Below are 71,724 nucleotides of genomic sequence, written 5' to 3'. Positions count from 1 at the left end.
ATTCACTGTAGCAACTTTCTTATAAATTGATAATTCTTTTTTATTTTCGTAAATTCCCTTTTTTATATAACAGGAAGTTGCTCCCGTATCTATCAAAACTTTTAATTCTCTGTTTATTTTTTTATTTACTCTTTTTAAGTAGGGCAGACCTACTTCGGGGGCTGATCTAAAAAATTGTCCTCCTCAATGTTATTTATCCGCATTGCTTTATAAGCCGGTTGTTCCGACATTTCGTTTGGCTTTCGTTTTTGCGCCTGATTTTCGTTAGACTGATTATTCGGTACTACGTTTGCCCTAAAATGCTGAGCTTGGTTATAATTGTTATTATTTCTCCTATAATAACCGTTAGTATTCTCCCGATAATTTCTATTATTATTATTTCCCCTGAATTGATTGCTGTTCTGTCGGTTCTTGATTTGTATTAATTCGTCTACATCCATTGGTTCTGGGGCCTGATTTTGTTGTCTATTACCCAAGAAATAGGGTTGTCCCCATGACATGTTATTCCTCTGAAGATCCCTTTTTTGGTCGAATGGTGAACTATTAGTCCTTGGTTGTCGTTGGTTGAATCTTAATGTATTGTAGTTATTATTCCCTGAATTTCTGGGCCACTGAATTGGTAGGCAAATTGGGCCCGAATGTTATTTGATTGCAATTCCTGTACCTTTGCCGAGGCATTCGGTAAATCTGGGGGATGCAATGAAAATAGGATTTCTGCAATGCCGCCGTTTAGACCAGTGACAAAAATGCGTAAGGCATTGTCTCTAATTTTCTTATTTGATTCTTTCGTGATTTCACTGTCCTTTCCGTGAGTCATTATTGTCTTATTTATTAACAAGGTCATTTTCTTGTTAACCTCGTTATAGAAATCTATTATTGAAAGGTTTCCTTGTCGGAGAACGCTTAACTCCTGTTCTATTATGTAAATTGGTCTCTTGTCACTGTAAACAAAGTCAAGTCGTGAAAGTATGGCATCAAAATTTAAAACTGTCCCGTGGTTGGTCAGTGCGTCATGTGCTGGTCCTGTTATTTTGTTTCTCAAAATTGTTAAGGCAATATAATATTGCTTACTTCCTTTCTTATATAACTTCACTGCAGTTTCTGCAGCTTCCCTCCATCCTACGTATTGGTTTAATCCACCATTGAAAATTGGTAGGGATTCTATTACCTTTAATGTGGTGTCATCTTTTATTGTCTCGTCTATTGCTTCTGCCTGATAATCTGATACCTGATCGGATTTAGTTTCTATTTGTTGTTTTAAATTTACAATTTGCTCCTGTACTTGTGAAATTTGAAGTGCTATCAATTGTTTGACCAGATCTGCAGTGAGATCGGTCCTTGTTTGTGAGTTAATCATTTTTAGTTTTTCAAAATCTAAAGTTAGTTGATCCACCTTAAATTTTTCTTATATGTTTGTTTTTATAATCTAATATAACCTAATTGAACTTATATATTTATTAATACAACTTTTGCTCACGGACTATCCGGTAGGGGTCGTCATTCTTAGTTTGGCTGACAGATCTTCGAACGGGTCTTCCTTCTTGATTTGGCTGACAGGTCTTCGAACGGGTCTTCCTTTTTAAATTTCTTTGTTTAACTGGGTCTTCTGGGGTCTTCCTTCTTTGGTTTAGCTGATAGTTTCACTTTCTTTGTGTTTTGGTTTGGTTGGTTTTGCTTAAAAACTTTGGTTTTTTTGGTTTTTTTGTATTTTTGAATTGTCTTGATTAGCTTTTGTATTTATTTGTATTTTGTATTGTATATTGTATTTATTTTTGCACACCCTAAGCTCCGGTTTGTTTCCTTTTTATCGCACTTTTTTTATCTTATATCTCACAGTCACTCCGCGTTTTTATATCTGAAGGATTTATTCCATTAATTAATTGTCCTTCGGGTTTCGGCACGACGCAACACTTTTATTATTCGGGGCTTTTTATACAACGTCGCCCCACGTTGGGCGCCAATTAAATAACTGCGGTAGCGGATTGTGTTTTTAAAAAGTTTTTATTTTACTTCTAACTTCACTGATATAGATTTAAGTAGAGGGTCACAAAGGATTCCGGGCAAAGGGTTTGCGCGATCTTAATTTTTAGCTCGACTTTGCGGTGTCGCTTCTGGATCAAGACTGACTTGAACTTTCTGATCTTTGCATCGTTGATCCCTTTCGGGAATAGTTTTTCTATAAACATTTCAATTGATTTCGCCATCCCGAGTATTGGATTTCGTCATCCAAAGAGAGAACTGTAAAATGCCTAAAGTGCAGGATCTGCAGAAAGCCGGGAGTGAGATTGTTTATGAGAAGCCGGGTGTGGGCAAACATTGGTTTTCCATTTAGGCGAGTGTCAAAGATTGGGATTGCGGCGGGAGCCCTTGAGATTGTACATCTTAGAAATCAATTAGGCGGAGGCCCAAGATTGAAATTGTTTTCGTTTTGGAAAGCCAAAGATTGTTTACAACTCGTATAAGAGCTCAATTGAATTGGGTACGTTAACTTGCATGTTTGGCGGCAAACGTTCTAGGGCTTGCAGAGACGCGCTTTCGTTTTGTTTTTGCGCCGAGGGTTCAGATGCTGAGAGAGCGCAAGCGTCGCTCTCTATGATGCTTGAGTGAGTTGTTTCGATTGTTTGGCGCGAAAACATATGGGCGTAGTTCTTGTTTTTATTGTGTGCATTTAAATGCTCTTTGGTGAGAGCGAAAGCGCCGCTATCTTTGGCAGCCGTTGCGCTTTCGCTTCTGGGAGCAATTTTTGTCGGCGTCTTTGTCGGTGTCTTTGATGATTGTTCATGTATGCAAGCGTCAGTTTTTGTTTTTTTTGGGATTGGCGGCATTTTTTTTACATATAGACTCCTGTCCAAGAAGCGACGCTCAAACTCCAGAACCGTCGCTCCCAAGGAACTCTGGGAACTCTCTGGCGAGTCCATCTCCAACTCACCCGCTTCGGCTGATGTTTTTCTTGCCGAGTTGTCCAATAAATCCATATTGTAGGTCGTCAATCTTGGAGCAAGTGCGTCAGTATGGTGGCCTGGTCCAGTTGCGCCAGTAGCCTTGCTTTTCTTTCCTCTTTTATTGCAGCTAGATTTTAGCTGCGTGGTCCAGAGTTTATTGAGTTTATTGGCTTCACTGTATTACGGCGCTGATTACAGATGATTAGATTGCATTAATTGCAATTATTTGGCACATATAGTTCATTTCCCGGTTTTTACATTGTAGCATATCACATACAACGATTGTTGTTCAAAACTTCGCCCCGCCCTATTCCGCCCCCACAAAGGACGAAAATCTGTGGCATCCACATTTTTAAAGATACGATAAAACCAAAAACGCAGAATCGTAGAGGATGACTATATGTTCTAGAGTGTAAAATCTCAACCAGATCGTATAATTATTATAGCCAGAATCAAGAAAACAATTTCATTCTTTCTCGCTCTGTCTCTCTCTAACACACAGGTTTCATGGTCGGCTTTACCAATTGCAAAATATGAGTTCAAGGATCTCAGAACCTATAAGATCCAGAGCAACCAAATTTGGTATCCACACTCCTGTGATATCGGACCTTGACCGTTTCGTGTCCAAATTTCGCCACACCCCCTTCCGCCCCCGCAAAGGACGAAAATCTGTTGCATCCACAATATTGCACATTCGAGAAAACTAAAAACGCAGAATCATAGATAACGACCATATCTATCAGATTGCTGAATCTGGATCAGATCAGATAATTTTTATAGCCAAAAGGAACAAATCAATTTGCACTGGCTACGCAGCGCCCGACGTCACGCTCAGACTGATTTTCTGTCTCTCTCGCACGCACTCTTTGTCGTGTCGTTTAATATTAGCAGCGTCTGCCGGAGGAAAGCCATACTGAATTAGTATCGGGTATAACTGTAGAGTTGCGGTGTCCGCAGCAACTCACAACGTTCCCCCTCGTTATACCCGATACTCAAAATGAATATTGGGGTATATTAGATTTGTGGTAAAAGTGGATGTGTGCAACGTCCAGAAGGAATCGTTTCCGACCCCATAAAGTATATATATTCTTGATCAGCATCAATAGCCGAGTCGATTGAGCCCTGTCTGTCTGTCCGTCTGTCCGTCCGTCCGTCCGTCCGTCCGTCCGTCCGTCCCCTTCAGCGCCTAGTGCTCAAAGACTATAAAAGCTAGAGCAACGATGTTTTGGATCCAGACATCTGTGATATGTCACTGCTACAAAAATATTTCAAAACTTTGCCCCGCCCACTTCCGCCCCCACAAAGGACGAAAATCTGTGGCATCCACATTTTTAAAGATACGATAAAACCAAAAACGCAGAATAGTAGAGGATGACTATATGTTCTAGAGTGTAAAGTCTCAACCAGATCGTATAATTATTATAGCCAGAATCAAGAAAACAATTTCATTCTTTCTCGCTCTGTCTCTCTCTAACACACAGGTTTCATGGTCGGCTTTGCCAATTGTAAAATATGAGTTCAAGGATCTCAGAACCTATAAGATCCAGAGCAACCAAATTTGGTATCCACACTCCTGTGATATCGGACCTTGACCGTTTCGTGTCCAAATTTCGCCACACCCCCTTCCGCCCCCGCAAAGGACGAAAATCTGGGGCATCCACAAATCTCAGAGACTATTAAGGCTAGAGTAACCAAATTTGGTATATCTCAGAATTTCGCCCCACCCCTTTCCGCCCCCACAAAGAACGAAAATCTGTTGCATCCACAATATTGCACATTCGAGAAAACTAAAAACGCAGAATCATAGATAATGACTATATCTATCAGATTGCTGAATCTGGATCAGATCGGATCATTTTTGTAGCCAAAAGCAAGAAATCAATTTGCAGTGGCCACGCAGCGCCCGACGTCACGCTCAGACTGATTTTCTGTCTCTCTCGCACGCCCTCTTTGTCGTGTGGTTCAATATTAGCGGCGTCTGCCGCAGGAGAGCCATACTGACTTAGTATCGGGTATAACTGTAGAGTTGCGGTGTACGCAGCAACTCACAACGTTCCCCCTCGTTTTTTTTATACCCGATACTCAAAATGAGTATTGGGGTATATTAGATTTGTGGTAAAAGTGGATGTGTGTAACGTCCAGAAGGAATCGTTTCCGACCCCATAAAGTATATATATTCTTGATCAGCATCAATAGCCGAGTCGATTGAGCCCTGTCTGTCTGTCCGTCTGTCCGTCCGTCCGTCCGTCCGTCCGTCCGTCCGTCCGTCCGTCCCCTTCAGCGCCTAGTGCTCAAAGACTATTAAAGCTAGAGCAACGATGTTTTGGATCCAGACATCTGTGATATGTCACTGCTACAAAAATATTTCAAAGCTTTGCCCCGCCCACTTCCGCCCCCACAAAGGATGAAAATCTGTGGCATCCACATTTTTAAAGATACGACAAAACCAAAAATGCAGAATCGCAGAAGATGACTATATGTTCTAGAGTGTAAAATCTCAACCAGATCGTATAATTATTATAGCCAGAATCAAGAAAACAATTTCATTCTTTCTCGCTCTGTCTCTCTCTAACACACAGGTTTCATGGTCGGCTTTGCCAATTGCAAAATATGAGTTCAAGGATCTCAGAACCTATAAGAGCCAGAGCAACCAAATTTGGTATCCACACTCCTGTGATATCGGACCTTGACCGTTTCGTGTCCAAATTTCGCCACACCCCCTCCTGCCCCCGCAAAGGACGAAAATCTGGGGCATCCACAAATCTCAGAGACTATTAAGGCTAGAGTAACCAAATTTGGTATCCGCACTTCTGTTAGATCTCACTATAAAACGTATATCTCAGAATTTCGCGCCACCCCTTTCCGCCCCCACAAAGAACGAAAATCTGTTGCATCCACAATATTGCACGTTCGAGAAAACTAAATAATGACTATATCTATCAGATTGCTGAATCTGGATCAGATCGGATCATTTTTGTAGCCAAAAGCAAGAAATCAATTTGCAGTGGCCACGCAGCGCCCGACGTCACGCTCAGACTGATTTTCTGTCTCTCACGCACGCACTCTTTGTCGTGTGGTTCAATATTAGCGGCGTCTGCCGTAGGAGAGCCATACTGACTTAGTATCGGGTATAACTGTAGAGTTGCGGTGTACGCAGCAACTCACAACGTTCCCCTCGTTTTTTTTATACCCGATACTCAAAATGAATATTGGGGTATATTAGATTTGTGGTAATAGTGGATGTGTGTAACGTCCAGAAGGAATCGTTTCCGACCCCATAAAGTATATATATTCTTGATCAGCATCAATAGCCGAGTCGATTGAGCCCTGTCTGTCTGTCCGTCTGTCCGTCCGTCCGTCCGTCCGTCCGTCCGTCCGTCCGTCCGTCCCCTTCAGCGCCTAGTGCTCAAAGACTATAAAAGCTAGAGCAACGATGTTTTGGATCCAGACATCTGTGATATGTCACTGCTACAAAAATATTTCAAAACTTTACCCCGCCCACTTCCGCCCCCACAAAGGATGAAAATCTGTGGCATCCACATTTTTAAAGATACGATAAAACCAAAAATGCAGAATCGTAGAAGATGACTATATGTTCTAGAGTGTAAAATCTCAACCAGATCGTATAATTATTATAGCCAGAATCAAGAAAACAATTTCATTCTTTCTCGCTCTGTCTCTCTCTAACACACAGGTTTCATGGTCGGCTTTGCCAATTGCAAAATATGAGTTCAAGGATCTCAGAACCTATAAGAGCCAGAGCAACCAAATTTGGTATCCACACTCCTGTGATATCGGACCTTGACCGTTTCGTGTCCAAATTTCGCCACACCCCCTTCCGCCCTCGCAAAGGACGAAAATCTGGGGCATCCACAAATCTCAGAGACTATTAAGGCTAGAGTAACCAAATTTGGTATATCTCAGAATTTCGACCCACCCCTTTCCGCCCCCACAAAGAACGAAAATCTGCTGCATCCACAATATTGCACATTCGAGAAAACTAAAAACGCAGAATCATAGATAATGACTATATCTATCAGATTGCTGAATCTGGATCAGATCGGATCATTTTTGTAGCCAAAAGCAAGAAATCAATTTGCAGTGGCCACGCAGCGCCCGACGTCACGCTCAGACTGATTTTCTGTCTCTCTCGCACGCACTCTTTGTCGTGTGGTTCAATATTAGCGGCGTCTGCCGCAGGAGAGCCATACTGACTTAGTATCGGGTATAACTGTAGAGTTGCGGTGTACGCAGCAACTCACAACGTTCCCCCTCGTTTTTTTTATACCCGATACTCAAAATGAGTATTGGGGTATATTAGATTTGTGGTAAAAGTGGATGTGTGTAACGTCCAGAAGGAATCGTTTCCGACCCCATAAAGTATATATATTCTTGATCAGCATCAATAGCCGAGTCGATTGAGCCCTGTCTGTCTGTCCGTCTGTCCGTCCGTCCGTCCGTCCGTCCGTCCGTCCGTCCGTCCCCTTCAGCGCCTAGTGCTCAAAGACTATAAGAGCTAGAGCAACGATGTTTTGGATCCAGACATCTGTGATATGTCACTGCTACAAAAATATTTCAAAACTTTGCCCCGCCCACTTCCGCCCCCACAAAGGACGAAAATCTGTGGCATCCACATTTTTAAAGATACGATAAAACCAAAAACGCAGAATAGTAGAGGATGACTATATGTTCTAGAGTGTAAAGTCTCAACCAGATCGTATAATTATTATAGCCAGAATCAAGAAAACAATTTCATTCTTTCTCGCTCTGTCTCTCTCTAACACACAGGTTTCATGGTCGGCTTGGCCAATTGCAAAATATGAGTTCAAGGATCTCAGAACCTATAAGATCCAGAGCAACCAAATTTGGTATCCACACTCCTGTGATATCGGACCTTGACCGTTTCGTGTCCAAATTTCGCCACACCCCCTTCCGCCCCGCAAAGGACGAAAATCTGGGGCATCCACAAATCTCAGAGACTATTAAGGCTAGAGTAACCAAATTTGGTATCCGCACTTCTGTTAGATCTCACTATAAAACGTATATCTCAGAATTTCGCTCCACCCCCTTCCGTCCCACAAAGGACGAAAATCTGTTGCATCCACAATATTGCACATTCGAGAAAACTAAAAACCCCTCGTTTTGTGCTGGATAAGTACGTCCGTACTGTTCGGATACCACGAGGAGAGAGAGAGCTGCTTCTCCCGGAAATCAAGGCCTCATCCCCTCGTTCTTCCCTTTTTCTTTTCGATTTGTCGAAATGACAGTGGGAGGAAGAGGCCGATTAAAACGTCAGCCAAACAAAATAATATGGGCAGCCCACGGTGACGAAGCGCACCCAGTAGATGGCGTGTGAAAAGCTTAGCTTTCTTGGACCCAACAGAAGACTTAGCCTATTCGCGTAGCATAATTTTAGGGAAAACGAGGGGGAACGTTGTGAGTTGCTGCGGACACCGCAACTCTACAGTTATACCCGATACTAAGTCAGTATGGCTCTCCTCCGGCAGACGCCGCTAATATTAAACGACACGACAAGGAGTGCGTGCGAGAGAGACAGAAAATCAGTCTGAGCGTGACGTCGGGTGCTGCGTAGCCACTGCAAATTGATTTGTTCCTATTGGCTATAAAAATGATCTGATGTGATCCAGATTCAGCAATCTGATATATATGATCATTATCTATGATTCTGCGTTTTTAGTTTTCCGTATCCTTAATATTGTGGATGCAACAGATTTTCGTCCTTTGTGGGGGCGGAAGGGGGTGGGGCGAAATTCTGAGATATACGTTTTATAGTGAGATCTAACAGAAGTGCGGATACCAAATTTGGTTACTCTAGCCTTAATAGTCTCTGAGATTTGTGGATGCCCCAGATTTTCGTCCTTTGCGGGGGCGGAAGGGGGTGTGGCGAAATTTGGACACGAAACGGTCAAGGTCCGATATCACAGGAGTGTGGATACCAAATTTGGTTGCTCTGGATCTTATAGGTTCTGAGATCCTTGAACTCATATTTTGCAATTGGCAAAGCCGACCATGAAACCTGTGTGTTAGAGAGAGACAGAGCGAGAAAGAATGAAATTGTTTTCTTGATTCTGGCTATAATAATTATACGATCTGGTTGAGATTTTACCCTCTAGAACATATAGTCATCCTCTACGATTCTGCGTTTTTGGTTTTATCGTATCTTTAAAAATGTGGATGCCACAGATTTTCGTCCTTTGTGGGGGCGGAAGTGGGCAGGGCAAAGTTTTGAAATATTTTTGTAGCAGTGACATATCACAGATGTCTGGATCCAAAACATCGTTGCTCTAGCTCTTATAGTCTTTGAGCACTAGGCGCTGAAGGGGACGGACAGACGGACGGACAGACGGACAGACGGACAGACAGACAGACAGACAGGGCTCAATCGACTCGGCTATTGATGCTGATCAAGAATATATATACTTTATGGGGTCGGAAACGATTCCTTCTGGACGTTACACACATCCACTTTTACCACAAATCTAATATACCCCAATACTCATTTTGAGTATCGGGTATAATAAACAGTATATTTATATAGGAGGTAGCCGCTAAACTGGCATACAAATTTAAAAGAGCATTTATGCCAACAACAAAAAACCCACGGTTACTGTTCTTGCTATCTCTTCCGGCATGTGGATCTGCCCAACTGTTTTACCTCTCCCCTTCCTTCTTTCCTATACCTCTCCTTCTCTCACGCTCATGTATGCATTTTATTTAGATTAAAGCAATATTCTTTCACTTACGTGCCATTCATCTCCAAAAGCGCTTTTGTCGAAGACGATCCGCTTGCTGTAATTGCTGTAAATGTAATTTTATTAGGAGAGCACAACAACAAAAAGAGACGAGGGGGAACGTTGTGAGTTGCTGCGGACACCGCAACTCTACAGTTATACCCGATACTAAGTCAGTATGGCTCTCCTCCGGCAGACGCCGCTAATATTAAACGACACGACAAGGAGTGCGTGCGAGAGAGACAGAAAATCAGTCTGAGCGTGACGTCGGGTGCTGCGTAGCCACTGCAAATTGATTTGTTCCTATTGGCTATAAAAATGATCTGATGTGATCCAGATTCAGCAATCTGATATATATGATCATTATCTATGATTCTGCGTTTTTAGTTTTCCGTATCCTTAATATTGTGGATGCAACAGATTTTCGTCCTTTGTGGGGGCGGAAGGGGGTGGGGCGAAATTTTGAGATATACGTTTTATAGTGAGATCCAACAGGAGTGCGGATACCAAATCTGGTTACTCTAGCTTTAATAGTCTCTGAGATTTTTGAATATCCCCAGATTTTCGTCCTTTGCGGGGGCGGAAGGGGGTGTGGCGAAATTTTGAAACAAACTCGTCTCGGTCCGATATATTAGGAGTGTGGATACCAAATTTGGTTGCTCTAGCTTTTGTAGTCTCTGAGATCTAGACGCTAATGTTTTACTCTAAGCAAAGCCGCCTATGCTACGTGTGTGTTAGAGAGAGACAGGGCGAGAAAAAATGAAATTGTTTTCTTGATGCTGGCTATAATAATAATACGATCCAATTCAGATTCCGCAGTCTTAAAGATATGGTCATTCTCTACAACTCTACGTTTTTGGTTTTCTCATATCTTTAAAATTGTGGATGCCACAGTGTTCGGAGCAGAACCCAGCCGATTAGCTGCTTGCCAAATAGCACCTAATTCTTGGCCCTCAGCCGCTTATTTTGTTTGTTACTTATGTCTATGTCACTCATTTGTTTGTTAAAGCTCTGCGCTTGCTTGCCCTGCTAAACGCTCTCTGCCAGCTCGCTCTTCGCTATCTCCGCTTTGCGTCTGCCTACCGACGTCGGCCGAGCGAAGCTGCGCTTAGCGATCGGAGCGGCAATGTAAAGGGCAGGCAAGCCACACTTGCAATTTGGATGTCACGCATTAAAGAACATATCGTAATTTTATTTCTGCGCCGAGTTTTATTTAATTCGAAATAATTAGTCGGCCGATTGGGGATAAAAAACATTATCTCCACATACAATTTGGTGACCCCGACGTGATCTCTGAGTTGCAGTGTCAATTAATAATCATTCGCGATCGACATTCGTTAGCCCTAGCAAATTTTCGGCGGTTAAGCACAATTCGGTGCTAAAACACACTTACATACACCTACATACACGCATTGCTGGCTATTAATTTCTCTGTCGCGACAATTCGGTCAGTGCAGTGCGGTAGGCAGTGCAGCGAACTCACTAATACACACAAGCGGAGTACAAAGCGGAATCGGACAGCTCGCACAGCCGCACAGCTAAAGGCATTAGCTGTAATCCCTTTGCTTTCGGTTCCCACGTTTATACGTATACAGGGTGTCTTTTTCGGTCGTGCTGAGTGACTCTTTTAAAACCTCAACATGGCAGCACCTGAGCCTACCAATGTCGCGAACGCAGCAATGCCGAGTGATGTAGATTTCTACAAGCACAAGGCCGAGTCCATCGCGCGCCAACTAAAGGCCATGGATCGCTTTCTCACCAAGGAAGAGCTTGCCGAGTTAGATGAGGCAGAACTTCAAGCTCGCTTAGAGCAGATCGAGCGAATGAATGCGGATTTCGATGCCGCTCAAACGAGCCTTGAAAGGCTGGATTTCCTGCAGTTAGCCCATGATGCCCGGCTGGACTTTTCGAATGTTTATGTCAAGGTTAGGTCCAGGCTGTCGCGGGAGTTGATGGCTGCTCGCACGGTAAATGTTGCCAATTCAACGGCTCGGCGTACTCTCGAGGGGAATTCGTCGTTGTTCGCCTATAATAGTATAGGCCGTTCTCGAATGCCCGAGTTGCAGCTTCCGCGATTCAGTGGGAGCTACATGGATTGGCCAGAATTCCACGCGATGTTTTCGACAATGGTGCACAAAGACCATCGTATACCAATCATCGAAAAATTCCAATATCTTCGTGGATGTCTAAATGGTGCTGCGCTGGATACGATTCGTTCCTTGGAACTTTCTGAGGAGAATTACGACAAGGCGTTGAATTTACTAATGTTGCGATTCGATAATAAACTGTTACATTTTCAGGCACACGTCAAGGCTATTTTCGGGCTGCAAGGGGTGGAGAAGGGCTCGGCTATCGGCTTGCGCGCGCTCAGCGATAAAATCAATTCGCACTTGCGTGCACTTCAGACCTTGGCGACCCCGCAGGAGATTTCCGATGGGTTGCTGATCTTCATCATAGGCACGAAATTGGACCACAAGACCAAGGAGAAATGGGAAGAGAACTTGCCGACGTCAGGATTGCCTCGGTGGTCAAGCATGGCCTCATTCTTGGAAGCAAGATGTCGGATGCTGGAAAATTTGGGATCGGCTATGGTAACAATTCCTAGCCAGCAGGTGGAAGAAAGTAAACCTAGCACCCTAATCACCTCCATTAACGATCATAATAGCTCAACATGCAAGTATTGCAAATCCTCCGATCACTACATATCCCGATGCCAGGCATTTATAGATCTCCCTGTTTTTTCTCGATACAAGGAGGTGAAGAAGCGCCATTTATGTCTAAACTGCCTCAACAAAGGCCATTCATTGCAACGCTGCAAGTCAGGGGCATGTAGAAATTGCCAAGCCAAGCATCACACACTGCTCCACATGCAGTCGGGCGCTGACGCTGAGTTGCCGTCGCCGAGCACGGAATCGACCCAGCATGATCCTGCAAGTGCCCTAGTAGCAAGCAAATATATTAGCCCTCCCCCCTCGAGTCAAAAATCTCTGCCTAGCCAAAACGTGCTGCTAGCTACTGCAATCGTATATGTCAGGGGCCGTTTTGGATCGCTTATTCCATGTCGTGCCATTTTAGATTCCGCTTCTCAGGTTAACTTTATAACATCGAGACTCGCCAATCAGCTGCAGTTAGATCCTCACCCGTCTCACGTTAAAATCGCCGGTATTGGAGAGTCAATTCTACCATCCAGCAAGGCTGTGGACATCGTCCTGCAATCTCAAGACGAAAGCTATCGCGGTTTCCTCTCTGCAATTATCACTGCCTCAATCACAGGAATGCAGCCTAACTTCGGCCTAGACGCAAAGGATTGGCCAATGCCAAATAATCTAAAACTGGCTGATCCTAATTTCGCCAAGCCCCAGCGTGTCGATCTGTTGATAGGTGCTGGTTTGTTTTTCGAATTAATGTGCGTTGTACAGATTCGACTGTCAGACCAATTGCCAACATTGCAGAAGACGAAACTTGGCTGGATAGTGTCAGGAAGTATTAAAAACTCTGAGAAAGCCCGTGCGGCGCTAGCAGCCGTTGAAGATCCCCCTGTCATCTCCGCTTGCGAGACTAATTTGTGCGATATTGTAAGGCGGTTTTGGGAAGTCGATGGAGATTATTCGCCCTCATCAATTTCGGAGGAAGATGTTCATTGAGAACAGCATTTCGTCACAAACTGCATTCGCCTAGAGTCCGGAGCTTACTCCGTGCGTTTGCCAACCAAATTCAGTCTAGAGGAATTAGGAGAATCGTATCAGCAGGCGCTACGTAGATTTCTCAATTTGGAGAGGAAGCTAGCAAAAAATGCAAAGCTTAAGGCAAAATATATGGAGTTTCTTCAGGAGTATCGTGATTTAGGACACATGTCGCCAGCTTCGCGGCAGTCAGACCTCCCGCAGTACTTCTTGCATCACCATTGCGTCCACAAGCAGGATAGTACAACCACCAAATTACGCGTAGTGTTCGATGGATCTGCCAAGACAGCGTCTGGAGTATCACTGAATGATGCGCTTATGGCTGGACCCACCATCCAACCTAAAATTCTGATAACTCTGCTTCGTTTCCGCTTTTTTAAAGTCGCCTTGTGTGGCGATATCGACATCCCGATACGCACGTGCAGTGCATCCTATGGCGCAATGACCCGAAGGAGGAGATTCAGGTGTTCAAGTTGGAGACTGTTACTTACGGAACCAAACCTGCCGCTTTCTTAGCAATTCGTGCTATTCATCAATTGGCAAATGATGAAGAGTTGCGTTTTCCGCTTGGCGCTGATGTTGTTCGAAGAGATTTCTATGTCGATGATCTCATATCTGGAGGGTACAGCATTGATTCTGTCATCAAGATTCGTCAGCAGGTAAAGGAGCTACTTTCGAAAGGATGTTTTCCCATACGTAAATGGTGTTCCAATGAACCCGCTGCTTTGGAAGGCGTATCGGAGGCGGATCGCGAAAAGTTCCTTACCTTTCATGACGGGACTGAAGTAACCAAGGCGCTTGGTCTAGTTTGGGATCCCACCACGGACAATCTTCTGTTTAGCTTCGCTCACGTCGGAACCGCTGCAGGCCCAATATCGATGCGTTCGGTCCTGTCTACACTAGCTAGGTTCTACGATCCTCTAGGGCTCATCTCTCCCATCATCACAAAAGCTAAAATATTTATGCAGTCGCTATGGAACGAAAGCCTAAAGTTGAATTGGGACGAAAGCCTGCCCCAGGATCTACATACGACTTGGATTGAGCCGACTTCGCAGTTGTCGATGGTTAAAAACTTTAAGTTTCCACGTTACGTGCTTCGGCAGCAAGCCAGATTAGAAATGCACGCGTTTTGTGATGCGAGCCAAGCAGCATATGGCGCCTGTGTATACATGCGTTCGGAAGCTCTTGGCATTGTGCAAAGTCATCTCTTATGCTCTAAATCCAGAGTCGCGCCCTTGAAAAGTATGACTATCACCAAGCTTGAGCTGTCCGCTGCCCTCGTATTAGCCGAACTAGTGTCCACCATAGTTAAGGGATTATCAGCTCCATGCCAAATACATTGCAGGTCGGATTCGTCCATAGCCGTTGCCTGGATCGAGAATCACCATTGAATTTTAATATATTTGTTTCTAATCGAGTTCAGCGGATTCAGGAGCTCACCGCTGGAATGAATTGGCATCACGTGCCCACAAAGTTGAATCCTCCCGACATCATATCACGTGGCTCCACGCCCGCTGAACTAATGGATAGCCGCCTTTGGATCTCTGGACCACCATTCTTGCGTCTTGAGAGCTCAGAGTGGCCTGCAGGCTTGCAATTGCCGACCGATGTACCAGAACGTCGTCATGCAGCATTGGTTGTTTCAAACGAAAGGGATGTATCGTACGATTGCAAATTTCAAAACTCATTCGGATCCATGCAGCACGTCTTTGCTTACATATATCGATTCTACATTCTCCAGGACAAAGGCATAGCGCGGTCGAAGGGTCAACTTACCGTAATCGACATCAAAAATGGTACGCATTTGCTCATAAGGGCAATACAGCAGCAACAATTTTCGGAAGAGATAAGGGCCCTCGCCAGCAAACAGGCCCTGCCCCCAAAAAGCACGATGGCCTCACTGAATCCCTTTCTGGATAGCTTTGGATTGCTGCGTGTTGGAGGCCACCTCCAAAATGCCGAATTGGACTACGACGCGAAGCACCCGATCCTGCTTCCTAAGGGACATCCTGTCACTGTCTCTATTATTATCTTCTTTCACGAAAGGTTTCTCCACGCAGGAGCTCAAGGATTGCTCGGACTGCTTCGGCAAAAATTCTGGCCTATTGGTGGACGCAAATATGTTGCGGGAATCATTCGCAAATGTGTTAGATGCTTTCGTTTGAAGCCAGTGCTGAGGGAACATATCATGGGAAACTTGCCTGCGGATCGCGTAAGGACTAATCCAGCATTCCACACAACGGGCGTTGATTTTTGCGGACCCTTTTATCACAAGTCGGAAGTCAGAAGCAGGCCTCCTATCAAATGTTACATCGCTGTCTTCGTATGCTTTAGCACCAAAGCAACTCATTTGGAAGTCGTTCGGGATCTATCTACAGAATCCTTTCTGGCAGCATTAAGGCGTTTTATAAGTCTACGTCCCAAACCTCGAATCATCTGGTCAGACAACGCTACAAATTTTGTAGGAGCAAAAAATGAGCTTTTGGAGCTTCGGCAAATGTTCCTCAGCGATCCTCATACGTCGGCTGTGTCACATCTCTGCGTTTCTAGTGGAATCGACTGGAAATTCATCCCCCCTCGCTCACCTCATTTTGGGGGTTTGTGGGAGGCGGCTGTTAAAGCAGCTAAATATCATTTTCATCGCATCGTCGGGACCTACATTTTTACTCTTGATGAAATTCAGACCTTGGCTTGTGAAATCTCTGCTTTGTTAAATTCCCGTCCGCTTTATGCAATTACAGAAAGTCCCGATGATCTAGATGTGCTCACGCCAAACCACTTTCTCAATGGAGCCCCGAAAGCTGCATTCGACGAGCCAGATGTGGCGCATCTCCGGGTCAACCTACTTAGTCGATGGCAGCGGCTGTGTCAAATGAAGCAGGCGTTTTGGAGAAAATGGAGCACGGCGTATCTTTCGATTCTTCAGGAGCGGACCGCAAGTGGCGGTCATCGTCTCCAAACATCAAGCTAGGAGCGCTCGTCATGATCAAGGAGGAAACGCTGCCACCATTAAGGTGGCCGCTTGGCCGCATTGAGAGCGTCATCCCAGGAAAAGATGGAACCATCAGAGTAGCCGTCATCCGCACTCAAAAAGGCCTTTTCAAGAGGGCCGTTGGAAAAATAGCGGTTCTGCCCCTTCAGGATGGATCTGTTGAAAGCCTTTGCCTTCCAGCGGGGGGGGAAGGTTCGGGGCAGAACCCAGCGGATTAGCTGCTTGCCAAAGAGCACCTAATTCTTGGCCCTCAGCCGCTTATTTTGTTTGTTACTTATGTCTATGTCACTCATTTGTTTGTTAAAGCTCTGCGCTTGCTTGCCCTGCTAAACGCTCTCTGCCAGCTCGCTCTTCGCTATCTCCGCTTTGCGTCTGCCTACCGACGTCGGCCGAGCGAAGCTGCGCTTAGCGATCGGAGCGGCAATGTAAAGGGCAGGCAAGCCACACTTGCAATTTGGATGTCACGCATTAAAGAACATATCGTAATTTTATTTCTGCGCCGAGTTTTATTTAATTCGAAATAATTAGTCGGCCGATTGGGGATAAAAAACATTATCTCCACACACAGATTTTCGTCCTTTGTGGGGGCGGAAGTGGGCGGGGCAAAGTTTTGAAATATTCTTGTAGCAGTGACATATCACAGAAGTCTGGATCCAAAACATCGTTGCTCTAGCTCTTATAGTCTTTGAGCACTAGGCGCTGAAGGGGACGGACAGACGGACAGACGGACGGACGGACGGACGGACAGACAGACAGGGCTCAATCGACTCGGCTATTGATGCTGATCAAGAATATATATACTTTATAGGGTCGGAAACGATTCCTTCTGGACGTTACACACATCCACTTTTACCACAAATCTAATATACCCCAAAACTCATTTTGAGTATCGGGTATAATTAAGACGTCGATGCAAACAATTTTTATACCCGATACTCAAAATGAATATTGGGGTATATTAGATTTGTGGTAAAAGTGGATGTGTGTAACGTCCAGAAGGAAACCTTTCCGACCCCATAAAGTATATATATTCTTGATCAGCATCAATAGCCGAGTCGATTGAGCCCTGTCTGTCTGTCCGTCTGTCCGTCCGTCCGTCCGTCCGTCCCCTTCAGCGCCTAGTGCTCAAAGACTATAAGATCTAGAGCAACGATGTTTTGGATCCAGACTTCTGTGATATGTCACTGCTACAAAAATATTTCAAAACTTCGCCCCGCCCACTTCCGCCCCCACAAAGGACGAAAATCTGTGGCATCCACATTTTTAAAGATACGATAAAACCAAAAACGCAGAATCGTAGAGGATGACCATATGTTCTAGAGTGTAAAATCTCAACCAGATCGTATAATTATTATAGCCAGAATCAAGAAAACAATTTCATTCTTTCTCGCTCTGTCTCTCTCTAACACACAGGTTTCATGGTCGGCTTTGCCAATTGCAAAATATGAGTTCAAGGATCTCAAAACCTATAAGAGCCAGAGCAACCAAATTTGGTATCCACACTCCTGTGATATCGGACCTTGACCGTTTTGTGTCCAAATTTCGCCACACCCCCTTCCGCCCCCGCAAAGGACGAAAATCTGGGGCATCCACAAATCTCAGAGACTATTAAGGCTAGAGTAACCAAATTTGGTATCCGCACTTCTGTTAGATCTTACTATAAAACGTATATCTCAGAATTTCGCCCCACCCCCTTCCGCCCCCACAAAGGACGAAAATCTGTTGCATCCACAATATTGCACATTCGAGAAAACTAAAAACGCAGAATCATAGATAACGACCATATCTATCAGATTGCTGAATCTGGACCAGATCAGATAATTTTTATAGCCAAAAGGAACAAATCAATTTGCACTGGCTACGCAGCGCCCGACGTCACGCTCAGACTGATTTTCTGTCTCTCTCGCACGCACTCTTTGTCGTGTCGTTTAATATTAGCAGCGTCTGCCGGAGGAAAGCCATACTGAATTAGTATCGGGTATAACTGTAGAGTTGCGGTGTCCGCAGCAACTCACAACGTTCCCCCTCGTTTTTGTTCTTACAACAAGCGCAGTACATAATCCCCCCCACTTAAATCACGCTTGGGGTGGGACACCCAAAGTGGGATCCGCGCTTGTAACAATTCATGTCAAGGTTTTATATCCTTGGTATGAAATTTGCCTACAAGGCGGCCTTGAAGATCTTCAAGTTCGTAATAGCAGTTTCCTAGCTTCCTGCGCACTCGGGACTTTATAAAGGTTGGTGCTAACTTTGCGCTAAAGCCCTTAGCGAAATTGCTTTGCTGAAAGTTACGTCTATATACTTCCTGTCCATCCCTATAGGAAATTTGTCTCGTTCGTAAGTTATAGGATCTGGCATTTCGGAAGTGCTGGGCCTGTATAGAGCCTTTTGCTTTGCTGCGAATTATGTCGAAGGAATCTTCTCGCGAAAATTGGACACCGCGATCTTCTAACATGTCTATGTTACGCATCAGTTTATAGCTACTGGCATCGGTTACCATACGCTGTCCAAAAGCAAGCCGATACGGGGTAGTGCTTATGGCTAAATGATAACTAGACCGAAGTGCACAGCAAATGCTGCTTAATTTCTCATCCCAATTACGTTGATCCGGGTCAACATAACTTTTGATGGCCGCCAGAACGGATCTATTTACTCTCTCCGAAGCATTGGCTTGAGGAGAATAAAAGGCAGTATAGACATGAGAGATATTATATTTGTCAAGCAGGGAGTTAAAAGTGTGAGATTTAAATTGGACCCCATTATCGCTTACGATGGTTTCGGGGACCCCGAAACAGTGAAAGAGGTCTTCTTCCAGGAAGCGTTTTATGGAATCTGCTGTAAATTTTCGTACGGGCTTCAAAAATGGAAATTTTGACAGATGGTCTAACACGACAAAGATGCCAATATTTCCTGACTTGTTTTTCGGATAAGGTCCTAAAAAGTCTACAAATAATTTTTGAAAGAATCGAGAAGGTAATCCCGTATTTCCCATTGGTGGCTTTAAGGGTTGATTTGGATGCTTCGTGGTTTTACAGATATGGCAATTATTTATGAGTTCTTTGACATCCACCGCTAAGTTTGGCCAATAATAAGATCGCCTGAGTCTTTCAAGGGTTTTATTTATCCCACTGTGGGCACACAAGGGATGGGGGTATCCAAAGTTTCCAGCAGGAATCGTCTGTGATCTTGGTTCCATCGGCATGTTCCGCACGCCGAAAGATGCGTTCATCTTTGATTTTCAGATCAGGCAATCGAGAACTGTTCAACCTAATCTTCTCTTTAATTGACTGATATTCTGGTGATTTGAACTCAGGAGAATCAGGGTCGACCAACATGCTATCAATTGCCAAGAAGGACAAGTCTTCTGAGTGCGTACGGGACAAGGCATCGGGGACTATGTTATCACTCCCTTTTCGGTGTAAGATTTTAAATTCAAATCCCTGCAACTTTAAGGACCAGCGAGCCAATCGGGAGCTAAGATCAGCCTGCGACATTAGCCACTTTAAGGAGGCATGATCTGTAATGATTGTGAATTCTTGGCCCTCAATGTATGCCCTGAACTTTTTTACGGCTAAAACAGCAGCGTAACACTCTTTTTCAGTTACAGTGTACTGCCTCTGGCATTTGTTAAGCTTTTTCGACATAAAAGCAATTGGTACGTCTGCGCCCTCGTTGTTTTCTTGCATTAGAACTACCCCTACGCCGGTATGACTGGCGTCACAGTGTATTGAGAATGGTATGGAGAAATTTGGGCTATGTAGAACTGGCGCGGAACACATTTGGGACTTTAATGACTCGAAAGCAAGCTGAGCCTCGTCAGTCCAAATAAACATGCGCTTAGATTTCAGAGTATCTGATATGGGTGAACTAATAGCTGCATAATTGTGGATGAACTTGTGGTACCAGCCTGTCATTCCAAGAAATCCACGAACTTGTTTGATCGACTGGGGAGCTGGAAAGTCCTTAACGGCGGCTATTTTGTCAGGATCAGTGCGAATATTCCCACCACCAATCACGTGGCCTAAATATTTAACTTCTTTCCGGCAAAATTTGCTTTTCTCCACATTTATAGTAAGATTGGCCTTGGAAAGTTGGGATGCGACCAGGGACAACACCTCCAGATGGTGCTCAAAATTATCGGATATAACTAAGAGGTCGTCAAGATATATGAATATTTCATTCCGTAGATGGGCTGGTATGACTTTATCAATAAGTCGCGACAAGGTACAGGGTGCGTTGGTTATGCCGAATGGCATGACGACAAACTCGTATAAGGGACGGCCAGGCACGGTAAACGCTGTCTTATCACGAGATTTTTGATCGAGAGGAATTTGCCAAAACGCGTCCTTTAGATCGATGCTTGTGATGAACTCTGCTTTCGGTAGTCTACTCAGGATTCCGTCTATAAGGGGCATGGGATATGCATCCTCTACCGTGACCGAAATTACTTTCCTACAATCGATACACAATCTAACCTTGCCAGGCTTTTTAACCAGCACTACGGGCGAAGACCACGAACTAACCGATTCTTGTATAACCCCAAGCTTCAGCATTCGGTCTAATTCCTCGTACATTAGCTTCTCCGTTGCCGGTGACACCGCATAGTGGCGTTGTTTAATAAGCTTTGCGTCGGCTACCTCTATCGTGTGAGTGATTACAGAGGTCTTTCCTAGACCTTGCTTTGAGTAAGATGGGAAGAGAGTTATTACCTCCTGTAGTAATACTTGCTGTGAAGGCAGAAGCGCCCTCATTGTGGGGTCTTCTAAGGTTTCAATACGTAAATTTTGTGTCATCAAGTGCAACGGTAAAAGTTCAAAAGCCGTCCAAAAATCGATTCCTAAATAGAGATTACCCGTCAAGGAAGGTACAATATAAAAACAAAGTTCCTTGGATTCCCCTCTATACGTGACTTTTGCGGAAATTTTGCCGATTATACTTTGGCTCTTTCCGTCGGCAGTTCTAACTTTTAGGGACAGCGGCTTATATTGGCCTTTATTCCGAATAACGTCGGACGCGCAACTTCTTCCTATGCAGCTAACTGAAGCTCCAGTATCCATTAGTCCTATGACTGGTTTACCAAAAAGCATAATCTGAGCATGGGGTCGTAAATCATTTGGTTTTCCAACTACAGAAGCTAAGAGCAGTCTTTTCTCAAGTTTGCAATGTTTCTTAAAATCACTTCTTCGGCGCTGGGATCGATTTGGAGGGCTAGCAAGGTGGTCAGCGTATACGCTGTTTGACACGTCTGGTATAATAAGGTCAGTGAAAGGAGAAGAATTGATCACTCGGTATTGGTCGCTTGGTTGACCAGTTGTGTTTGCGTGCACTTTTCGGCGGTGCACGCGACAACGAGTTTTTTGCCGTGTGGGGGTTGCTTTTTCTGCAACTAGGCTTATAAGTATCGGCCCTGCCACAACCATAGCAAAATACCCTACGTTCGGCCATGCACTCTTGGTATCGATGGCCTTTGCCACCGCAATTCCAACAGACGAACTCTACGGCTGATACTTCCAGATCTTCTTCACCTACTTCTTCACTATCTGGGGCAATAGATTCGTCTAATATAGCATTGACTTGGCGGCGTTGTAAAGTTCGGGGGGCCGCCAGGGAGGCTTGGTTTTAGCTACGGACTGCATGAATATTTCTCGCGTTCGGACCAGGTGACGTAAGGATTTCACAGTCGCAGCCGACAGACATGGGCTCAGACAGTTTATCTGCCAATGCGGCAATTACGCCATAAAAATCATCAAAGGACTCGTTTGGTCGCTGTTTCCTTAATTCGATCTCTGTTCTGATATTCCTATCTGTTCTATCGTCTTTAAATTGGCCACGCAAGGCTGGGCATAGATCTGCCTAACGGACTTCAGGGACACTTTTATGATACCGCCAAAACCACTCGCTGGCGCTTCCATCAAAGAGGTTACTGGCGTATCGAGCTGTTATTTCAAAGTTACCGTCCAAAGTTTGCTTTGTAAGTGCTTCAATACGGTAACTGAAGTCCTCAATCGACATACCAGCCTTTCCCGTAAACCGCAGTTTCCAATTAGACATTATCTGGCTAACACGATCTGCCCGAAGGGATGAAGCGGAGGAACCTGTGGAAACTCCCAAATCAATTTGCAGTGGCTACGCAGCCCCCGTCGTCACGCTCAGACTGATTTTCTGTCTCTCTCGCACGCACTCTTTGTCGTGTCGTTCAATATTAGCGGTGTCTGCCGGAGAGAGCCATACTGACTTAGTATCGGGTATAACTGTAGAGTTGCGGTGTCCGCAGCAACTCACAACGTTCCACCTCGTTATTCTTTTAAAACTAGTAATAATGTCGTTGGACTCCCTTTCCTTTGTGACACACTTTATTCCCAAATTCCAGAGTGATACGAGTACTTTTTTTTTTACCAGTGTTATAGTATATACATATGTGAGCTCCAAGAGAAGGGGGAATAAAATTCCACTCCAGACTCCGTATACTCTGTGATTTCGACTGGTTTTTGTAGATGAAGCAAATGTTTAAGAGTTTAAGGGAAATTTGTGTTTTCCGAAGCTTTTCGCAATAAGTATAGATTACCTTGACTACATCAATATTTCTGAAAGTAGTGCTCTTAATTGCTAGGGTCAGATGCGACTGAGAGAGGAGTTGCTCACTTTTGAAATCGTTTGCTGTTAAGTTTTCTGTTAATTATTGTGATATTACGCCATTCTGTCAACCGATGTCTTAGTAAGACTTTGGGTCGAGCTTCAGCTTGGACAATGAAGTTGTTTGTCAATTGCTTGGGCCAATACTCGTATTCAGGTGGAAAAACAAATACCAGAATGGGGAAGAGGTTAAGATGGGAGACAAGAAAATATTAAATAAAGGGCCAATTAAGGAAGGTGATTGTGCGATTCTGTTTATCTTATCAACGACAAATTTTGACCCCAGGGGCGTCATTTACAATCCTCAATTTGTTTGCATACTAAAGCAACATTAGCCGAAGAGCTACCTACAAAAGAGAAGACGATGTTTCCTGATTCCCAATTCGTAGGCTATTGATAAACAATCAGTGGGGGAATATTCAAATTAGCCAGGTCTCATGTGTGATTAGCCGATGTCTCACACATTTCAAGCATCAAAGCAGACAGCAGACAGAACGGAACAGAACAGAACAGAACACAACAGAGCGGAGAAGACGTTGAGCTGACGGCTGGAGGGATCAGATCCCACAGAAGAAGCCGCCTTGAAATTTACGAAAAGAGCCGCCTATAAATCGCAAGATTTCAGCACTGCCCAGGGCTTTATCTAAAGCTCCATTCGGAACAGTATTCGAAGCATAAAGCGTAACCAATTGATTGCTAATTGACATTGATGTGTCGATTATTTTATGATTATTCTTTATGATCGTTAAATTTTGATATACCAAAAGGCGAGCGAGATCGAACACCAAACTTGATTCAAATTTGTAGATCACTTGGAACAATCAAGCCACTCCCTGAGTACTTCTCAGGCCTTATCTTACCTTGTCTTCAGTTGGATTGTTATAATTTAATAACTACACGGGAGGGCAAATTAAGTCTGTAGTTCGGGTACCACAAAAACCACTTAAAGACGCTTTCTATAATTGCCCCCAAAACGAAGATTTTGTTTTTGTTTTTCGAGAAACCTGTGGGGTAGCTTTCGGCTGCGGATGTGGCTGTGACTGTGGCTCTGACTGTGGCTCTGCCTCCAGCTGCTGGCCAGCTCCATGGACAGACAGTCATTTGTGTGAAAATCATCGTAGCATGAAGCGTTGTCAAATAGCGTTTGTTGCGGGGGTCGGTCCACTCTCATGCTTTTGTTTCGGCAATTTCAAGGTCTGTACAGAAACCGTCTGTTGGGTCAGACCTCCCTCCATTGACCAGAGCAGAGCTCTAACAATGCGGGTTCTGGCATCATTTTCATAGAAACGGCATTAGAAGTTACTCATACGCAGCGTGGGTTGGATAAGATTAACGAAAGCCCACATAGACATAGCTCATCCTCCCCATTCTCACTTGACTCTTTGCAGACAGCAGAATGAGCTCTAACAACTGCGGTTTCATCGATCCGCAGGGCCAGTTGAGCGCAGCCCTCGCTAATCGGGACATACGGGAATTCCACACTGCCCTGGACAGCGGTGCCCAGGCCAATCGCCAGGACGATCGAATGCCTCTCAGGTGGGCTCCTGCATTCAGCTGCTGCTCGAGTACGGAGCCTCTCCGAATTTGGTGGATCTGGGCGAGTTCACGCCCCTCCACCATGTGCTGAAGAATAGAAAGATTGAGGAAGGCACTAAGCTGGAGCTGATCCGACTTTTCCTGAAACAACCACAGTTGGACATTGACAGCTATCGGAACGGGCAGGTACGCCAGATGCTGAGGGATCAGTATCCGGAACTGCCGTTGCCGGAGCTGCGCGAGGCCGGAGCAGAGATCGACTGCGAGCGACTCCTCCGCACGCTGCGGGACGGAGACGAGAACCAGTTCGAGCAACAGTTCGCGGAGTACCACCAGAACGTCAGCGGAAACGCAGACAACCAATGCAATGCCAACCAGGAGGAGTATCAGTCCCTGCTGGCGGAGAGTATCAAGCGGGGCAAGCAGCGAGCCTTTGAGGCCATCCTCGAGACGGGCATCAACATAAATCCTTCAAAATTGAGCGACATCAGCCCCGTGGAGTTGGCCGTAATCTGGGGCAACCACAGGGCGCTGGAGAAGCTGTTGAAGCAACCGCAGCTGAGGCTGCGGTCAAGTATCGCCACACAAAGGTGGCACAGGAGCTTCTACGGCAGGGAGCGAACATCGGGGCGAGAAGCGCGTTCGGAGATCTTCCCATACAGGAGATGGACCCGAAAGTGCTGGAGGAGCACTTCGATTCCTGCATCACCACCAACGGGGAGAAGCCCGTTGACCAGAGTTTCGAGATCATCATCAACTACAAGAATCTGATGAGACGCCAGCGAGAGCCCGGGCAGTCGGACAAGCGGAGCATTGGCCATCCTCACCAATTGGAGGACGAGATGACTCCAGTCGCATACATCGCCGATTCCAAGTAGCTGCGTTACCTGCTGCAGCACCCGCTAATCTCGAGTTTCCTCTTCCTCAAGTGGCACCGCCTCTCGGTGATCTTCTATCTGAACTTTCTTCTTTACTCTCTCTTTACTGCCTCCATTATCACGCATACGCTCCTTAAGTTCCACGAAAGCGACCACACGGGCCTGACTGCCCTCTTCGGCCTGTTCTCTTGGATAGGGATTGTGTATCTCATGATCCGAGAGGTCATACAGCTTGCCATGTCGCCGCTGCTGTACTTCAGGTCCATCACGAACCTGATGGAGGTGGCTCTCATTGTCTTGTCGATCCTAACCTGCATGGAAGCCAGCTACGACAAGGAGACGCAGCGCATACTGGCCGTCTTCACCATTCTGCTGGTGTCCGTGGAGTTCTGCCTGCTGGTTGGCTCCCTGCCAGTACTCTCAATGTCGACGCACATGCTCATGCTGCGCGCCGTCTCCAGCAGCTTTATCAAGAGCTTTGCTCTCTACTCGATCTTTGTGCTTACGTTTAGTCTGTGCTTCTACATACTGTTTGGCAAGCCCCAGGTGGATTCCTCCTCTACGAAGGACAGCACGCCAGAGCCAGCAAAGGAGGGAGAAGATGATGGTCACTTCAACACATTCTTCGTGCCCATCGAGGCGCTCATCAAGACGATTGTGATGCTCACGGGAGAATTTGATGCCGGTGACATAAAGTTTGACAGCGTCTACACTTACCTGATCTTCCTGCTCTTTGTGTTCTTCATGACCATTGTGCTGTTCAATCTCCTGAATGGTCTGGCTGTCAGCGATACTCAGGTGGGTTTATATTTCCTTTTCTTCCTCGGCTTTATCCAACTGTTTTCTCTCCTCTCTTTTCCCACAGGCCATCAAGGCCCAGGCGGAACTGAACGGCGCCATTGTCCGCACCAATCTGCTGACCCGCTACGAGCAAGTTCTCACTGGCCGAGATGGACACGCTCAGACCTCATCGTCCCAGTTGAACAAAGGCAGTCGGTTCGCTCGAGGAAGACCATGAGCTAGTCACCGGTTCAATCGTAATTTTCTTAATGCTTTTCTTGAGTTTCACGCCCTCGTGGCTTTTCCCACACTTGGGACCCCACTAAGCAGAAAAGCGAAAGGAGAGAAAATCTTCACTGATGAATCGCCTGATCGGATCGGATGGGCTGTTATATACTCACAACACATACTCATTGGCCGCATTTGCGTATCGCTGGCTGTGAACAAGCTTGAATTGAAAGAGTGTCGGCACTTCGGTGTGCCAAAGATACATATCTTTACCCCTTGAATCAGCTCGTGTTGATTTTTCTGCCGTGCATTGCACTTTTGAGCTCAGGTCCTAAACGAGAGTCACACACCAAACACATGCACATTATTATCATTGTCATCATCATTATGATAAAGACTATGAGCGAACGAATGCTGATGAAGCCTCATTGTCAATGTCGAAAGTTATGGGATTGGTTAAGGAAACCCAAGGTGGGATATGAAAACTATTGCGTTCTGCTCTGGCATAGGATCCCAGCTTTAATGTGTAACGTGTCACCTACGCACGTCTGTGTATATAAATCCTGCCAGGCTAGCTGTTATTCAGCGAAGGGAAGCACACGCTTTGGGTTTCCGGCCTCTGCTCGTCGGCTATTGGAGTGATGTTCTTGCCCCCCTTCCTGCTGGTGGCCTATACGCATTATACAGCGAATGAAGTAGCGTGTCACGACGAAAATGCTTAACCGGGAGACACTGTTTATCCCTGAATAGAATTGTGGATGTGTGCTGGAAAGGTATCTCAACTCCGCCTCTGGTGTTGTCGAGGTCGTGTCGCCCACCCTACCATGGCCATTCCAAACCGTTCGATTTAATGACGGAATGGCCCCTTTGTCCGGGGCGTCCTACATGGGGAATTTGCCAGCGAAAGCAAAGCGCTAGATTAATACATTCTAAAGTTTATTCACTTACTGGCTAAAACAATAACATTATCCGCAAATACCATAATATAATCACCCACATTAAAAGAATAGCTAAATGAAATATATGTATAAAATTCCTACAAATACTTGGCTATGTGTCATACAAACGATACACTAAACAAGTCCGAAATGGACAAACTAACTTGCTTGCTGACTCCGTAATGTTACGAAACCAATTCGAGTGGGCACTTCTCCCTCTCACTCACCGACCGGCCCTAGTTCCCTTGTTTCAAGTTGTAATTTATCAATAACAGAATTTAAGTCCACTCATACCTTTTCTCCAGTTTATGGCTTCATCGGCGAAAGCGCTTTCCTCGATGAATACCTAAAGCTGCTGTGGTGGAAGAACACTTAAATGGGCACAAGGTTGGGGGAAATCATATTTGCAGATCGGCGAGAGTCACGAGAAGCCACTACCGGAATCAAATCTAATTCTCTCCTAATTAACTCCGCACAGAAATCATAATTAATTACACATTTACAAACACGAATATAATTACTCCGTCAATCCGTTGCTTCCTCTTTTTTTTTCTTTTCTCTTTCTCCCGACTGTTATCTATGTTTCCTTTCCACCTCCTGGGTGAAAGGGAACAGCACAAATTCTTTCCCCTGCTTCTGCAGGTGAAAGGTACGCGAAAGCAAGGTTAGGTTAGGTTAGGTTGAGGCGGCTGCCGGGCTCGCTCGGAACCCGTCACACTTAGGCCGGTTTCGGCCCGTTGTGATACCGCATAGGATCATTTCCTTCCTGCGTTGTGAGACTTCCTGTCAGCAATTATCCCAGCCAGATGCTCTCACAAAGTTCGCTATCCTCCTGGGACATAGTTTGGACATCTCTGAGATGTCGTGTAGAAAGGCTGAGCCCAGGTGCTGTAGCCTTCTTCTGCTGAGAGCTGGGCAGGAGCAGAACAGATGTTCCACTGTCTCCTCCTCTTCCTCGTCTCTACAGCTGCGACAAAAATCGTTATGTGGGGCCCCCAGCCTGTTAGCGTGGGTGCCTATTAGCCAGTGTCCCGTGAGGGAACGTGTGACCACGCTGCACCTTTTCCTGCTTAACTTGAGGAGCTCGGAGGTGCGCTTCATGTCCATGGTCGGCCATGTTTGCCGAGTTGTGCGACATCGTGGCACTGTTTGCCACATATCGTTGTTTAGTCGCTTGTATTGCTCCCTTATAATGAGCTTACAGGTGGCCATTGGCATACAGATATCCTCCTTGTCTTGGAGAAGGGGGATTGTAGTGCCAGATCTGGCCAGCTCGTCCGCTATACAGTTGCCCTCGATGTCCCGGTGACCCGGGACCCAAATCAGGCTAATAGCAAATTGCTGAGCCATCTCGTGCAGAGATTTGCGGCAGTCTGCCACGGTGGCCGAGTTCGAGGAAATCGCGCTCAGCGATTTGATCGCAGCCTGGCTGTCGCTATAAATGTTTAGCTTGGTTTCCGTGACGGCAGCCGCTTGTAGGCAGTCTAGAGCCTCCCTGATTGCTATGACTTCCGCTTGAAAGACACTGCAATGATCTGGGAGTCTGAAGGAATGCCTTATGCTTAGCTGTTCAGAGTAGATTCCCCCTCCGACTCTGTCGTCCAGCTTTGATCCATCTGTGAAGATGTTTATGGCCCCATCTGGGCCTGGGAGTCCCTCGAGCCATTCGTCTCTGTGAGGGATGATTGTGTCGAAGGGAGTGTCTGTGTACTCTCTTGGAACTTGGTAGTCTGTTTTTGAGGGGACGGTACTGCTATTATTTAATATGGCTGAGTGACCTAAGCAATGTGTCACCCATTGATCTGAGTCTCTTAGACGTATTGCTGCTGCTTCTGCCCGTTCCTTTCCTGCGAGGTCAAGGCTCTGTAGGCATAGGATGGCATTTAGCGCATCATTTGGGGTGGTGCGAAGAGCTCCGCTGATGCATAGGGCGGCAGTCCGCTGGACTTTGCCCAGTTGCTTGGTGATCGCCCTTTTTGATAGGGCCGGCCACCACACCGTAACTCCGTAGAGTAGTATTGGTCTAACTATAGCTTGATATATCCATTGGACTATGCTTGGGATCATTCCCCATCTTAGCCCAATAGCTTTTTTGCATGTGTAGAGTGCAGTCATTGCCTTCTTCACTCTGTCTTTGACATTCAGGTTCCAGCTAAGCTTCTTGTCAATTACCAACCCTAAGTAACTGGCACTGTCGCTAAAGGAGAGCCTGCATCCTTGTAGTATTGGAGGGTTGAGGGGCGGGACCTTGTATTTATTTGTGAATAGTACGAGTTCCGTTTTTGAGGGATTTATTCCCAGACCGCGCGATTCTGTCCAATCCGACAGTTGCGCTAGCTTTGTGGACATTAAGTCGCACAGTGTTTGGGGGTATTTCCCCGAGAAGATAATCGCAACGTCGTCCGCATAGGCCACGACATTGCAGGTCACATAGAATCTTGTTGACTGCTATGTTCCACAGAAGAGGAGACAGGACACCACCTTGCGGGGTGCCTCTGTTGACATACCTTGACTGGGCGGACGATCCCATCGATGATGTCACCGTCCTGCATGTGAGCAATTGATCAATGAGCATCACCAAGTGACGGTCCACCCCCAGGTCAGTCAGGGCTTCTGTAATGGCGCCCGGTACAACGTTGTTGAAAGCTCCCTCAATATCGAGAAAGGCTATGAGTGAGTACTCTTTGTGATGCAGAGATTTCTCTACCGCTGAGATCACTTCATGAAGAGCCGTTTCCGTGGATTTTCCTTTCCGGTAGGCATGCTGTGCGCCTGACAGCAACTGAGGGGGTATAGTTGTCCTCAGTTGCAGCCCGACGAGTCTCTCAAAGGTTTTGAGAAGGAAGGACGATAGGCTGATTGGTCTAAAGTCTTTTGCAGCTGAGTGCGAGGCTTTCCCAGCTTTGGGAATGAAGACTATCTTTGCCTTAAGCCATGTTCGCGGGATTGTACCCACAGCCAGTATCTTCCTGAAGATACCTTGTAGCCAGTTGATGGCCGTATCCCCGGCCTTCTGAAGTTGGGCCGGGATTACCTGGTCTGGGCCTGGCGATTTGAACGGGTTGAAGCTGTTTATTGCCCAGCTTATGTTACGCGAAAGCAAAGAGAAGGCCAAACGGCCAATCTCCGACGGTGCTAGATTAACACTTTCTCTCCGCCGATCTGCTCGCGACCAAGGGACGGGCCCTCCTTATCTGCCGCGTCGCGCTCGACTACTAAAGTGCCGACGCCAACGCCTCGGGAAGCTAGCCGCTTGGGGGGACCGAGCGTTCCTCAAATGTCTTCTCCCTCTGCTTCCACGCTCGCTTCTCCGATGGCTGAGCGCTTTCCAGACAGTCCCAAAGGTTTAAACGCCACTTTGTTAGGCTTGCGGCTGCTGTTGTTTGCTGGCTGGCTTCCTTGGACGATCGAATCCGCACTGATTAACTCGATATACTAAGCGCCAAGACTACAAATGGGACAACTCTTTATTCTCCTTTAGCCCTTCTCTTCCCGCAGCACTCACCCCAACCGGACTCAGCGCTATACGGCTTCTGACGACTGAATAGCCCACTCGCCTTCAACCAAGAATCTCGCAGTCGAATCTTGGATTTAGATATTTAGATTCCCTAGAGTTTTTCTCTTCACTAAATTCTTGGTTTTTCCTTTCCGTCGGACCGATACGCAACCGACTCAATTGACTTTCACGAGGGAATAGCCGATAGGGACGCCAACGTTCTGGCGGCAAATCCTCTAACAGGTCCCAGGATGCATTTTCAACAGAGATAGCCTGACGTTTTGACCTGTTACCGTCTTTTTGGTTTTCCCTTGACCTGTCGTTCGCCTGCCACTCTGAGCACTAGATGGCGCCACAAAAAACTCAGCATTTCCTGCTACAAGCGCTACAAAAGCACCCCCGAAAGATCAGGCTTGGGGTCACACTCCCAAGAATGATAACAGGACAGCTTGAATCAGTTGGTTTACTGACGAAGATCTATCGCGTGAAACCGTCCTACGTAACGATCCTGCAAATCCTCTAACTCATAGTAGGCCTGCCCTATCTTCTTTTTGACCCTGGCCTTCAGAAAGGCCGGACCCAACTTCGCGCTGTACCCTGACTGAAAATTGCTCTGCCTGAAATTTCTTCGGAACACCTCCTGGCCGACATTGTAGGATATGTCTCTCGACCGTAAGTTATACTGCCGTTCATTCTTATCGTTCTGTTTTTTCATGACTTCTAGAGCCTTGCTTCGAACCAAGTCTAATGAATCCTCCCGCGAGAAAACTGCTGACCTGTCGTCCATCACCCGCAATGCTCTCAGAAGCTTGTATGTTGCCCCGGACGTGATGAAATGCTGTCCGAACACCATATAATAAGGAGTTGCATTCAGACTTGCATGCACCGCCGAACGCAATGCGCAGCAAATGCTGCTGAGGTGCTCGTCCCAGTCGGATTGTTGCAATCACCGAGCGATTTACACGTTCGGAAGCATTAGCTTGGGGTGCGTACAGGGCCGTGAGAATGTGCGAAACTTTATATTCCCGGAGTAGCTTTTGGAATGCCTCAGACTTAAATTGTGTGCCATTGTCGGATACTATTGTCTCCGGAACACCGAAAGCATGAAAAAGATCTTGCTGCATGTATTTGACTACCACGTCCGCGGTCAACTTCTTCACTGCCTTAAGAAACACATATTTAGAATAGTGATCGAGGACGATAAAGATGCCTATATGTCCACTTCTTGAACGGGGATATGGCCCCAGGAAATCTACATATAATTTCTGGGAGAAACGTTGTGACTCGGGCGCAATTCCAATCTTCGGTCTCTGGATTGTATTGGGGCCTTGGTAGTCTTGCAGACATCACAAGCCTGGATATACTTCTTCACATCGGCAACCAAACCAGGCCAGTAATAATACCGCTGTATCCTTTCTAGGGTTTTGTGAATGCCTCCATGGGAAGCCAGTGGATTGTCGTGCGCGTTACGCAAAACGTCAACCACTAACTCTTGAGGAATCCAGAGTTTCCAAATCATGTAGCACCTCTCCTGTTGCGTGATCTGACCTACGATACAACAAGTTATCTACAATTTTGAGATCTGGCAACTTATCAATATTGCCCCTAACCCTTTCTCCGATCTCCACGTAATCTTCTGCCTTGAATTCTGGCGATTCCAAATCCACCAACAACCCATTGCTCGCGTCTAGAGTCGCCACTTCCTCCTCATTTACGCGAGAAAGAGCATCCGGAACCACATTAAGCCTGCCGCTACGATGCTCGATTTTAAACGAGAAACTCTGCAGCTTTAATGCCCATCGGGCTAGACGTGAGTGTAAGTCAGTTTGTGACATGAGCCACTTTAAAAAGGCGTAATCAGTGATTACAGTAAATTCATGCCCCTCGATGTAAGCTCTGAACCTATTTATGCAAACTATTGCGGCCAGACATTCTTGTTCGGTGACCGAATAATTCTTTTGGGCTTTGTTGAGTTTTTTCGATACAAACGCAATCGGATATTCGTCCCCTCCGGCGCCTTCTGCACCAGCACTCCCCCAACTCCTGTCTTGCTAGCGTCACAGTGAACATAGAATGGTTTGCTAAAATCAGGACTACGCAAAACTGGTGCTGAGCAAAGCATCTCCTTCAACTTTTCAAAAGCCTCCTGACCCTCTGGAGTCATTGAAAATTTCTGTCTGGGTTTGAGCAAGTTCGTGAGAGGCGCGGCTACCGATGCGAAGTTGCTTATAAACTTCCTGTACCAGCCTACCATACCTAGGAAGCGACGCAGAGACTTTAGGGATTTTGGCAAAGGAAAATCGGACATAGCCGAAATCTTATCCGGATCTGTACGAATCACCCCTTCGCCTACTATATGCCCCAAATACCGCTCTGACTTCATGCAAAACTTGCTTTTCTCCACATTCAGCGTTAACCCTGCCGCTTTTATGTAACTTGCCACTTCACTCAACACCCTCCGATGTGACTCAAAACTGTCCGACACAATCAAAATGTCGTCCAGGTACACAAAAACTTCATTTCTTAAACTGGCCGGAATTACCTTGTCCATCAGCCTTGTCATGGTCTGCGAAGCATTAGTGAGACCAAAAGGCATTACCTTATACTGGTAGATAGGTTTCCCCGCAACCGTGAACGCTGTTTTATCGCGTGAGCTCGGCTCTAAGGGAACTTGCCAATAGGCATCCTTAAGATCCAGGCTCGAAATAAACAACGCCTTAGGAAGACGTCCTAGAATCCCATCAATTTGTGGTAACGGATACGCGTCTTTTTTGGTCACCGCGTTAACTTTCCTACTATCTAAACATAGCCTCACCTTTCCTGGCTTCTGCACCAATACTACTGGTGATGACCACGCACTATCGGATTCCTCTATCACCCCTAAGCTGAGCATCCGATCTATCTCCGCATATAACAATTTCTCTACCGCAGGAGATACAGGGAAGTGTCTCTGCTTCACGGCTTTTGCATCACCTACATCAATTGAATGCGAAAGCAGAGCCGTCTTTTCTAGACCGGAAACGGAAAACGAAGGAAATAAATTGATGGTCGCTTGCAACTGGTCCATTTCCGCTCGGCTGAGGTTCTGCGGTTCATGAACTATCTCTGCCAGCGACATGCTGGGGGGTAATAAATCGAAACTTGACCAAAAATCGATCCCTAAATACAAGTCCTGGCTGAGCGTTGGAATAATGTGCAGCTCAAGGTCCTTCACTGCACCCTTATACTGCACCGGTGTCCGTAGTCGTCCCACTACCTCTTGCCTCCGTCCATCCGCAGTGGAAGCATTTACAACTCCTCTCTTAAAAGGAATTCGGCTTTGGATTACGCGTTCTGCTAACTTTCCGCCAATAACACTCATAGCTGCTCCGGTGTCCAATAGACCAAGGACCGTTTGATCCAACAGGCGAACTTCCGCATATGGACGCTTGTCCTTCTGCTTGTAACGAATGCAATTTATCGCTTTCGCCGCCTGCCGGAACGCTCTCATCCTTCTTGCACTCCTTGTGAGGGACTTATTACTGGGTTGGTCGTTGGTGAAAAGCGAATGGGATCTGGCATGGACTAGTTGTGGCCAGACTAAAGCTTGGTGTATGTCGGATTCTGATTTCTCAGACGGAAGCTGGGCGGTAGTTTTAAGTATCCCTACTGGGATTTCGCCTCTGCACTCGACTGCTTGCGCTGAACACTGACCGGCTGGCGAGGCTGGGTGTTCACTTTGCCGTTTTTTTGGCATTTGCTACACGACGGCTTATATTTATTAGGTGCTCCGCACCCAAAGCAAACATTTTTCCTTTTGCTATCGCAATCGTGGTAGCGATGCCCCTCCTTTCGGCAGTTCCAGCAAATCAGTGCCATGGCTGCCACCTCGTCCTCTTCTTCTACATCCGAGAATTCGGAGGCCTCCTCTAATTGGGCTTCCTCTACCAATTCCGCAACCTGTTTCCGGAAAGGAATCAATTTCTGGTACCCATGACTCCGCCCAATGTCGTCGAGAAAACCCTCCCTTCTACGACAGACTTCTCTCAAACGTTCTACGGAGTCGATTTGGGCATTCAGGAGCTCATGTCTAATTTCAGGTCGCAAATTGCGCCGTAAAGTTTCCACAATCGCTTTCTCTGACATGGGAGTTTCAAATCATCCATCAGCTGTACCAGGGCGTCGTGGAAGGAATCGAAATTTTCTTTTTCTTTTTGCTTCCTGTCCCTTATCGTTTCTCTGATATCTACATCGGTTCGAGAATCCCTAAACTGCTTTCTTAGGGCTTGGCATAACCGGTCCCATCTCATCGATCCGGAAGTCTTGTGGTAACGCCAATAAAAATCTCTGGCCTTTCCGTCAAAAAGCAGACTGGCGTTACTGCACAGAACTGGAAAATTTCCCTCGAGAGTCTGATGCGTCAAAGCCTCTACCCTATAGAGAAAATTATCAATGCTCAATCCTTCTTGGGTCCCATTGAAACGTAATTTCCAACTATTGAGGATATGGGCGACTTTGTCCGGTCGCTGACTCAGATCTGAGACTGCACTGCTTGGACGGTCGTAGCTCGGAAACTGTGCCGAATACTGACTATTCAGTCCCTGTCGGAATGTTTCCTCCACTTCTCTGTCCCTATTTTGTTGGACGGGTTATCCGCTTCCCCACGTCTATTCCCTTGAGGAATGCTATTGCCAGTCTCTTGGAAATGTGCTGCTATGCTGGACTGAATGATTTGAGCCATTTTGTCCGTGAGCTGGGCTACCACCTCGCTTTGCATCGTGCTGATGGCCTGTGTAACCATGCTACTAACTCTTTCAGCGGTTATGGCTGCTCGTTTTGCTTGGCCTGGAACCTGGTATTATGAGGAGTACTTCTATCGACGCATAGCGTCTTGCATGTGGGACAGGTAGTATGGGTCTTGACATGTGACTCAATACAAGTTTTGTGAGACTCGTGGCTGCACTTTGTTTTCAATGTAGGAGCCGAAGCCAAAGTTTTCCCACACAACTGGCATTTTGGCGCCGGAGCCGGTTCAGGCTCGTTATCGGGGTTCTCCATTGTACAAAAAAATAAATCAAACTTAATTGCTAACTGTCCTGACAAAAATATATCCCACAAAAACTACACGACAAAACCTAAACACTTACTTATCAAACGCAGACAAAACCAAAGTTAAAAATGTGTTAATAGTAAAACTAAATTAAGTATTCTAGTTAAAAGTCAGATAACTTATGCTAGCAAGCCTAAGATGACCTAAAAATTCAAAAATAATAAGTAATTGTACGTGAACTCAAATTGCAAAGAGAACTGATTCCTCGAGTTATAATTCATAGCTTCCTACGTTGCCAACTTAGGGTCAATGGCCCAGCAACCGCCACAGCTGTTCTCAAGTCTCGCTTCCCTTGTACAGCGAGAGAGCTAGCAAATCAACAGCCCTACCAAATAACACACATGGAATGTAAACCACAAGAATAGAACGCAAAGAATATGATACGATAAAATAAAGTCATAAAAATTTTTGCTAATCCCCATGCGAAACGGACCCTATGCTAATTGAGACCCCAATTCCTAAGCACAAAAGAAAATGAAAAGAATGTGTACGCGCGCAGACGCCTTGCACTTGTCGCTGTCTAATCAAAACCAACAACAACTGCATGCGCGAGCCGTGGCCAGCTGCTGCTTTGATTCGCGCCGCTGTCGTCCAAAAATCTCGGCTCGGCACTCTATACTTGAAATGAGCATGCTGCTTCTGATTTCACTCGTGGCCAACGGAATTCTATAATCAAGATTAATCCGAGTATGTCCAACGCGCTAAAACTCATTAGCAGCAATGGCTAAGCCTTCCGCACAGTCCTTCAGCCGTGGGCAGGGTTCCGTAAGTAAACGAGATTCCCTCTGCAGTCCTATGCGCCCGAAAGACCATGTTTAAGACTCCTGCCTCAGAAAAAGTAGGGTATTATTAAGATCGATGCACTTTTCGAAACGCTCCTCAGACGTGGCCAGAAGACGCTCCAGAAGTCAAAACTTCTACTACCGTTTTCCGAATCGTCTGACGGACCCTCTACTTGGTGTTGAGAAAAGAAGATATTCTTGAGCAATAACCACTTCCAGAGAAACAATGTTGGTCAATGCCGTCTATGCTGAATCGGGAAGTTTTAAAAACAACAAAAAGGATGTCACAGTGTTGATGGTGTCACACCTGAATAGGTGTGGCCCCACGTTGGGCGCCAATTTTTAGTTATAATACTATATCTATGATTCATAAATGTAACGTGTCACCTACGCACGACTGTGTATATAAATCCTGCCAGGCTAGCTGTTATTCAGCGAAGGGAAGCACACGCTTTGGGTTTCCGGCCTCTGCTCGTCGGCTATTGGAGTGATGTTCTTGCCCCCCTCCTGCTGGTGGCCTATACGCATTATACCGCGAATGAAGTAGCGTGTCACGACGAAAATGCTTAACCGGGAGACACTGTTTATCCCTGAATAGAATGGTGGATGTGTGCTGGAAAGGTATCTCAACTCCGCCTCTGGTGTTGTCGAGGTCGTGTCGCGCACCCTACCATGGCCATTCCAAACCGTTCGATTTAATGACGGAATGGACCCTTTGTCCGGGGCGTCCTACATGGGGAATTTGCCAGCGAAAGCAAAGCGCTAGATTAATACATTATAAAGTTTATTCACTTACTGGCTAAAACAATAACATTACAATACCATAATATAATCACCCACATTAAAAGAATAGCTAAATGAAATATATGTATAAAAGTCCTACAAATACTTGGCTATGTGCCATACAAATGATATACAAAACACGTCCGAAATGGACAAACTAACTTGCTTGCTGATTCCGTAATGTTACGAAACCAATGCGAGTGGGCTCTTCTCCCTCTCACTCACCGACCGGCCCTAGTTCCCTTGTTTCAAGTTGTAATTTATTAATAACAGAATTTAAGTCCACTCATACCTTTTCTCCAGTTTATGGCTCCATCGGCGAAAGCGCTTTCCTCGATGAATACCTAAAGCTGCTGTGGCGGAAGAACACTTAAATGGGCACAAGGTTGTGGGAAATCATATTTGCAGATCGGCGAGAGTCACGAGAAGCCACTACCGGAATCAAATCTAACTCTCTCCTAATTAACTCCGCACAGAAATCATAATTAATTACACATTTACAAACACGAATACAATTACTCCGTCAATCCGTTGCTTTCTCTTTTTATACCCGATACTCAAAATGAGTATTGGGGTATATTAGATTTGTGGTAAAAGTGGATGTGTGTAACGTTCAGAAGGAATCGTTTCCGACCCCATAAAGTATATATATTCTTGATCAGCATCAATAGCCGAGTCGATTGGGCCCTGTCTGTCTGTCTGTCTGTCCGTCTGTCCGTCTGTCCGTCCGTCTGTCCGTCCCCTTCAGCGCCTAGTGCTCAAAGACTATAAGAGCTAGAGCAACGATGTTTTGGACCCAGACTTCTGTGATATGTCACTGTTACAAAAATATTTCAAAATTTTGCCCCGCCCACTTCCGCCCGCACAAAGGGCGAAAATCTGTGGCATCCACAATTTCGACGATACGAGAAAACTAAAAACGCAGAATCGTAGAAGATGACTATATCTTCTAGAGTGCAAAATCTGAACCAGATCGTATAATTATTATAGCCAGCATCAAGAAAACAATTTCATTTTTTCTCGCCCTGTCTCTCTCTAACACACACGTAGCATAGGCGGCCTAGCTTAGAGTAAAACATTAGCGCCTAGATCTCAGAGACTATAAAAGCTAGAGCAACCAAATTTGGTATCCACACTCCTAATATATCGGACCGAGACGAGTTTGTTTCAAAATTTCGCCACACCCCCTTCCGCCCCCGCAAAGGACGAAAATCTGGGGATATTCAAAAATCTCAGAGACTATTAAGGCTAGAGTAACCAAATTTGGTATCCGCACTTCTGTTAGATCTTACTATAAAACGTGTATCTCAAAATTTCGCCCCACCCCCTTCCGCCCACACAAAGGACGAAAATCTGTTGCATCCACAATATTGCACATTCGAGAAAACTAAAAACGCAGAATCATAGATAATGACCATATCTATCAGATTGTTGAATCTGGATCAGATCAGATAATTTTTATAGCCAATAGCAACAAGTCAATTTGCAGTGGCTACGCAGCGCCCGACGTCACGCTCAGACTGATTTTCTGTCTCTCTCGCACGCACTCCTTGTCGTGTCGTTTAATATTAGCGGCGTCTGCCGGAGGAGAGCCATACTGACTTAGTATCGGGTATAACTGTAGAGTTGCGGTGTCCGCAGCAACTCACAACGTTCCCCCTCGTTTTATATTCTCTTTCTCCCGACTGTTATCTATGTTTCCTTTCCACCTCCTGGGCGAAAGGACACAGCACAAATTCTGCAGGTGAAAGGTACGCGAAAGCAAAGAAAAGGCCAAACGGCCAATCTCCGACGGTGCTAGATCGACACTTTCTCTCCGCCGATCTGCTCGCGACCAAGGGACGGGCCCTCCTTATCTGCCGCGTCGCGCTTGACTACTAAAGTGCCGACGCCAACGCCTCGGGAAGCTAGCCGCTTGGGGGGACCGAGCGCTCCCCAAATGTCTTCTCCCTCTGCTTCCACGCTCGCTTCTCCGATGGCTGAGCGCTTTCCAGACAATCCCAAAGGTTTAAACGCCACTTTGTTAGGCTTGCGGCTGCTGTTGTTTGCTGGCTGGCTTCCTTGGACGATCGAATCCGCACTGATTAACTCGATTTACTAAGCGCCAAGACTACAAATGGGACAACTCTTTATTCTCCTTTAGCCCTTCTCTTCTCTTCCCGCAGCACTTACCCCAACCGGACTCAGCGCTATACGGCTTCTGACGACTGAATAGCCCACTCGCCTTCAACCAAGAATTTCGCAGTCGAATCTTGGATTTAGATATTTAGATTCCCTAGAGTTTTTCTCTTCACTAAATTCTTGGTTTTTCCTTTTCGTCGGACCGATACGCAACCGACTCAATGGACTTTCACGAGGAATAGCCGATAGGGACGCCAACGTTCTGGCGGTAAATCGTCTAACAGGTCCCTGGATGCATTTTCAACAGAGATAGCCTGACGTTTTGACCTGTTACCGTCTTTTTGGTTTTCCCTTGACCTGTCGTTCGCCTGCCACTCTGAGCACTAGATGGCGCCACAAAAACTCAGCATTCCCTGCTACAAGCGCTACACCCCGTATATGTTGTGCCGCAATCTGCTGCTGGCGGCGATTGCGTCCTCCACTGCTGCGGTAGCCAAACTCCCTATCATCCTAGCCGCCGCCGACGCCCCGCCCCATGATGCGCAGCTCCGGTTCGGAATGGGCATGCCCCATGGAGGGACCGAACCCGGAGTCATTGCCCGATCGCTGTGTCATCTTCATGGATCGCCGGAACGAGGGTGGCGGCTGGGAGCGGGCATACCGCTGTCCCCTCACCGACCGCTACCTGGAGCGGGCATTCCTCGGCCGCTTGGCCGTCCGCGTGCACACATAGCAGCAGATGCGCCAGTAGAGAAAACTATGAAAGAGAGAAGTGGTGTGGAGTGGAGTCATTAGCGGCGGAGTCACGCAGCTGTTTAAATGTCAGCGCGCAGAGGCTCACCGGAATGACGTAGCCATCACATCCCCAATGTTGGACAGGCAGATGAGCATCAGCGGGATGCCGACGATGGCATAGAAATCGTTGTCACCTTGCCCCAGTCGGATTTTAAGGTCTTTTAAGGCTTTATTTAGCTGTCACAAAGTTGAAAAGAGTAAACGTGTACATTTCCAAGTGCTGGAAACAAAAGTTTCACAACATATTTTGGGTGGCATCATTTTTACGCGCTAAAAAGTGAATTTTGAGTTTTGTGCTGTAAAATGGACACATCGAACAACGTACGCCTGCAACTTCAGCAGCAGCAGGCACGCAAATCGAATCAAAACATTCAGGTCTATGTGCGCGTTAGGTGAGTGCCCCATCTACGGGTAGTAGATCGCCCAATAAGTACGATTTCCATCCCTGCAGGCCGCTGAATGCACGCAAGCGATGCATACGCTCCGCAGAGGTTGTGGATGTGCTCAATCCACGCGAGATCCTCACACGCCACACCCTCGACTCGAAGTTGACGAAGAAGTTTACGTTTGATCGGAGCTTCGGCCCCGAGTCCAAGCAATGCGATGTCTATGCGGTGGTGGTGTCGCCCCTGATCGAAGAGGTGCTAAGCGGCTACAATTGCACGGTGTTCGCGTACGGACAGACGGGTACTGAACAGAACAGAACAGAAATAAGGTTAAAACTGGCACAGGGAGAGCTTTTGGTCGTGGCTCACCCAATTCCTGGCTCAGATGCTGCTTGGAGATTGCTGCTCCAGATTGTCCTGCATGCGATACTTGAACTGATCGCAGGCACTGCGTATCTTTTCATCGGTGTCCCTTCGCCGTTCGATGGTGCCATGAAGCTGCTCCGTTTCATTGGTGGCCAAATCTGCCACGGTCAGGATTTTGTGCGCCTGCGTCGTGAGCGTCTCCTCCGTTTTCATGTGCGAGGCCACCAGCTTCTCCTTGTAGTAGACTCCCTTGGTGTCGGTTAGGTGCTGCTCCGTTTTCTTCAGCTCCTGGGTCTTCTCCACGAGACTCAGGCTCACCTCGTTGAAGGTCTTCTCCTTCGACTGCAGCTCATCTTTGAGGGCCTTCAGCAGCAACATCTTCTCGTTGAGCTCTCGATTCTGCGAGTCCATTTTCATGGTCATCTCCCCGTAGGTCTCCTCCGCCAGATAGATGCCATTCTTGTCTCGCGCTGCGAGGAGATCTCGCTTCAGTTTGTCAATCTCCTCGGTGTACTCCTTGAGGACCGTTTTCTTGGTTAGCTTCTGATTGACTTCTGGCTTATTCTGAATATTCTTCGCCCGATGCGCGTACTCCAGCGTGCTGAGTGTCTCGTCAATGTCCTTGTGCCCTGGCGAGATGGTGGCATTGATCGAGGTCTTTGTCCGGCCGCCCAGCGACTCCTGCAGCAGGCGCGTCAGCTTCGATTCGCGGTACGGACATGGGGGCCCGATCCACCAGAGCGGTAATCACACGGCCCAGCGTCAGGAGGCTCTGGTTGATTTTGACCGTCTCGCGCACGCGTATCCCCTTCTCGTTGCCCGCCTTGGAGACGTTCTCGCTGCCCGCCAGATCCACCAGATTGAGTTTTCCGATCTTCAGCATATCCTCGCCATCGATGCCGTTCTCACGAATGTGCACCACTATGGAGAAGACGGTGTGGCTGCGCGAGGACTGCGCGTTCATCAGGGTGGTCGCGGTCTTGCGTCGCTCCTTGCCCTTCTCCAGGAGCTTGTAGACATCGTCCTTGCTCTGGACAGTGATCACCTCGAGGCCCTGGATGATCACCGAACCCTTCTTTGTGCTATCGTCGAAGATGCGTATCTTTGTGGAGTCATCGGTGGAGAGGAGGTCGCACAGCTCCTCGTTGTACAGCTCCAGGTAGGAGATGCGCATCGTAAACTCAACTTCCATCATGCGGAGTTCGTCGAAAAGGTGACTCAAGGCACGCGGTATGATGCCCACATCAGAGTCCTACAAAAGGGCCAAAGACAAAAGACAGGTAGAGCAGCAATTAACGTTTGAACCGCCTCCCTCGTCCGATTCTAGGAATTAGAAAACTGGTTCCCCTCTACTCACATCTTCCCAAGAGGACTTCAACTCCGCGGTCTCATTCCCCACCATCGTGTGCGTCTTGCCAGTACCCGTCTGTCCGTACGCGAACACCGTGCAATTGTAGCCGCTTAGCACCTCTTCGATCAGGGGCGACACCACCACCGCATAGACATCGCATTGCTTGGACTCGAGGCCGAAGCTCCGATCAAACGTAAACTTCTTCGTCAACTTCGAGTCGAGGGTGTGGCGTGTGAGGATCTCGCGTGGATTGAGCACATCCACAACCTCTGCATACAACCGTATGCATCGCTCGCGTGCATTCAGCGGCCTGCAGGGATGGAAATCGTACTTATTGGGCGATCTACTACCCGTAGATGGGGCACTCACCTAACGCGCACATAGACCTGAATGTTTTGATTCGATTTGCGTGCCTGCTGCTGCTGAAGTTGCAGGCGTACGTTGTTCGATGTGTCCATTTTACAGCACAAAACTCAAAATTCACTTTTTAGCGCGTAAAAATGATGCCACCTAAAATATGGTGTGAAACTTTTGTTTCCAGCACTTGGAAATGTACACGATTACTCTTTTCAACTTTGTGACAGCTAAATAAAGCCTTAAAAGACCTTAAAATCCGACTGGGGCAAGGTGACAACGATTTCTATGCCATCGTCGGCATCCCGCTGCTGCTCATCTGCCTGTCCAACATTGGGGATGTGATTTTTTGATTTGTAAACTTGCTCAGGGCACTTAGTGTGACCCTGAAGCGTACTTTATTAATGTTCTTATTACTAGGTGCAACATATAACATTATTTATGGAAACATTACAATTTTTTTAACATTTAGGTATTTTTTTTTTTATTTTACGGTAACATTGATAATAACAGACAGAAAAATACTAGACAGTTATCGATTATTGCTCTTGTAAACAAAAGTTAAGTTAAGTCTAAGTCTAAGCTATGTCTTTTTCTGACTTAGGCATAAAAATTTTGTGACGCCGCTCCTGGAACCCTCATCCAGTGCGAAACGGAGGCTTGGACGACAGGGAGACCTCCAAGCATCGGCAACGCAAGCGCGGCATCGTCTCGTCCCTCCCTTCCTGGCCGAATCCAGCCGATGCCACTCTAAGACGAACGGCGACGCATATGCTTCTTTCTGTGAATGATATGAAACTCCTGGCTGATTTTAATATTATTTTATTTTCAGGTTTATGTTTTGTAGGTTTGGCGATCAAGCGTCAGGAATCCAGTTAGGTAATTTGTGTTGTTATATTTATTGGATTTTTAACCTTTGTTTTGACTGATTTTAATTATTTTCTATTTACAGGTTCGATTGGTCCATTGGGAGGTTTGCGTTGAGTTTGGTAAGTAAGTCTATCAGGCAGGCTCCGTTTTTCATTTACTTTTGCGGATTACGTTTTCAGCCAAAACGTTTCGTTTTCGTTTTAAGGTGCTCCAGTTTTCACATATTTTTTTTATTGATATGTTTCTTTTTTCATCGTTTCTGGCAAACAAAAACAGCTGACCTGGCTGCTTTGTAAAAATACAGCGTGATTAAAATGCCTTTTATTTTTTCAATTGCTTGTTTTGAAGCAAAACGATTGCAGAAATTACGTGATCTAAGAAGATCTAGACATCTTAGATGCAACACTTGTGTATTTAACATGTCTGACGAACTGTGAGTAACAGCATGCGTATTGAAAATTAAATTGCTAATGGTTAAGCTTTCAGATTTGTGAAGTCATTTCGGATCGACAAAAAAACTTTCAAAATGATTTTGGAGAAAGTTCAACCCCATTAAGGTGTTACCAGGAAGTTATCTCCCTCTACGCAATTGGCTTCAGTAATGTGATATCTCGCCACTGGCTGCTACCAGTGGGCAGTTGCCAAAGACCACCATATAAACATTGGACGCAGTACATTTGGAAAGATTCTTCACAAACTTATTCCGTTGATGGACAATCATATGAATATTTCTATCGGAACTTTAAATTGCCTCGAATTGGTGCCTGTGTGGATGGAACTCACATCAGAATACTAAAGCCTGTACAAAACCACTCCGTGTTCTATAATAGGAAATGATTTTATAGCATGAATGCCATGGTGGTGTGTAACTACAACATGGAGATAATTGCTATTGATGCCACGCACCCTGGTTCGTGCCATGACTCCATCATTTGGAATCACTCCCCTGCTAGGGAATATTGCCACATATATATTGCTAGTGGCCACATAGCTTGGCCACTTCCTCCTCCAATTCCCAAGCGATTGCTGAGCGAAGGGCCCTCCACCTGTAGCTCGAGTTTCTGATTTGTTTTTCGCCATCTTCTTGCGGATGTTTGTTTTCCAATCTGCCCAAACCTGAAATTGTAGAATTGAATATAGTAGTGTGCTACCTTTTGTTGTGCAACACATACCTTTTTCCAACCCAATGCGTCCTTGATTGGCAGCCCAACAGCATTGAGAGCGCCGCAAAGCTCTGTCCGGGTTGTCTTTCATAAAACCCACCAGGATTTCATCTTGATTTATGCTTTCCCCTGGATATAAAGAACAAAGCGGTAATTTTGAAATAAAAAATTAATTTGCTGCACTTATGTACATTTTGAAGTCCGAACTAAATTGGGCGGGAAACAGCTGTGCTCACCCAGATGTTCTGTTAAGCGCATGTTACAAGCACAGTCTGAGCTGTTACATGCACATTTGTGCTGTTATACGCAAAAATTTATTACTTGCCAACGTTCCGATAACCAAATCGGAATGCGTCAGCTGCTTACACCAAAACGAAATTTGTTGTTGCTGTGGCCAATTTTGTCCGAACCAAATTTGAGGTTGGTTTAAAATAAAATTATTTATAAAGAAAGCACAAGTTAAATTACCCTGATATAGGTATCAAGTTTATGTTAATGCATCAATAAGTCATCTATTTTTTTCCTTTTGCAATTAAGGTTCGTTTTGTTGTATAAAAAGCCGTTTACTTTTCATTTCGTCAACGAAAATGTTTTCGTTTTGAAAACGAAGAAATCTTGCGGAATGGGAAAAAGAGAGCCCCAATTTATGTGATTTCAAAAGTAAATCGGAAAACTTTTGTGAAAGTGAAAAACGGAGCCTGGCTGTATATGTGCTTTTCCTTTGGTTAATTTTAGCTGCATTTTATTTGAAGGCTTAATTAATTTATTTAGAGGTTTGTGTTGAATTTGGTAAGTCAGTTTATTTCTGTTTTGGCTGTTTTTGATTGTATTTTATTTGCAGGTTTTGATTGGTTTGTTTGGAAGGTAGCGTAGTAAGTGAATTAATTTGTGTTTTGACTGATTATTGAATGTATTCTATTTGCAGGTTCAATTGGTTTATTTGGAGGTTTGCGTTGTGTTTGGTAAGCGAGTCTATTTCTGTTTTGGCTGATTTTGATTGTATTCCATTTGCAGGTTTTGGTTGGTTTGTTTGGAAGCTAGCGTGGTAAGTAAATTAATTTGTGTTTTGACTGATTTTAATTGTATTTTATTTGCAGGTTCAATTGGTTTATTTGGAGGTTTGCGTTGTGTTTGGTAAGCGAGTCTATTTCTGTTTTGGCTGATTTTGATTGTATTCCATTTGCAGGTTTTGATTGGTTTGTTTGGAAGCTAGCGTGGTAAGTAAATTAATTTGTGTTTTGACTGATTTTAATTGTATTTTATTTGCAGGTTCAATTGGTTTATTTGGAGGTGTGCGTTGAATTTGGTGAGCGAGTTTATTTCTGTTTTGGCTAATTTTGATTGTATTTTATTTGCAGGTTTTGATTGGTTTGCTTGGAGGTGATTTGGTAAGCGGTTTAAGTTATGTTTTGGCTGCTTTTAATAAGTTTTATTTGTAGGCTTATATTTTCTGGATTTGGTGATAATGTGTCCATTTTTGCTGTGCCATTGGACCAAGTCTTAACCATTCGGCTGGAAGACGCCTTCCTCTTCATCCCCTCTGTGGTCTGGCACTATAATTCTTTGTATACCCAATGGTTGGCCCCTGATTCTTTTAAGTATTGTTTCCCTAGTGTATTTCCCCTTAGCATACATTTTTCTGTACACGTTTATTTGTAGTTCGCAGAATCTGTACGGGTTTTAGCCTTTTCCAGTCTTTCCTGTTCTTCATTTTCTAACCTCAGCAGAGTAGGAAGTCCTTTCCTCAGGATGGGTACATACTTCTCTACTATAACTTTGCGCTCAGCTTCGTAATAGTATCGAGTCGGATCCAGATCTGGATTTGGTTGTTCCTGACGTTGTCCATTACTACGCGGGAGGATAAACTTCCGGAGTTGATTGTCATATCTGTGGCGGCTAGATTTCAATCTATTAGGGACATGGGGGTTGGTCAGCAGTCTGGCCACTTCGGAGTTTGAGTGATCCACGAGTGAGTTAGTCGCTAGCTTTCTCGTAAACCTCCTGTCGTTTCTTGTGTATCTTGTGGCCCTAACTGCCCTCCTCACTAGTATTCTCTTTTTTGGTTTGTGATGTGCACGGGAACAAAAGTTTGTCAAGGATAGTAATGGGTGTGGTGGAGGAAGGGCGGCACGGCACGGCACGGCACACAACAGACACCACAAAAGAACAGGGCAACACAGAAAAACGTCAATGGCGACACGGCAAAGAACAACGAAAATGCGACACGAAACGGCACGAAACGGTTATAGCACGTCCGACGATCGCGACCTCTCGAGCGGGTGGACGAGATGAGAGTGGCGGACGAGGTTCATGGTGGTACTCTCACATGTCCACCAACTCTCACACTCTCCCCCCACTCGGGAGACTCGGTCGCCGATCGTCATTTACCGGTGCTCTCACCCCCGGTTCCACTTTCACTCACCCCAATACTGAGTGAGATGAAAGTAGTCCGAGGGCAGCAGCACCGATAAGTAGGCAATGGAGAATTGGAATGGCCGTTTGTTATAGTGGCTGTCTGTGTTGTCGTTGCTTAATGGCTAGTGTCTTATGTTCTTTGGCTCTGTGTATTTGCTGCTCTGTTGTTGGGGGATGGGATGGAAAGGGAAGGGGGAAATTTGCCTGCTCCCGTATAACCACCCGGATACTTTCAACTTCCGGATGTTACGATCCGGGCGCGTGACGCTCCGAAGAGTCGATGGCTTTGTTGGGGCATTTGGCAGAGTGGCGTAGATTGGCAGTGTTCATTTTGTTCCTGCTCAACCGCATTTGGTCTTTTGTTGCTTTGAAGTGGGTAGGGAAATGGCTGGGCGTAATTGCCGAATTTGCGACCGATAGCACACTGGCATTGAGAAATGCATTTTAAATTTGAATTGGCTTTTTGGTGTGCTATCGGTCAGAGTCTGGTATTTGCGTGGTATTTTTGGTAATACCACGTGTCAAGGGGAATTATGGGAATGGCAGATAGGTTGGGAAGAAGAGTAAGTAGGTAATAAAACTAATTAGAAACTACGAAAAATATACAATTAACTACAGAAAAACTACATTAATTTACAAAAATTTATTCCTAATATCACAGGCTAGCAACTAAAACTATGGACAAACTATCTACGGACATGCAAAAACTACAGAAACAACAGGATTGACATCTACAACAAATACATTGATGCAGACAAGGTAAAATAAACGATAATTGACATACATTTACAACATATAAACATATTAATTATATTTATTTTATTTCTAACAGGAGGACAAACAACAACGGAGCACCGGCGGGCATAACAAACGCAATGCGAACATTACGCTGTATACCGGCCGGCTCTGTTGTCCCCCTGTGTGCTGTTTATTGGCTGGCTGGATGTGTGTATTGGCGTGCATCGTGGGCAAAGGTGTTCATTGACGAGCGGCTCTGGTCCGGCCGCCCACGTTGCATCTGTCAGGTGGAGATGGCGCCTCCAATCGAGTGGCACTGGTCCGGCCACCCGAGATGCGATCGTGGAATGGAGTGGCATTGACATCGGTGTGTGATGCCAACGAATCATGATATTGGCCGCATCCAAGTGGCGAACTGGTCCGGCCACCAGGATGCGTTGTCGATTTTGTTGTTGTTGGCCGCATCCGAGTGGCTGCTGGTCCGGCCACCCAGGATGCGTTGTCAGTTGGATTGGCCTGGCCTCCTCGGCCACGTTCGTCGTCGGACTGTAATGGCGTTTTGAGTGGCTGCTGGTCCGGCCACCCAGATGAGGAGGTGTTTGTTTTGGCTTTGATTTTAATTTATGTTTATTTGCAGGTACTGTCGGCGTTTGGATGTTATTTGTGGCGACCCTTGTCTGGTTGGTGTTGGAGTAAAACAGCAGGTGAGTATTTTGTGTATTGGCTGTCTGCTTCTCCCTCCTGTTTCTTCTTCTTTTGCAGGATTTGCTGGCGTCCGGCGGCTCAACACTGGGCCATCCCGCCCTCACATAATTGGCATGAGAGACGGGCACGACCCAGTGGAGCGGCAACAGGCGCCAGCATCTTCGTCGTCGTTGTAAATGGCAGCTTCTGGTTTGGAGTGGCGTGACGTCATTGTGATGGTCGTATTGACGTCTTTTTCCTTTGTTGCAGTGGCTGGCCTCTGGACTTCTGTTGGAATTGACGGTAGTGCTGCTGATGAGGCTTCCAAATTTCCAAATTTTCCAAAGGGAAAAAGAGAGAGACAAAATATTCGGCACTTTGACGGAGGGACTAAACCTCAGACACGTCTCGACTCCACAACGTTCACGACACGACTTTCCATTTGGTGTCAAGTGTGTGTGTGTGTGTGTGGTGTGAGTCAAGAAAGTGAAGTGGGGCCACGCACAAAAGTATGCTGTCTCTTCCTTGTAATTCTCCCTAACTTAAAATTTGATTTGCAATCCCCTGTGAGTTCGTCAACTTGATGTTTTGTTGGCTGTAATGCGGTATAGGGTCTTCAGTCCCCTCTACTACCCTTGCCGCCTGCTGAGGACAAACGACTAGGAATGTAGCATGTAAATGTGGGCGGGCAGTTTATAGGGGGCGTAGTTGTGTAATGCGAAGACTAGCATTTTTGGCTCAATTTAGGCCGTAGTGGTGGTGTGGCGGCAACTGGTGCTGATTTGAAAGTCGATTTGAAACCGATAATCAATTGTCAGCACCGTTGCCGCCGAAGATTTATCACAGATTGTAATAATTTTGTAGTGGGGTGTCGGAGAACCGCACTAATTACGAAAATAACAATGGGGTGTGAAGAAGGGGTTAAAGAAATGAGATCGAAAATTCAGAAAGTGCAGTGTTGCAACACGTAGTCAATTGAGGAATAGATAAAGAGAAAAGGTAAACAATGCAGGTGCTTTGCGTGGAAAATAAGAGGAAATACACTAAATAAAAAGAGACAAGCACTTGCAGAAATAACAATACAGATAAGTAGTAGACTGGAGTGAAGACGACGGAAAAACAGGTAATAAAAGAGATACTACACTGGAACAAAGACGAGACAAAACAGGTACAATTGATTTACGTTTACAATATTACAATAAACATAACAATTTAAAATAATGTCTATATCTTTTTCTATAATTACAGGGAAGACAAGAAACAGCGGAGCATCGGCCGGCATAGCAAAACACAATGCTTGTAAAGACATTGCGTTGCATACCGGCCGACCCCGTCGTCCCCCCTGGTCGTCGAAATTGTCGTCATCCGAAGTCGTCAGAAGTAGGTGCAATTAGCACCTCGTCGTCGTTGTGGCTGTGGCTGCCCTCTTGGAGAACCAGTGGCACTGGTCCGGCCACCAGCTGGGATCCAGGAGTAGACGGCACACATATTACTGTGGCGACACGGGTCCGGCCACCAAAGTGAATTGGATGTGAGTGTGTGTGTGCGTCGGCAATTGTGGCCCTAATGTAGAGCGAGTGGCACTGGTCCGGCCACCAGCTGTGGGCAATGGCGGTCAACGACACACCTACTCGAACGGCACAGGTCCGGCCGCCCAAGTATAATGGATATTTGTGTGTGTGTGTCTGAATGGCTGGCGGTAAGTATTTTGAGAGCCCTTTTTAATCGTATGTGTGGCTGATGGATTTTTTCCTTTTCCAGGACCATAGGGCACTCTGAATGCCATGGCACTGGATCCGGGCACCAACTAAGGACGATGGCGGACACGACACACATAACTCGAACGGCACAGGTCCGGCCGCCCAAGTGTAATGGGTGTTTGTGTGTGTGTGTCTGTTTTTGGCTATTCTAGCAATCACCAACGCACTGCATTCGATTTGAATTTGTCCGGCCGTATGATTTTGCAAGTGTGTATGGCAGCATTTTTATTCGTTTATGTTTTATTTAATGGCTTTGAGGGCGGCAGCGTCCGTTGTTCATTTTTGTTGTGGCATGCGAGTGATATGCATTTGTCATTTAATCCAATGCAGTGGCAGAGATGTGTCCAATTAGTACACAGCGTTCCAGGATATCTGGTTGTCAAGCTGGTACCTCATGTTGCGGGTGTAGGCCTTACTGTCATCCATGGAGTCGTCATCTGTCCACATCTCATCGTCATCATTTTCTTCATCCATTTCAGGATCCGTCTCTGGAATGGCGGCTGGCGTTGGCCCTAACGTTTTTTGTGGTTGGCCCTAACGTTTTTTGTGGTGGCTGTGATCGTGGTGGTTTCTTTGACCGCCTGGCTGCTGGAGCTGGAGCAACCACTGTTGCTGCTGCCATTGTTGGTGGATTTTCCGATGTTTCTGGAACTGCTGGAGTTGCCGTCACTGCCTGGGATTGGATGAGCGAGGTGAGTAGTGACATCATCACTTCCAGCCTCTTTTCCAATCGCGTCATCCTCTGCGTATTCTCCAACAGTGCCTGGCTGCAGGATCCCTCGAAAGATTGGCGTTTCGGCTGCATCTTCTGCCGGGAGCGTGCATTGGCAAGCTGCTGCTGCTGCTGTCGCTGTTGTTGTTGTTCGCGCTGCGGCTGCTGTTGCAGCTGCTGTTGCAGCTGCTGTAGCTGCTGCTGTTGTGGTGCCTGGGAACGGCTCAATGGCTGCTCTGGACGTCGTCGCCCAGTGCGTGGGCCAGAGGCAGCAGGCGTCTGTTTTTTTGTCTGTATTGGCTGCTGCTGCTTCTGCTTCTGCTGATGTTGTTGTTGTCCTCTTCGTCGCCCAGGAGAGGAGACATTGAGTGGCGTCCATGCTGCCTGCTGCTGCTGTCCGCGCCAGGGATTGGCTGGCGTTTGAGCTGGCTGTTGCTGCTGCTGTCGGCGCCCTGGATGTGCTTGTGTTGTTTTTGCTGGTGGCTGCTGCTCTGGCAATGGCTGCAGAAGCGAGTTGCGCTTGCGACGCAACTCCTGCATGGCCACTCGGTGCGACAGAAGGCGGCCCCTTGCTGCCTTGAATGCCGGACATCCCTTGTAGGCGCTGATGTGGGCAATTGGCGCATTTAGGAGCGTCTGCCCTTGGCTTGGCACATGCCGTGGACGCGTGGGCACCCGCACACTTCATACAGACGAATGAACGCCTGCAGTAGGTGCGGGTGTGCCCAAAAGCCTGACATCTGTGGCACTGGGCTGGGTCCACCGGCTTGGCCTGCCTCTCAACGATCACCAACTGGTTGCCCAGCTGGGTTAATTGGAGGACATCGTGGTGGCTTTCATCCGGCTTGGGGGCTATCTCCAACTCGAACTGGTCAAGTGGCTGTCCATCGGATCTCACTTTAATGGCTCTAATAAATTTAACTGAATAGCCCAGTTCGGCCATCTGATTTGTTATTAGTTGGGTGCTTGTGGAGTGGTGGAGATCTCGCACGACGATCCGTAGCCCACGGTCACTCTTGTGCTGGTGTGTGTAGTGGCCAGTCATCGCCTCGTTGCCGCCGCCATCGCCCAGGATTGCCATGATGGCATCCCTGGTAGCCATGTCGCGGGCCTGGATACGGACACCATTGCGGCTGATGAGCTTGGTGTGATAGCTACTGTTGCCCACCCTCGGGTCATTCTGCAGCTTGTCCAGAATGGGCATAATGTCGGTGACAGCTGGCAGAATGATGGGGGGGGGAATAATTGTCGTTGGTTGGTGCTGTCGCTGCAGCATCCGAATTTGTCTGGCATTGGGCATACTCAGGAAGGGCAGCTGGAGCAGCCCAACGCCGCCGCCGGCAGGGGCGGAGGCAGGTGTATTTTGTGTAATTGTCCGCTGATGTTGTTGCTGGTTTGATTGTTGGTGATGGGGATGGTTTTGAATTTGGGGATATGGGATTTGCTTGCCTGTTGGTTACTTTCCCGGAGTCGTCGTTTGGCCGATGCATGATTGGCATCCAAATTGTCGTCGTCATCGTCATCAAACTCAACAACCATAACATCACTGTCATCATCATCCACCTTGGCGCGGACGCTCTTCAGTGGCGAACGGGCCGCTGCAGCAGAGGTGGATGGGATATCATCGGTATTGGCTGTGTTTGCTGCTGCTGATGTTCCTCTGGCGGCGGTGGTGGGGGGGGGTCCGCCTGTTAACATTGCTGTTAACAGGCATCGTCTGGCTGCCGACGTAATCGCAGTTGTCGTTTTTGTGTTTGATGTCGCTGTTTGTGTGCTGATGTATGTCATCATTGTATTTGTGGTTGTGGTTGTGGTATTGGCTGTGTGCATTGCATTTGGAACCGCTGCTGTGGCCGATCGAGCGGGGTTTGTGCCATGGCTGTGCTTCGAGTTCGAACTCGCTCCCGAACGGTCACTCGAACACGAATCTTTTGTTGGCTGCTGTTCGTGCAGAGGCTGCTCGAGTGCCCTCTCGTACTGTCGCTGGTACGAGGTCGTTATCCGCTCTCTCTTTGCGCCACTGCCGCTGCCGACGCCGCCAATGCCTCAAGCCGGCGACTACCGCTGCTGCTGCTGATGGTCTGCTGCTGCTGCTGATGGTCTGCTGCTGCTGCTGCTGCTGCTGCTGGCGTTCCTGGGTATGGGCCGCCTCCACCCAGTCGCCGATCTGGAACTGCTTCTGGCTGGTGAGATTGGGAATGGCCGCCCAGCTGTTGGGGCAGGGCAGGTCGGGGATGGGGCTTGTCGCCGGAGTGGCCGTGATGGTGGTGTCGGCATTTGTGGTCCTCACATACCCGGTAATGGTGGCTGGAGCCGGTCCAGGAATTGGAGGAAGTGCCTCCAACCAGGTGGCGGAGTCGGTGGATTGGCGTCTCAGTATCGCTGCGTTTGCCACGGTGCCGGTGGCTGCGCTGTCGGCGCTGGCTTCGCCGTCGGCGGCGCTGTCGGAGCTGGCAGTGGAAATGGCTGATTTGGGGCGAAAAAGAGAGAGACAAAATATTCGGCACTTGGACGGAGGGATCTTAAACTGGCCGGAATTACCTTGTCCATCAGCCTTGTCATGGTCTGCGAAGCATTAGTGAGACCAAAAGGCATTACCTTATACTGGTAGAGAGGTTTCCCCGCAACCGTGAACGCTGTTTTATCGCGTGAGCTCGGCTCTAAGGGAACTTGCCAATAGGCATCCTTAAGATCCAGGCTCGAAATAAACAACGCCTTAGGAAGACGTCCTAGAATCCCATCAATTTGTGGTAACGGATACGCGTCTTTTTTGGTCACCGCGTTAACTTTCCTACTATCTAAACATAGCCTCACCTTTCCTGGCTTCTGCACCAATACTACTGGTGATGACCACGCACTATCGGATTCCTCTATCACCCCTAAGCTGAGCATCCGATCTATCTCCGCATATAACAATTTCTCTACCGCAGGAGATACAGGGAAGTGTCTCTGCTTCACGGCTTTTGCATCACCTACATCAATTGAATGCGAAAGCAGAGCCGTCTTTCCTAGACCGGAAACGGAAAACGAAGGAAATAAATTGATGGTCGCTTGCAACTGGTCCATTTCCGCTCGGCTGAGGTTCTGCGGTTCATGAACTATCTCTGCCAGCGACATGCTGGGTGGTAATAAATCGAAACTTGACCAAAAATCGATCCCTAAATACAAGTCCTGGCTGAGCGTTGGAATAATGTGCAGCTCAAGGTCCTTCACTGCACCCTTATACTGCACCGGTGTCCGTAGTCGTCCCACTACCTCTTGCCTCCGTCCATCCGCAGTGGAAGCATTTACAACTCCTCTCTTAAAAGGAATTCGGCTTTGGATTACGCGTTCTGCTAACTTTCCGCCAATAACACTCATAGCTGCTCCGGTGTCCAATAGACCAAGGACCGTTTGATCCAACAGGCGAACTTCCGCATATGGACGCTTGTCCTTCTGCTTGTAACGAATGCAATTTATCGCTTTCGCCGCCTGCCGGAACGCTCTCATCCTTCTTGCACTCCTTGTGAGGGACTTATTACTGGGTTGGTCGTTGGTGAAAAGCGAATGGGATCTGGCATGGACTAGTTGTGGCCAGACTAAAGCTTGGTGTATGTCGGATTCTGATTTCTCAGACGGAAGCTGGGCGGTAGTTTTAAGTATCCCTACTGGGATTTCACCTCTGCACTCGACTGCTTGCGCTGAACACTGACCGGCTGGCGAGGCTGGGTGTTCACTTTGCCGTTTTTTTGGCATTTGCTACACGACGGCTTATATTTATTAGGTGCTCCGCACCCAAAGCAAAAATTTTTCCTTTTGCTATCGCAATCGTGGTAGCGATGCCCCTCCTTTCGGCAGTTCCAGCAAATCAGTGCCATGGCTGCCACCTCGTCCTCTTCTTCTACATCCGAGAATTCGGAGGCCTCCTCTAATTGGGCTTCCTCTACCAATTCCGCAACCTGTTTCCGGAAAGGAATCAATTTCTGGTACCCATGACTCCGCCCAATGTCGTCGAGAAAACCCTCCCTTCTACGACAGACTTCTCTCAAACGTTCTACGGAGTCGATTTGGGCATTCAGGAGCTCATGTCTAATTTCAGGTCGCAAATTGCGCCGTAAAGTTTCCACAATCGCTTTCTCTGACATGGGAGTTTCAAATCATCCATCAGCTGTACCAGGGCGTCGTGGAAGGAATCGAAATTTTCTTTTTCTTTTTGCTTCCTGTCCCTTATCGTTTCTCTGATATCCACATCGGTTCGAGAATCCCTAAACTGCTTTCTTAGGGCTTGGCATAACCGGTCCCATCTCATCGATCCGGAAGTCTTGTGGTAACGCCAATAAAAATCTCTGGCCTTTCCGTCAAAAAGCAGACTGGCGTTACTGCACAGAACTGGAAAATTTCCCTCGAGAGTCTGATGCGTCAAAGCCTCTACCCTATAGAGAAAATTATCAATGCCCGATCCTTCTTGGGTCCCATTGAAACGTAATTTCCAACTATTGAGGATATGGGCGACTTTGTCCGGTCGCTGACTCAGATCTGAGACTGCACTGCTTGGACGGTCGTAGCTCGGAAACTGTGCCGAATACTGACTATTCAGTCCCTGTCGGAATGTTTCCTCCACTTCTCTGTCCCTATTTTGTTGGACGGGTTATCCGCTTCCCCACGTCTATTCCCTTGAGGAATGCTATTGCCAGTCTCTTGGAAATGTGCTGCTATGCTGGACTGAATGATTTGAGCCATTTTGTCCGTGAGCTGGGCTACCACCTCGCTTTGCATCGTGCTGATGGCCTGTGTAACCATGCTACTAACTCTTTCAGCGGTTATGGCTGCTCGTTTTGCTTGGCCTGGAACCTGGTATTATGAGGAGTACTTCTATCGACGCATAGCGTCTTGCATGTGGGACAGGTAGTATGGGTCTTGACATGTGACTCAATACAAGTTTTGTGAGACTCGTGGCTGCACTTTGTTTTCAATGTAGGAGCCGAAGCCAAAGTTTTCCCACACAACTGGCATTTTGGCGCCGGAGCCGGTTCAGGCTCGTTATCGGGGTTCTCCATTGTACAAAAAAATAAATCAAACTTAATTGCTAACTGTCCTGACAAAAATATATCCCACAAAAACTACACGACAAAACCTAAACACTTACTTATCAAACGCAGACAAAACCAAAGTTAAAAATGTGTTAATAGTAAAACTAAATTAAGTATTCTAGTTAAAAGTCAGATAACTTATGCTAGCAAGCCTAAGATGACCTAAAAATTCAAAAATAATAAGTAATTGTACGTGAACTCAAATTGCAAAGAGAACTGATTCCTCGAGTTATAATTCATAGCTTCCTACGTTGCCAACTTAGGGTCAATGGCCCAGCAACCGCCACAGCTGTTCTCAAGTCTCGCTTCCCTTGTACAGCGAGAGAGCTAGCAAATCAACAGCCCTACCAAATAACACACATGGAATGTAAACCACAAGAATAGAACGCAAAGAATATGATACGATAAAATAAAGTCATAAAAATTTTTGCTAATCCCCATGCGAAACGGACCCTATGCTAATTGAGACCCCAATTCCTAAGCACAAAAGAAAATGAAAAGAATGTGTACGCGCGCAGACGCCTTGCACTTGTCGCTGTCTAATCAAAACCAACAACAACTGCATGCGCGAGCCGTGGCCAGCTGCTGCTTTGATTCGCGCCGCTGTCGTCCAAAAATCTCGGCTCGGCACTCTATACTTGAAATGAGCATTCTGCTTCTGATTTCACTCGTGGCCAACGGAATTCTATAATCAAGATTAATCCGAGTATGTCCAACGCGCTAAAACTCATTAGCAGCAATGGCTAAGCCTTCCGCACAGTCCTTCAGCCGTGGGCAGGGTTCCGTAAGTAAACGAGATTCCCTCTGCAGTCCTATGCGCCCGAAAGACCATGTTTAAGACTCCTGCCTCAGAAAAAGTAGGGTATTATTAAGATCGATGCACTTTTCGAAACGCTCCTCAGACGTGGCCAGAAGACGCTCCAGAAGTCAAAACTTCTACTACCGTTTTCCGAATCGTCTGACGGACCCTCTACTTGGTGTTGAGAAAAGAAGATATTCTTGAGCAATAACCACTTCCAGAGAAACAATGTTGGTCAATGCCGTCTATGCTGAATCGGGAAGTTTTAAAAACAACAAAAAGGATGTCACAGTGTTGATGGTGTCACACCTGAATAGGTGTGGCCCACGTTGGGCGCCAATTTTTAGTTATAATACTATATCTATGATTCATAAATGTAACGTGTCACCTACGCACGACTGTGTATATAAATCCTGCCAGGCTAGCTGTTATTCAGCGAAGGGAAGCACACGCTTTGGGTTTCCGGCCTCTGCTCGTCGGCTATTGGAGTGATGTTCTTGCCCCCCTCCTGCTGGTGGCCTATACGCATTATACCGCGAATGAAGTAGCGTGTCACGACGAAAATGCTTAACCGGGAGACACTGTTTATCCCTGAATAGAATGGTGGATGTGTGCTGGAAAGGTATCTCAACTCCGCCTCTGGTGTTGTCGAGGTCGTGTCGCGCACCCTACCATGGCCATTCCAAACCGTTCGATTTAATGACGGAATGGACCCTTTGTCCGGGGCGTCCTACATGGGGAATTTGCCAGCGAAAGCAAAGCGCTAGATTAATACATTATAAAGTTTATTCACTTACTGGCTAAAACAATAACATTACAATACCATAATATAATCACCCACATTAAAAGAATAGCTAAATGAAATATATGTATAAAAGTCCTACAAATACTTGGCTATGTGCCATACAAATGATATACAAAACACGTCCGAAATGGACAAACTAACTTGCTTGCTGATTCCGTAATGTTACGAAACCAATGCGAGTGGGCTCTTCTCCCTCTCACTCACCGACCGGCCCTAGTTCCCTTGTTTCAAGTTGTAATTTATTAATAACAGAATTTAAGTCCACTCATACCTTTTCTCCAGTTTATGGCTCCATCGGCGAAAGCGCTTTCCTCGATGAATACCTAAAGCTGCTGTGGCGGAAGAACACTTAAATGGGCACAAGGTTGTGGGAAATCATATTTGCAGATCGGCGAGAGTCACGAGAAGCCACTACCGGAATCAAATCTAACTCTCTCCTAATTAACTCCGCACAGAAATCATAATTAATTACACATTTACAAACACGAATACAATTACTCCGTCAATCCGTTGCTTTCTCTTTTTATACCCGATACTCAAAATGAGTATTGGGGTATATTAGATTTGTGGTAAAAGTGGATGTGTGTAACGTTCAGAAGGAATCGTTTCCGACCCCATAAAGTATATATATTCTTGATCAGCATCAATAGCCGAGTCGATTGGGCCCTGTCTGTCTGTCTGTCTGTCCGTCTGTCCGTCTGTCCGTCCGTCTGTCCGTCCCCTTCAGCGCCTAGTGCTCAAAGACTATAAGAGCTAGAGCAACGATGTTTTGGACCCAGACTTCTGTGATGTGTCACTGCTACAAAAATATTTCAAAATTTTGCCCCGCCCACTTCCGCCCGCACAAAGGGCGAAAATCTGTGGCATCCACAATTTCGACGATACGAGAAAACTAAAAACGCAGAATCGTAGAAGATGACTATATCTTCTAGAGTGCAAAATCTGAACCAGATCGTATAATTATTATAGCCAGCATCAAGAAAACAATTTCATTTTTTCTCGCCCTGTCTCTCTCTAACACACACGTAGCATAGGCGGCCTAGCTTAGAGTAAAACATTAGCGCCTAGATCTCAGAGACTATAAAAGCTAGAGCAACCAAATTTGGTATCCACACTCCTAATATATCGGACCGAGACGAGTTTGTTTCAAAATTTCGCCACACCCCCTTCCGCCCCCGCAAAGGACGAAAATCTGGGGATATTCAAAAATCTCAGAGACTATTAAGGCTAGAGTAACCAAATTTGGTATCCGCACTTCTGTTAGATCTTACTATAAAACGTGTATCTCAAAATTTCGCCCCACCCCCTTCCGCCCACACAAAGGACGAAAATCTGTTGCATCCACAATATTGCAGATTCGAGATAACTAAAAACGCAGAATCATAGATAATGACCATATCTATCAGATTGTTGAATCTGGATCAGATCAGATAATTTTTATAGCCAATAGGAACAAATCAATTTGCAGTGGCTACGCAGCGCCCGACGTCACGCTCAGACTGATTTTCTGTCTCTCTCGCACGCACTCCTTGTCGTGTCGTTTAATATTAGCGGCGTCTGCCGGAGGAGAGCCATACTGACTTAGTATCGGGTATAACTGTAGAGTTGCGGTGTCCGCAGCAACTCACAACGTTCCCCCTCGTTTTATATTCTCTTTCTCCCGACTGTTATCTATGTTTCCTTTCCACCTCCTGGGCGAAAGGACACAGCACAAATTCTGCAGGTGAAAGGTACGCGAAAGCAAAGAAAAGGCCAAACGGCCAATCTCCGACGGTGCTAGATCGACACTTTCTCTCCGCCGATCTGCTCGCGACCAAGGGACGGGCCCTCCTTATCTGCCGCGTCGCGCTTGACTACTAAAGTGCCGACGCCAACGCCTCGGGAAGCTAGCCGCTTGGGGGGACCGAGCGCTCCCCAAATGTCTTCTCCCTCTGCTTCCACGCTCGCTTCTCCGATGGCTGAGCGCTTTCCAGACAATCCCAAAGGTTTAAACGCCACTTTGTTAGGCTTGCGGCTGCTGTTGTTTGCTGGCTGGCTTCCTTGGACGATCGAATCCGCACTGATTAACTCGATTTACTAAGCGCCAAGACTACAAATGGGACAACTCTTTATTCTCCTTTAGCCCTTCTCTTCTCTTCCCGCAGCACTTACCCCAACCGGACTCAGCGCTATACGGCTTCTGACGACTGAATAGCCCACTCGCCTTCAACCAAGAATTTCGCAGTCGAATCTTGGATTTAGATATTTAGATTCCCTAGAGTTTTTCTCTTCACTAAATTCTTGGTTTTTCCTTTTCGTCGGACCGATACGCAACCGACTCAATGGACTTTCACGAGGGAATAGCCGATAGGGACGCCAACGTTCTGGCGGTAAATCGTCTAACAGGTCCCTGGATGCATTTTCAACAGAGATAGCCTGACGTTTTGACCTGTTACCGTCTTTTTGGTTTTCCCTTGACCTGTCGTTCGCCTGCCACTCTGAGCACTAGATGGCGCCACAAAAACTCAGCATTCCCTGCTACAAGCGCTACACCCCGTATATGTTGTGCCGCAATCTGCTGCTGGCGGCGATTGCGTCCTCCACTGCTGCGGTAGCCAAACTCCCTATCATCCTAGCCGCCGCCGACGCCCCGCCCCATGATGCGCAGCTCCGGATCGGAATGGGCATGCCCCATGGAGGGACCGAACCCGGAGTCATTGCCCGATCGCTGTGTCATCTTCATGGATCGCCGGAACGAGGGTGGCGGCTGGGAGCGGGCATACCGCTGTCCCCTCACCGACCGCTACCTGGAGCGGGCATTCCTCGGCCGCTTGGCCGTCCGCGTGCACACATAGCAGCAGATGCGCCAGTAGAGAAAACTATGAAAGAGAGAAGTGGTGTGGAGTGGAGTCATTAGCGGCGGAGTCACGCAGCTGTTTAAATGTCAGCGCGCAGAGGCTCACCGGAATGACGTAGCCATCACATCCCCAATGTTGGACAGGCAGATGAGCATCAGCGGGATGCCGACGATGGCATAGAAATCGTTGTCACCTTGCCCCAGTCGGATTTTAAGGTCTTTTAAGGCTTTATTTAGCTGTCACAAAGTTGAAAAGAGTAAACGTGTACATTTCCAAGTGCTGGAAACAAAAGTTTCACAACATATTTTGGGTGGCATCATTTTTACGCGCTAAAAAGTGAATTTTGAGTTTTGTGCTGTAAAATGGACACATCGAACAACGTACGCCTGCAACTTCAGCAGCAGCAGGCACGCAAATCGAATCAAAACATTCAGGTCTATGTGCGCGTTAGGTGAGTGCCCCATCTACGGGTAGTAGATCGCCCAATAAGTACGATTTCCATCCCTGCAGGCCGCTGAATGCACGCAAGCGATGCATACGCTCCGCAGAGGTTGTGGATGTGCTCAATCCACGCGAGATCCTCACACGCCACACCCTCGACTCGAAGTTGACGAAGAAGTTTACGTTTGATCGGAGCTTCGGCCCCGAGTCCAAGCAATGCGATGTCTATGCGGTGGTGGTGTCGCCCCTGATCGAAGAGGTGCTAAGCGGCTACAATTGCACGGTGTTCGCGTACGGACAGACGGGTACTGAACAGAACAGAACAGAAATAAGGTTAAAACTGGCACAGGGAGAGCTTTTGGTCGTGGCTCACCCAATTCCTGGCTCAGATGCTGCTTGGAGATTGCTGCTCCAGATTGTCCTGCATGCGATACTTGAACTGATCGCAGGCACTGCGTATCTTTTCATCGGTGTCCCTTCGCCGTTCGATGGTGCCATGAAGCTGCTCCGTTTCATTGGTGGCCAAATCTGCCACGGTCAGGATTTTGTGCGCCTGCGTCGTGAGCGTCTCCTCCGTTTTCATGTGCGAGGCCACCAGCTTCTCCTTGTAGTAGACTCCCCTTGGTGTCGGTTAGGTGCTGCTCCGTTTTCTTCAGCTCCTGGGTCTTCTCCACGAGACTCAGGCTCACCTCGTTGAAGGTCTTCTCCTTCGACTGCAGCTCATCTTTGAGGGCCTTCAGCAGCAACATCTTCTCGTTGAGCTCTCGATTCTGCGAGTCCATTTTCATGGTCATCTCCCCGTAGGTCTCCTCCGCCAGATAGATGCCATTCTTGTCTCGCGCTGCGAGGAGATCTCGCTTCAGTTTGTCAATCTCCTCGGTGTACTCCTTGAGGACCGTTTTCTTGGTTAGCTTCTGATTGACTTCTGGCTTATTCTGAATATTCTTCGCCCGATGCGCGTACTCCAGCGTGCTGAGTGTCTCGTCAATGTCCTTGTGCCCTGGCGAGATGGTGGCATTGATCGAGGTCTTTGTCCGGCCGCCCAGCGACTCCTGCAGCAGGCGCGTCAGCTTCGATTCGCGGTACGGGACATGGGGGGCCCGATCCACCAGAGCGGTAATCACACGGCCCAGCGTCAGGAGGCTCTGGTTGATTTTGACCGTCTCGCGCACGCGTATCCCCTTCTCGTTGCCCGCCTTGGAGACGTTCTCGCTGCCCGCCAGATCCACCAGATTGAGTTTTCCGATCTTCAGCATATCCTCGCCATCGATGCCGTTCTCACGAATGTGCACCACTATGGAGAAGACGGTGTGGCTGCGCGAGGACTGCGCGTTCATCAGGGTGGTCGCGGTCTTGCGTCGCTCCTTGCCCTTCTCCAGGAGCTTGTAGACATCGTCCTTGCTCTGGACAGTGATCACCTCGAGGCCCTGGATGATCACCGAACCCTTCTTTGTGCTATCGTCGAAGATGCGTATCTTTGTGGAGTCATCGGTGGAGAGGAGGTCGCACAGCTCCTCGTTGTACAGCTCCAGGTAGGAGATGCGCATCGTAAACTCAACTTCCATCATGCGGAGTTCGTCGAAAAGGTGACTCAAGGCACGCGGTATGATGCCCACATCAGAGTCCTACAAAAGGGCCAAAGACAAAAGACAGGTAGAGCAGCAATTAACGTTTGAACCGCCTCCCTCGTCCGATTCTAGGAATTAGAAAACTGGTTCCCCTCTACTCACATCTTCCCAAGAGGACTTCAACTCCGCGGTCTCATTCCCCACCATCGTGTGCGTCTTGCCAGTACCCGTCTGTCCGTACGCGAACACCGTGCAATTGTAGCCGCTTAGCACCTCTTCGATCAGGGGCGACACCACCACCGCATAGACATCGCATTGCTTGGACTCGAGGCCGAAGCTCCGATCAAACGTAAACTTCTTCGTCAACTTCGAGTCGAGGGTGTGGCGTGTGAGGATCTCGCGTGGATTGAGCACATCCACAACCTCTGCATACAACCGTATGCATCGCTCGCGTGCATTCAGCGGCCTGCAGGGATGGAAATCGTACTTATTGGGCGATCTACTACCCGTAGATGGGGCACTCACCTAACGCGCACATAGACCTGAATGTTTTGATTCGATTTGCGTGCCTGCTGCTGCTGAAGTTGCAGGCGTACGTTGTTCGATGTGTCCATTTTACAGCACAAAACTCAAAATGCACTTTTTAGCGCGTAAAAATGATGCCACCTAAAATATGGTGTGAAACTTTTGTTTCCAGCACTTGGAAATGTACACGATTACTCTTTTCAACTTTGTGACAGCTAAATAAAGCCTTAAAAGACCTTAAAATCCGACTGGGGCAAGGTGACAACGATTTCTATGCCATCGTCGGCATCCCGCTGCTGCTCATCTGCCTGTCCAACATTGGGGATGTGATTTTTTGATTTGTAAACTTGCTCAGGGCACTTAGTGTGACCCTGAAGCGTACTTTATTAATGTTCTTATTACTAGGTGCAACATATAACATTATTTATGGAAACATTACAATTTTTTTAACATTTAGGTATTTTTTTTTTATTTTACGGTAACATTGATAATAACAGACAGAAAAATACTAGACAGTTATCGATTATTGCTCTTGTAAACAAAAGTTAAGTTAAGTCTAAGTCTAAGCTATGTCTTTTTCTGACTTAGGCATAAAAATTTTGTGACGCCGCTCCTGGAACCCTCATCCAGTGCGAAACGGAGGCTTGGACGACAGGGAGACCTCCAAGCATCGGCAACGCAAGCGCGGCATCGTCTCGTCCCTCCCTTCCTGGCCGAATCCAGCCGATGCCACTCTAAGACGAACGGCGACGCATATGCTTCTTTCTGTGAATGATATGAAACTCCTGGCTGATTTTAATATTATTTTATTTTCAGGTTTATGTTTTGTAGGTTTGGCGATCAAGCGTCAGGAATCCAGTTAGGTAATTTGTGTTGTTATATTTATTGGATTTTTAACCTTTGTTTTGACTGATTTTAATTATTTTCTATTTACAGGTTCGATTGGTCCATTGGGAGGTTTGCGTTGAGTTTGGTAAGTAAGTCTATCAGGCAGGCTCCGTTTTTCATTTACTTTTGCGGATTACGTTTTCAGCCAAAACGTTTCGTTTTCGTTTTAAGGTGCTCCAGTTTTCACATATTTTTTTTATTGATATGTTTCTTTTTTCATCGTTTCTGGCAAACAAAAACAGCTGACCTGGCTGCTTTGTAAAAATACAGCGTGATTAAAATGCCTTTTATTTTTTCAATTGCTTGTTTTGAAGCAAAACGATTGCAGAAATTACGTGATCTAAGAAGATCTAGACATCTTAGATGCAACACTTGTGTATTTAACATGTCTGACGAACTGTGAGTAACAGCATGCGTATTGAAAATTAAATTGCTAATGGTTAAGCTTTCAGATTTGTGAAGTCATTTCGGATCGACAAAAAAACTTTCAAAATGATTTTGGAGAAAGTTCAACCCCATTAAGGTGTTACCAGGAAGTTATCTCCCTCTACGCAATTGGCTTCAGTAATGTGATATCTCGCCACTGGCTGCTACCAGTGGGCAGTTGCCAAAGACCACCATATAAACATTGGACGCAGTACATTTGGAAAGATTCTTCACAAACTTATTCCGTTGATGGACAATCATATGAATATTTCTATCGGAACTTTAAATTGCCTCGAATTGGTGCCTGTGTGGATGGAACTCACATCAGAATACTAAAGCCTGTACAAAACCACTCCGTGTTCTATAATAGGAAATGATTTTATAGCATGAATGCCATGGTGGTGTGTAACTACAACATGGAGATAATTGCTATTGATGCCACGCACCCTGGTTCGTGCCATGACTCCATCATTTGGAATCACTCCCCTGCTAGGGAATATTGCCACATATATATTGCTAGTGGCCACATAGCTTGGCCACTTCCTCCTCCAATTCCCCAAGCGATTGCTGAGCGAAGGGCCCTCCACCTGTAGCTCGAGTTTCTGATTTGTTTTTCGCCATCTTCTTGCGGATGTTTGTTTTCCAATCTGCCCAAACCTGAAATTGTAGAATTGAATATAGTAGTGTGCTACCTTTTGTTGTGCAACACATACCTTTTTCCAACCCAATGCGTCCTTGATTGGCAGCCCAACAGCATTGAGAGCGCCGCAAAGCTCTGTCCGGGTTGTCTTTCATAAAACCCACCAGGATTTCATCTTGATTTATGCTTTCCCCTGGATATAAAGAACAAAGCGGTAATTTTGAAATAAAAAATTAATTTGCTGCACTTATGTACATTTTGAAGTCCGAACTAAATTGGGCGGGAAACAGCTGTGCTCACCCAGATGTTCTGTTAAGCGCATGTTACAAGCACAGTCTGAGCTGTTACATGCACATTTGTGCTGTTATACGCAAAAATTTATTACTTGCCAACGTTCCGATAACCAAATCGGAATGCGTCAGCTGCTTACACCAAAACGAAATTTGTTGTTGCTGTGGCCAATTTTGTCCGAACCAAATTTGAGGTTGGTTTAAAATAAAATTATTTATAAAGAAAGCACAAGTTAAATTACCCTGATATAGGTATCAAGTTTATGTTAATGCATCAATAAGTCATCTATTTTTTTCCTTTTGCAATTAAGGTTCGTTTTGTTGTATAAAAAGCCGTTTACTTTTCATTTCGTCAACGAAAATGTTTTCGTTTTGAAAACGAAGAAATCTTGCGGAATGGGAAAAAGAGAGCCCCAATTTATGTGATTTCAAAAGTAAATCGGAAAACTTTTGTGAAAGTGAAAAACGGAGCCTGGCTGTATATGTGCTTTTCCTTTGGTTAATTTTAGCTGCATTTTATTTGAAGGCTTAATTAATTTATTTAGAGGTTTGTGTTGAATTTGGTAAGTCAGTTTATTTCTGTTTTGGCTGTTTTTGATTGTATTTTATTTGCAGGTTTTGATTGGTTTGTTTGGAAGGTAGCGTAGTAAGTGAATTAATTTGTGTTTTGACTGATTATTGAATGTATTCTATTTGCAGGTTCAATTGGTTTATTTGGAGGTTTGCGTTGTGTTTGGTAAGCGAGTCTATTTCTGTTTTGGCTGATTTTGATTGTATTCCATTTGCAGGTTTTGGTTGGTTTGTTTGGAAGCTAGCGTGGTAAGTAAATTAATTTGTGTTTTGACTGATTTTAATTGTATTTTATTTGCAGGTTCAATTGGTTTATTTGGAGGTTTGCGTTGTGTTTGGTAAGCGAGTCTATTTCTGTTTTGGCTGATTTTGATTGTATTCCATTTGCAGGTTTTGATTGGTTTGTTTGGAAGCTAGCGTGGTAAGTAAATTAATTTGTGTTTTGACTGATTTTAATTGTATTTTATTTGCAGGTTCAATTGGTTTATTTGGAGGTGTGCGTTGAATTTGGTGAGCGAGTTTATTTCTGTTTTGGCTAATTTTGATTGTATTTTATTTGCAGGTTTTGATTGGTTTGCTTGGAGGTGATTTGGTAAGCGGTTTAAGTTATGTTTTGGCTGCTTTTAATAAGTTTTATTTGTAGGCTTATATTTTCTGGATTTGGTGATAATGTGTCCATTTTTGCTGTGCCATTGGACCAAGTCTTAACCATTCGGCTGGAAGACGCCTTCCTCTTCATCCCCTCTGTGGTCTGGCACTATAATTCTTTGTATACCCAATGGTTGGCCCCTGATTCTTTTAAGTATTGTTTCCCTAGTGTATTTCCCCTTAGCATACATTTTTCTGTACACGTTTATTTGTAGTTCGCAGAATCTGTACGGGTTTTAGCCTTTTCCAGTCTTTCCTGTTCTTCATTTTCTAACCTCAGCAGAGTAGGAAGTCCTTTCCTCAGGATGGGTACATACTTCTCTACTATAACTTTGCGCTCAGCTTCGTAATAGTATCGAGTCGGATCCAGATCTGGATTTGGTTGTTCCTGACGTTGTCCATTACTACGCGGGAGGATAAACTTCCGGAGTTGATTGTCATATCTGTGGCGGCTAGATTTCAATCTATTAGGGACATGGGGGTTGGTCAGCAGTCTGGCCACTTCGGAGTTTGAGTGATCCACGAGTGAGTTAGTCGCTAGCTTTCTCGTAAACCTCCTGTCGTTTCTTGTGTATCTTGTGGCCCTAACTGCCCTCCTCACTAGTATTCTCTTTTTTGGTTTGTGATGTGCACGGGAACAAAAGTTTGTCAAGGATAGTAATGGGTGTGGTGGAGGAAGGGCGGCACGGCACGGCACGGCACACAACAGACACCACAAAAGAACAGGGCAACACAGAAAAACGTCAATGGCGACACGGCAAAGAACAACGAAAATGCGACACGAAACGGCACGAAACGGTTATAGCACGTCCGACGATCGCGACCTCTCGAGCGGGTGGACGAGATGAGAGTGGCGGACGAGGTTCATGGTGGAACTCTCACATGTCCACCAACTCTCACACTCTCCCCCCACTCGGGAGACTCGGTCGCCGATCGTCATTTACCGGTGCTCTCACCCCCGGTTCCACTTTCACTCACCCCAATACTGAGTGAGATGAAAGTAGTCCGAGGGCAGCAGCACCGATAAGTAGGCAATGGAGAATTGGAATGGCCGTTTGTTATAGTGGCTGTCTGTGTTGTCGTTGCTTAATGGCTAGTGTCTTATGTTCTTTGGCTCTGTGTATTTGCTGCTCTGTTGTTGGGGGATGGGATGGAAAGGGAAGGGGGAAATTTGCCTGCTCCCGTATAACCACCCGGATACTTTCAACTTCCGGATGTTACGATCCGGGCGCGTGACGCTCCGAAGAGTCGATGGCTTTGTTGGGGCATTTGGCAGAGTGGCGTAGATTGGCAGTGTTCATTTTGTTCCTGCTCAACCGCATTTGGTCTTTTGTTGCTTTGAAGTGGGTAGGGAAATGGCTGGGCGTAATTGCCGAATTTGCGACCGATAGCACACTGGCATTGAGAAATGCATTTTAAATTTGAATTGGCTTTTTGGTGTGCTATCGGTCAGAGTCTGGTATTTGCGTGGTATTTTTGGTAATACCACGTGTCAAGGGGAATTATGGGAATGGCAGATAGGTTGGGAAGAAGAGTAAGTAGGTAATAAAACTAATTAGAAACTACGAAAAATATACAATTAACTACAGAAAAACTACATTAATTTACAAAAATTTATTCCTAATATCACAGGCTAGCAACTAAAACTATGGACAAACTATCTACGGACATGCAAAAACTACAGAAACAACAGGATTGACATCTACAACAAATACATTGATGCAGACAAGGTAAAATAAACGATAATTGACATACATTTACAACATATAAACATATTAATTATATTTATTTTATTTCTAACAGGAGGACAAACAACAACGGAGCACCGGCGGGCATAACAAACGCAATGCGAACATTACGCTGTATACCGGCCGGCTCTGTTGTCCCCCTGTGTGCTGTTTATTGGCTGGCTGGATGTGTGTATTGGCGTGCATCGTGGGCAAAGGTGTTCATTGACGAGCGGCTCTGGTCCGGCCGCCCACGTTGCATCTGTCAGGTGGAGATGGCGCCTCCAATCGAGTGGCACTGGTCCGGCCACCCGAGATGCGATCGTGGAATGGAGTGGCATTGACATCGGTGTGTGATGCCAACGAATCATGATATTGGCCGCATCCAAGTGGCGAACTGGTCCGGCCACCAGGATGCGTTGTCGATTTTGTTGTTGTTGGCCGCATCCGAGTGGCTGCTGGTCCGGCCACCCAGGATGCGTTGTCAGTTGGATTGGCCTGGCCTCCTCGGCCACGTTCGTCGTCGGACTGTAATGGCGTTTTGAGTGGCTGCTGGTCCGGCCACCCAGATGAGGAGGTGTTTGTTTTGGCTTTGATTTTAATTTATGTTTATTTGCAGGTACTGTCGGCGTTTGGATGTTATTTGTGGCGACCCTTGTCTGGTTGGTGTTGGAGTAAAACAGCAGGTGAGTATTTTGTGTATTGGCTGTCTGCTTCTCCCTCCTGTTTCTTCTTCTTTTGCAGGATTTGCTGGCGTCCGGCGGCTCAACACTGGGCCATCCCGCCCTCACATAATTGGCATGAGAGACGGGCACGACCCAGTGGAGCGGCAACAGGCGCCAGCATCTTCGTCGTCGTTGTAAATGGCAGCTGCTGGTTTGGAGTGGCGTGACGTCATTGTGATGGTCGTATTGACGTCTTTTTCCTTTGTTGCAGTGGCTGGCCTCTGGACTTCTGTTGGAATTGACGGTAGTGCTGCTGATGAGGCTTCCAAATTTCCAAATTTTCCAAAGGGAAAAAGAGAGAGACAAAATATTCGGCACTTTGACGGAGGGACTAAACCTCAGACACGTCTCGACTCCACAACGTTCACGACACGACTTTCCATTTGGTGTCAAGTGTGTGTGTGTGTGTGTGGTGTGAGTCAAGAAAGTGAAGTGGGGCCACGCTCAAAAGTATGCTGTCTCTTCCTTGTAATTCTCCCTAACTTAAAATTTGATTTGCAATCCCCTGTGAGTTCGTCAACTTGATGTTTTGTTGGCTGTAATGCGGTATAGGGTCTTCAGTCCCCTCTACTACCCTTGCCGCCTGCTGAGGACAAACGACTAGGAATGTAGCATGTAAATGTGGGCGGGCAGTTTATAGGGGGCGTAGTTGTGTAATGCGAAGACTAGCATTTTTGGCTCAATTTAGGCCGTAGTGGTGGTGTGGCGGCAACTGGTGCTGATTTGAAAGTCGATTTGAAACCGATAATCAATTGTCAGCACCGTTGCCGCCGAAGATTTATCACAGATTGTAATAATTTTGTAGTGGGGTGTCGGAGAACCGCACTAATTACGAAAATAACAATGGGGTGTGAAGAAGGGGTTAAAGAAATGAGATCGAAAATTCAGAAAGTGCAGTGTTGCAACACGTAGTCAATTGAGGAATAGATAAAGAGAAAAGGTAAACAATGCAGGTGCTTTGCGTGGAAAATAAGAGGAAATACACTAAATAAAAAGAGACAAGCACTTGCAGAAATAACAATACAGATAAGTAGTAGACTGGAGTGAAGACGACGGAAAAACAGGTAATAAAAGAGATACTACACTGGAACAAAGACGAGACAAAACAGGTACAATTGATTTACGTTTACAATATTACAATAAACATAACAATTTAAAATAATGTCTATATCTTTTTCTATAATTACAGGGAAGACAAGAAACAGCGGAGCATCGGCCGGCATAGCAAAACACAATGCTTGTAAAGACATTGCGTTGCATACCGGCCGACCCCGTCGTCCCCCTGGTCGTCGAAATTGTCGTCATCCGAAGTCGTCAGAAGTAGGTGCAATTAGCACCTCGTCGTCGTTGTGGCTGTGGCTGCCCTCTTGGAGAACCAGTGGCACTGGTCCGGCCACCAGCTGGGATCCAGGAGTAGACGGCACACATATTACTGTGGCGACACGGGTCCGGCCACCAAAGTGAATTGGATGTGAGTGTGTGTGTGCGTCGGCAATTGTGGCCCTAATGTAGAGCGAGTGGCACTGGTCCGGCCACCAGCTGTGGGCAATGGCGGTCAACGACACACCTACTCGAACGGCACAGGTCCGGCCGCCCAAGTATAATGGATATTTGTGTGTGTGTGTCTGAATGGCTGGCGGTAAGTATTTTGAGAGCCCTTTTTAATCGTATGTGTGGCTGATGGATTTTTTCCTTTTCCAGGACCATAGGGCACTCTGAATGCCATGGCACTGGATCCGGGCACCAACTAAGGACGATGGCGGACACGACACACATAACTCGAACGGCACAGGTCCGGCCGCCCAAGTGTAATGGGTGTTTGCGTGTGTGTGTCTGTTTTTGGCTATTCTAGCAATCACCAACGCACTGCATTCGATTTGAATTTGTCCGGCCGTATGATTTTGCAAGTGTGTATGGCAGCATTTTTATTCGTTTATGTTTTATTTAATGGCTTTGAGGGCGGCAGCGTCCGTTGTTCATTTTTGTTGTGGCATGCGAGTGATATGCATTTGTCATTTAATCCAATGCAGTGGCAGAGATGTGTCCAATTAGTACACAGCGTTCCAGGATATCTGGTTGTCAAGCTGGTACCTCATGTTGCGGGTGTAGGCCTTACTGTCATCCATGGAGTCGTCATCTGTCCACATCTCATCGTCATCATTTTCTTCATCCATTTCAGGATCCGTCTCTGGAATGGCGGCTGGCGTTGGCCCTAACGTTTTTTGTGGTTGGCCCTAACGTTTTTTGTGGTGGCTGTGATCGTGGTGGTTTCTTTGACCGCCTGGCTGCTGGAGCTGGAGCAACCACTGTTGCTGCTGCCATTGTTGGTGGATTTTCCGATGTTTCTGGAACTGCTGGAGTTGCCGTCACTGCCTGGGATTGGATGAGCGAGGTGAGTAGTGACATCATCACTTCCAGCCTCTTTTCCAATCGCGTCATCCTCTGCGTATTCTCCAACAGTGCCTGGCTGCAGGATCCCTCGAAAGATTGGCGTTTCGGCTGCATCTTCTGCCGGGAGCGTGCATTGGCAAGCTGCTGC

The 71,724-nt window shown here is 46.5% G+C and overlaps 1 protein-coding gene, 1 long non-coding RNA gene and 2 pseudogenes across 7 annotated transcripts; all 4 read right to left on the bottom strand.

Moving 5' to 3' along the window:
* Positions 1–40,592: 40,592 nt before the first annotated feature.
* Positions 40,593–43,206, bottom strand: LOC117194664 (annotated as a pseudogene).
* Positions 43,207–44,018: 812 nt separating this feature from the next.
* Positions 44,019–45,401, bottom strand: LOC117194665. Of its 3 annotated transcripts, none has more exons than XM_033399175.1 (3): positions 45,110–45,332; positions 44,928–45,047; positions 44,019–44,871 (listed from the first exon to the last, which is right to left on the bottom strand). In XM_033399175.1, the coding sequence occupies exons 1-3, from the start codon at positions 45,174–45,176 to the stop codon at positions 44,732–44,734; spliced, it is 327 nt and encodes a 108-aa protein (XP_033255066.1). In that variant the 5' UTR covers positions 45,177–45,332; the 3' UTR covers positions 44,019–44,731. The 3 variants fall into 3 exon arrangements, 2 of the variants coding, with proteins under 2 accessions (XP_033255066.1, XP_033255067.1); XM_033399176.1 differs by having other exon boundaries at positions 45,155–45,330; XR_004474866.1 differs by lacking the exon at positions 45,110–45,332 and adding an exon at positions 45,387–45,401 and having other exon boundaries at positions 44,765–44,871.
* Positions 45,402–60,966: 15,565 nt separating this feature from the next.
* Positions 60,967–63,400, bottom strand: LOC117194631 (annotated as a pseudogene).
* A 988-nt stretch (positions 63,401–64,388) lies between these two features.
* Positions 64,389–65,797, bottom strand: LOC117194632. 4 transcript variants are annotated; one of them, XR_004474859.1, is made up of 4 exons: positions 65,758–65,797; positions 65,481–65,677; positions 65,299–65,418; positions 64,389–65,242 (listed from the first exon to the last, which is right to left on the bottom strand). It is a non-coding gene; the product is annotated as an uncharacterized LOC117194632 (long non-coding RNA). The 4 variants fall into 4 exon arrangements; XR_004474861.1 differs by lacking the exon at positions 65,481–65,677 and having other exon boundaries at positions 65,758–65,772; XR_004474858.1 differs by lacking the exon at positions 65,758–65,797 and having other exon boundaries at positions 65,481–65,700.
* Between the last annotated feature and the right edge of the window lie 5,927 nt (positions 65,798–71,724).

The sequence above is a fragment of the Drosophila miranda genome (genome assembly GCF_003369915.1).
Source record: "Drosophila miranda strain MSH22 chromosome Y unlocalized genomic scaffold, D.miranda_PacBio2.1 Contig_Y3_pilon, whole genome shotgun sequence".
Classification (NCBI taxonomy): Eukaryota; Metazoa; Arthropoda; class Insecta; order Diptera; family Drosophilidae; genus Drosophila; species Drosophila miranda.
Note: the sequence above shows the minus strand (reverse complement) of the source record. Positions and strands in the feature narration are given on the sequence as shown.

Excerpts from the sequence above, each read along its gene's own strand:
- LOC117194665 (XM_033399175.1), bottom strand. The coding sequence starts at position 45,176 with ATGCGCTTAACAGAACATCTGGGTGAGCACAGCTGTTTCCCGCCCAAT. Across the intron at positions 45,048-45,109 it reads TTTAGTTCGGACTTCAAAAT|GGGAAAGCATAAATCAAGAT; the intron begins GTACATAAGTGC and ends CTTTATATCCAG. Across the intron at positions 44,872-44,927 it reads ACGCATTGGGTTGGAAAAAG|GTTTGGGCAGATTGGAAAAC; the intron begins GTATGTGTTGCA and ends CTACAATTTCAG.